Source organism: Artemia sp. Qi Xiang Cuo, chromosome 7 (genome assembly GCF_049724085.1).
Source record: "Artemia sp. Qi Xiang Cuo chromosome 7, ASM4972408v1, whole genome shotgun sequence".
NCBI lineage: Eukaryota > Metazoa > Arthropoda > Branchiopoda > Anostraca > Artemiidae > Artemia > Artemia sp. Qi Xiang Cuo.
In genome coordinates, this window is record NC_142800.1 from 24,515,116 (window position 1) to 24,587,204 (window position 72,089).

General features: G+C 36.0%; 1 protein-coding gene and 1 pseudogene across 1 annotated transcript in view; one reads left to right on the forward strand and one right to left on the reverse strand.

Annotated features, from left to right (window-relative positions):
• Nucleotides 1–8,551: 8,551 nt before the first annotated feature.
• LOC148950079 (uncharacterized) lies at nucleotides 8,552–27,113 on the reverse strand (annotated as a pseudogene).
• A 37,528-nt stretch (nucleotides 27,114–64,641) lies between these two features.
• The window catches only part of LOC148950080 (uncharacterized), a 46,990-nt gene continuing 39,542 nt past the window's right edge, over nucleotides 64,642–72,089 (forward strand). Inside the window, exon 1 of the mRNA XM_089092112.1 lies at nucleotides 64,642–65,057. The gene's annotated coding sequence lies outside the window, so the exon portion shown is untranslated. The remainder of the gene's footprint in view (nucleotides 65,058–72,089) is intronic.

Sequence of the window (72,089 nt, forward strand, 5' to 3'; positions counted from 1 at the left end):
ATTACGAAGCCACGTTTCATTTAATGCAAGCACATCCAACTCAGAAAACTTACATAGTTCGGTTAAAAAATTAAATGAACTAGAAAGACCTTGACAATTCAAATAGAAAATACTCAAACTTTGCTGACCCATAGTAGATTTATTTCCAATATCAACTGGAAATTTATATTTAACCACTGGAAAATCCTCCATCGTTCCTTCATCATAATCCGGATTTAAGACCCCATTCCCCAGAACATCCCAACTAAAAGAATTTCCCTCGAGTTTTTTCAATCTTTTATTGTCATAATCCAACTCATTTTTTCAAGACACAAGCTTAGGAGGCAAACGAGGAAACTCATAGAAAAGTTAACTCTACTTACAACAACCACAAGTGATCTCCAGTATCCAGGAGGGCCGCAATCAATAACAAAAGAAAAAAAACTGAAAAAAAGAGAAAATAAATTAAAAATAAAATACAAAATAAAAAGATACAACATAACATAAATAGCGACGAAGACCACACTGCCTTTTCATCATAAACAATAAGTATAACAACATGGAACCCTCCATACAAGACAATAGAACACGTTCCACCGTTTCGTACAAAAAAACCTCCCCGACGCTCCACCCACTGCCCATACAACATAACAAAAAAAACTCATGGAAAATAAAAAGGGAAAAATCTCAATCAAATTAAAAAATAGAGGATAATGCAATCGAGGGAAAATATAATTGGTTTTCTTCATCAGGCATATACTTGTGCTAGTGCCGCTAATCACGAATACAAAATTCATCCATGTTTGGGGAAAATGTGGGCGTGGAAGGGGTGTTAGTTTCTACGACACCATGTCGTAGACCATGTACACCATGTCTTCCATGTTTGGGGAAAAGGTGGGCGTGGAAGGGGTGTTATTTTCTACAATAATGCTTTCTATAAATACCTTATATGCCCCCAGGGTCCAACTTACAACCCTTGCCCTGAAGGCTTGGGGGCATTGTCCTTCTCAAAAACAAAATTGATATCTGTAAATCAACTACGCTGAACAAAATGGCTAAACTAAAATTTTGATTGGATGTGTTTGGGGAAAGGGTTGGCGTGGAAGGAATAATAGTTGCCTTCCAATTGCTTTAGAGTATTAAAAAGGACACAAGCCACTCCAATTTCCGATTGAATGAGCCCTTTTCAAAGTTTCTACGACAACTTCTTCGGTACGAAGTGCCCTGGTCTAAAGGGAAAAAATAATGAATAATACATTGTGCCAACATCATTCTTTATATGCCCCCAGGGCATAACTTATAACCCTTGCCCTGAAGACTGTCGGGGGAGTGTCCTGCTCAAAGGTATAGTTTCCAGAACTTTCAACTAAGTTGAACAAAATCTCAAAATTTTGATTGGATGTGTTTTGGGGAATGGTGGGCGTGGAAGGGGTGTTAGTTGCCTTTGTATCACTTTTGACTATTAAAAAGGGCACTAGCCATTTCAATTTTCAATCGAATGAGTCTTTTTTGAAGTTTCTACGACAACACTGTCTATAAAAACCTTATATGCCCCCAGGACATAACTTACAACCCCTGCCCCGAGGGCTTTAGGGGGTCGTCATCCTCAATTACCTAATTTCCAGAAATTTTAACTACGTTGAACAAAATGGCAATCTAAAACTTTTGATTGGATGTGTTTTGGGAAATGGTGGGCGTGAAATGGTGGTTAGTTGCCCTCCAATCACTTTCGACTATTAAATAGGGCACTAGCCCTTTCAATTTCGAATCGAATGAGCCTTTTTTGAAGTTTCTACGACAACGCTTTCTATAAAAAACCTTATATGCCCCCAGGTCATAACTTACAACCTTTGCCCTGAGGGCTGTGGGGGAGTGTCCTCCTCAAAAACATAATTTTGTCTGTAAATCAACTACGGTGAACAGAATGGCTATCTCAAAATTTTGGTTGGATGTGTTTCGGGAAATGGTGGGCGTGGAAGGGGTGTTACTTGCCTTTCAATTACTTTCGACAATTAAAAAGGGCACGAGTCACTCCAATTTCTGATTAAATGAGCTCTTTTCGAGGTTTCTACAACTCCCTCGATACGAAGTGCCCTGGACTAAGGAAAAAAAATAATAGAATTGTGCCAACATTATTTTATATGTCCTCAGGGCATAACTTAAAACCCTTGCCCTGAGGGTTGTGGGGGATTGTCCTCCTCAAAAACATAATTTTGTCTGGAAATCAACTACGGTGAACAGAATGGCTATCTCAAAATTTTGGTTGGATGTGTTTCGGGAAATGGTGGGCGTGGAAGGGGTGTTACTTGCCTTTCAATTACTTTCGACAATTAAAAAGGGCACGAGTCACTCCAATTTCTGATTAAATGAGCTCTTTTCGAGGTTTCTACAACTCCCTCGATACGAAGTGCCCTGGACTAAGGAAAAAAAATAATAGAATTGTGCCAACATTATTTTATATGTCCTCAGGGCATAACTTAAAACCCTTGCCCTGAGGGTTGTGGGGGATTGTCCTCCTCAAAAACATAATTTGTATTTGAAAATCAACTATGCTGAACAAAATGGCTATCTCAAAATTTTGATTGGATGTGTTTGGGGAAATGGTGGGCGTGGAAGGGGTGTTAGCTGCCTTCCAATAACTTTCTACTATTAAAAAGGGCACTAGACATTCCAATTTGCAATCGAATGAGCCCCTTTTGAAGTTTTATACAACAACTCCTTTAGTTAGTGCACCAAGCCAGGCTATCTTGCTTATTTCTAGTCTGGGGTACGACGGAAAAAGGTTTTTATGAAAATTATGTCATAGGTAGACTGAAAAACACCAAAGCCAAATATGTAAACAGCACTTTTGTATGAGTTGGCAAACCAGAGATTCCTAAATTTAACCAAAAGGTTTCTGGAAAGTGACATCTATGGATGTGCTATGAGCTGAAACCGCACAAATCCCAAGCGTCACTTCAACTTTTTGTCTTTTTTGTTTTGCGTTACAAAGAAGAAACAGAAGAAATAATACAGATTGGTCATACTATAAATAGAAGAAGAAGAAGAACTATAAACAAACTCCTTTTAAACAAACTTGCAAACCTTGGAGTACCCCCTAAGCTAGTATCTTTTATTAAATCCTTCATAGAAGTGCGAAGTTTCATCGTTTGTGTTGGTTCAGCGTCTTCACCCCAAAAGACAATAACCAAAGGCCTACCTCAGGGAGCAGTCCTCAGTTGCCTCCTATTTGCCCTATGTCTCTGGGACATGAACCTACCCCACACGAATCTACAATATGCTGATGATCTGGTGCTATGGTCATCTGGCAACACCTTCCAGATAGCACAGTCAAATCTGCAAAAGTCACTTTTCCAGTTTAAAAAATTCTCTCAACATTCAGATTTACCCATTGCACCCACCAAGTCAAAAATAATCCAATTTCACCGAAAGCAAAACCATGTTAATGCAAAACTAACTCTAAATAAAACAACTATTCCAGAAGATAATCATATTAATTACCTAGGTCTCATGCTTGACCAAAAACTTATTTGGCAAATCATAGGGGCAATTTCAAAAGATTTACGCATTGCGTTTTAGCATGAAGAATATTGACATTTTTTCTTTTAAGTTGGAGAAAGAAGGAAAAAAGAGGAAAGACTTGATGATAAAGGTTCTCCCCTTGGATAATATGTTAACTAGGATCATTATACACATTTTAAAGAACTCCTTATCAGGAGTCACAATTCTAAATTTATACCAAGCCCTGATCCTGAAAAATGTCTGCAGTAATCTGCCATCCGCCACTCTGGCAAACCCTATCTGTTCTGGAATTTGGATGTAAAACAATCCTAAAAGCAAAGGGTTTTTGATGCAATATTTTATGTCTGGTAGGATATAATATATCTGGTAGTTTGTATGTCTTGTAATGTATGGTAGTCTGGTCAATCTGGTAGTCTGTAGCCGATAAGTCTCTATCTCAGTCAGTGGCAATTCTGTGATAAGGCACAGCATCAAAAATTGCTTGCTTTTTTTAATCATCTTACAGGAGAGTTCGGACACCTAATTGGGTTGCAATCAAGGCAAACTTATGCCAAAGTTTGCAGCAGAACTTGGGCTTCAGTTGGGCCCAAACTTGCCTCTCCAGAAGCCTCTACAAACCGGAATTTTGCTGGCAACATCAGTATTACGTATTGTTTCAAACAAAACTCAGTAATCGAATGGAGTATTGATAAGAAAATTGATTCAGTTTTCACAAACTTTAGAATTTTCTGCAAGTGCTTGGTCAATTTGCCGGAAAAGGGTGAGCTTCGGCGAGGCTTCGGATCGTCATAAAGACGACAGTATGTAAGTCAGCTTAGCTCCAGAAACACTCAGGAGTTAATGGTTCTAAAAAATATATACAAAAGTTAAAGTGCACTTAGTCTTGCATTAGGATTGTTTGCAAATTGATTTCTAGTTTTTTATACCATAGAGCATAAAAGCAAAAAAAAATTGATTGTTAATGCTGAATTTTTACAAAACAATTGTATTATGGGGACAAGTGGTTTCAGCTGTTCTTGAATACTGTCTTATATTTGTGAAAATGTTATGAATAAATCCGTATTTGTATCGTTCAAACTACCGCTTGGGGGTGGCATCTCTCTGGCGAAAAAAAAATTGGACCACGCGGCTATTAAAAACTCATAAAATTCAAATGATACTTAAAACAATTAGGACATAGTAACGATTCATGAGGAAAACGACTTTCAAGTCAATACCTTACCTAATTTTGCCAGCACCTGCTCGACTCGAATAGGTTACATTGCCCTACCACCTTGTTGACAGTCCGAGGCTAGCTGTATGCTACAGGAAGCGGGCTACTCTCGGGGGCACCAATTCTTGTGCGCATTTCCAATAAAAGCCACGAAATCTGGTGCATTTTGCGGGATATTTATATCAGTAGGCGCTAAATATCTAACCCGTTCAGCGGCATTTTTGTGATAGGTAACATTGCTATTACATATAGTCTTGAACGAAATTAAGTGATGCAATGGCGAAAATACAAACTCTCACGAAAATAGGAACCTTGCTCTTGTTTGGAGACCTCTCAGTTTTTCAGAAAAATAATTTTCCTGTTCCTTGGAAAAGCAATTCTGATGGCAAGGAACTGAAGGTGACGATTTGGAGAATCTAGGGGTGTCATATTCGTAGGTATTTCAGACTCATGTAAATAGCCGAGCGCGCCTAAATCTCAGAAATATTCTTTTCTTTTATTTTGGTCACGAGAATTCCCCGCTTCCTGTATTATGGAGAAATAAACCCGTTTTATTTTGATATGATGCATGCATGCACTACTATGGTTTTTGCTCAGCAGTAAGAAAAATTACAATCCACCTTATACGCTGTTTTTTCCTGTCCGGTGAGAACTCCCTGGTATATGTGTTTAATATATATTTATTCTGTATGGGAGTTGTTGATTTGAAGGGACGATGGGTAGTGGGCTGCTTTAGTAATTCGATGGGTTTTTCACGTTATCATTTATTCGGATTTCTGTTTTAAGTAATTCGTAATACTTTGCTTAATAAACTCTTTGTTTGCGATGACATATGTGTAGAGCTTCGCTAGCTTTTTGTCTGAGATTTAGCGTTACAGTAAATAAAAAAACGTTAGTGTGTTGTGGTTGAAGACATTCCTTGGCCTCCGGGCATCTTGGATACTGCTGCTTTAGTCGTTGATACTCGGGTTTCTACGAAAAAAGGCGCATTAGACTCACTGGAACAACAATGTCCACTGAGGAGCCATACACAAGTTGTGAAACCCTAAGTTTCGTGGTGTTTACCGCCTCGTACGAATGTGCCGTTGTTATTTTTAGAATCAGCAAGGTAGATTTAGGGGGGGGGGGTAGGCCCATTTTCATCATTACCTTTTTCCGTTGGGGTATATGTCACGTTTTTTACTTCCGGCACCCTGACTACTTCGATACGAAGTGCCCTGGTATGGAAGGAAAAAAAAATACATTGTGCCAACATCGTTCTTTACTTAGGCAGTGCGATTGCGCTGCCTATGATCACAGGCAACGTAATATTGCTGCTTAAGTATCCTAAATAAACAAAAATCAATTGTAACAACCATAGGGTAAAGGCACCAATGATTCGACAGTGCAATTTCGGAACCACTGTCGAAATTTTCCTTCAAAACGGGATAGCTCTGCTTAGCCGTGACTTAGAGCGCCATCTCTTGGAGCCGTCGTTATATTTCGACAGTGTGAAACGTGGACGCTATATCTGGTACACCCAGATAAGAAAAGAAAATTCAATTTAGTCAGTTTCCTGTTTTTAACACAAAAAGAGCCCCCGACAATTTTTCAGATATGTAATGTTCAAACTGTCACTACTTAGTTATTTATTGCAAGAATAAGATGTGGTAAGCGTCAATGTGTTAAGATAGATTTGATCTTCTGTGACATGTAGCCACATTAGCTTTTCCTTGATAAAATTAAATGAAAATGGCGACAGAAATTGTATTGTCGAAACTAGGTTCCAAGTGTCGAAAATTCTTGTTTGATGTAGTGGAATACCAGGCAGACTAAAAATGTTCCTTCAGCTGCATTCAAGTGTAAATATTACCTTCTATCAAGGGATTTATTTGTGTGACGAATATTTTGTAGTAGCCTTGTCAAAATTTTGGAAAGACAGCAACAGGCCCTATCAAGATATAGGTGACTTTGTCGAAACTTCACTAAACATGCAAAACAGATGAGAAATTATAGGTGTCAAAATTCCAGGTTCCACTGACGAAACCATATGCACCATAGCTGTTGAATTTACGGGTGCTTTCAGCGCAACGAGAGATTTTGATGATTATTATTTCTAATAATATTTCAGATGAAAGAACATTTAAACAAAAGGTTTTTTTTTAAACTTTGAAGTTTTACTTACAGATACTGGATTTTTCCATCATCTGAGGAACTGCCGCTTGGCCTCATACCATGCAGGGGGGGGGGGGCCGTTGCCCCGTCCAGACCTGATTTTGCCCCCCCCCCCCGCCCAGATTTTTTTAGATTATACCCTTATTTATCCTTCATCCGAATAAAAAATACAAATTTTATCGAATACAAAATCTTATACGAAATGACGCGTAGGCCTATGTTTTGGGCGAAACTAAGAATCTGCATATGAAAATAAAATCCACTAAATCAAATAAACTTCTTAAATTTCTTGAAATCCACTCCCGTTTTCCTAGACCCTATCCCTTCCGAAATGCTAGTGAAACAATTTTGTTATACTAAATTTGTTATACTAAATACTATTTGTATTTAATAATGTATATTAAAATTTGTTGTACCGATTTTGTTATACCAAATACTACATACTTAAAACAATTTTGTTAGTTTTATTACTTCTACTTTTTGCATAGTCTTTTATACTTTTATACATTAAATGAAGTTGAAGAAAAACAAACAAACAAGAATATTCCTTTCCAGTTTTGTACCCTTTCCAGACAAAACTTCAAACTTCTCATCAAAGAATTAGATTCCTAGATGGTTTTCCTACATACTGAAACTCTTTTCAAGCCAAAAGTCTTTAAATTAGGGCTTATGGAGTAGAAAAACTGGTTTTTTACAAAAACTGTCAAATCATCAGTACCTTTACCCTAGACAAAAACATATAATAGCTTCTAGCTAATATAAATGAATAAATAAATGTTAAAATAAATATAACTTGACTTGGATATAGAAATCAAGATTAAAACAAACAAAAATCACTACGAACAAGTTTGGCTATTACCCTCTTCCTTAAGTGTAAAAGTCTAATGCGTAATTTGCGCTTTACTGAAAACTATATTTGTCCTGAACAGTCCTTGGAACGAATAATAATCCGGTCTAAGACTACTATGTAGAGATAGCTTTAGTAGGTGATCTGTTTTTTTTATATAAATCATGGCTTTGACTCTAGGATCATTGTTATGTATATCTGTAAAAATGCTTTGACAATAACCAACATATTTGCTATCTCTTAGCTCTCCCTACTCAGTTTAGGATAAAATATACCTTTCTGAATTGCAATTTACCTGTTTTGAAAAAAATAAACACATTTAAGGTTTCAACCAAAACTGTAGACACTTTTGAATTTAGACCCAATTCAAGTTTTTTTTCACCGCATCATTAATATCCTTATTCTTCAGAAAGATTTCTGCTACTTCTTTAGAATCTCCCAGATGGAAAAAACTACAGGGGTTGCAATTTTCGTCATTATCGTCAAGCAGAGAATCTTGATAATAAAATCGTTGCTGGGATACAAAATGAGGCTTTGTTTCTCGCATTTGAAAGGGTCACAAACTATTTGTGGTTTTTATGTTCCATTGATCACATTTTCCTGCTCTTTTAACCTAAATTCATCATTCATCTTATACTTAACAAATTCTTGAAATAAACATCTTTCAGAACTCATATTGCTCTCATCTTTTCCTTTATGAGAAATATCTTCGTAGAACTTTTTTCTTATACTTTCTCTCAACGGTTTTTACGTCACTATTCTTCGCATTACTGTTTATAGAATTATCCAGTTGGGTAGGTTCTGCTGTTTTGATAAATTCAAGTTTAGCGCGTTCATTAATCTGCTACTTCTTTACAATCTCCCAGATGATAAAAGCTACCAGGGTCGTAATTTTCCTCACTATCATCAACCAGCACATCTTGACAATCAAATGGTTCCTGGGATACAAAATGAGGGTTTGTTTCTTCCCCTTCTAAACTACTAATACTGAAAGGATCAAAAGCTATTTATGGTTTTTCTGTTCTAATGACCACACGTTCCTGTTCTTGAGGTCCAAACTCATCATTCATCTCATGCTTAACAAATTTAAAAAAAAGTTTTCTTTATGTTACTGTTTATAGAATTATCCAAAGGGGTAGTATCTGCTGTTTTAGTAGCTTCAAGTTTATCGTGTTTATTAATCTCTAATACCTCATATATTAGATTTTCTATACCTTGTTTATATATCTTGTCAATATTGCTTTCCTGAATTTCATTTTTTTGCAAAGTTTTTTTTTGAATTTATGTTGATGTTTTTTTCAGATTTAGAGGATTCAGTCTTTTAAGATGTGATGCCATCTGATGGCTTATGACTCATTTGTTGTTCTTCTATTGGACTGAAAACTTTTTTACCACCACTCTTATTTGTATAACTATTTTTATGCCATCTGCTTGGACAATATTCTCGTTATTGCTTCAATTCAATTTTATTTGAATAAAAGCATAACACAAACATCAATAACAATAAAGATCCTAGAAGATAACTTGTTAAGGACCAAAAAAAGAAAAAAAAATAAAGTAACACTGAGAAAAAAAAATTATAGAAGAATAAAACATGGGTAATTAAACCAAAACTGTTAAAAATTGAAAAATCAAATTAAAATATAAAGTTTTGTTATATTTTTGAACAACATTAAAAAACATGTGGCAAGTTGAACACTGGAGTGGATTTTGTTCTGTTGAATACAATAGATTTGTAAATGGGAGATTGCTGGGCAGCACTTGAAACGCATTTAGGAATTTTAAAGGCTCTATTGGATGAACGGAGACAGTGGGCTTTTGAATTATTAATATTATAATAGGTTAGTAGTTGAGGTGGAAGATTATTTTGGAAAGCAGAGTAAGCAAGCGATAAGTTTAGTTTTTGTATGATTTGATCAAGTGGAGCTATTCCAAAAATCACGAGTTGGAATAGACGGGGAAGCCGAAAAACTAATGGCACGGTTTTGGGCAAATTTTAGTTTTTTAGTAAAGGACCGTTTTGTATTTCCCCAAACAGATCCGCAATAAGAAAGGTAAGAAACAATTAAGGAATAATAGAGGTTAACTAGGATGTCAGGAGGAAGAAAATTATTCACACAGTTAATCATAACTACTTGTCTCAAAATTATTGCTGTGATGTCAGAAATATGATTAGAGAATGACAAGCATGAGTCAATAAATACACCAAGAAACTTGGCAACCTCCACTTGTGGGAGGATGTCGGAGGAGTACTTGAAACCAAGAACAGGTTGGATAACGTTTTTGTTGTAGGGGGTTCTGAATAATACTATTTGACTTTTTTTGCTATTAATGGTCATGTTATTCGCATGGCACCACGCCTGGACTCGGTTCAGAAGGACTTGGGCAGACGTTATTGCCAATGGTAGATTAGTGCCAGTGATGAAGAAGTTGCTGTCATCAGCAAATAATACAGGATACATTGAAGGGGCCAGGTATATAACAAGATCATTGATATATAGGAGAAATAAAATAGGGCCTAGAATGGAGCCTTGAGGGACACCCCTCCAAACAGTTAAGAGCTGAAAGGATACTCGACCCAGGCTCAAAATCTGTACCCTTCCAGAAAGATAAGAATCAAACCAAGAGAGGGGAACACCACGAACACCATAACTATTTAATTTACTTATTAAAATACTATAATCGACTATGCCAAAGGCCTTAGAAAAATCCAAAAATAAGCCCAATACAGTTTTTTTTAAGGTCGAGTTGTGAGCGTAAGAACTGTGTGGCGTCAATTAGAGCATGGGAAGTTGAGAATTTCGACCTAAAGCCATATTGGTGAGGAGAAATCAAGGATACAGAGTGCTGACTGTCAAACAGAAAGGGAGACAGACGTCTGAAGATGATTCTCTCGAGCACTTTGGATATAACAGGAGAATTGAGATTGGACGATAATTACCTATCTCAGTTGGATCGCCCTTTTTAAGAACTGGAATAACAATGGCTGACTTTAGTAAATCAGGAGAGACTCCGTGGGTTGGAAATAGGTTGGCAATATGCTTGATGGGCTCATAAACAAATGGAGAAATGGTCTTCAGGGGCTCATGACTTAATCCAATACAGTCATGAGTAAAACTATTAGGGAGAGAACCGATGATTTGAAGTACCTCATTGCTATCAGTTGGGCAAAAAACATGGATCTAAAATTGAAGCAAGGGAATACAGCCTGTGAGGAGGAGCGGGAGTCAGTATGAGGAACATTAGAAAAATAATTATTAAATGTATCAGGTGCATGTAAGGGATCAATTAATCTATCATTTGTGTCTTTAAGGTGAATAGGTATAGACTTTGATTTTCTATTTTTTGAAAGTATATCATTAATGGTGGACCAAATCTTTTTCAGGTTTCGTTTGCAATTGAGAATTTTTGTATAATAATAATTTTTCTCCGCTTCACGGATGAGTTTAGTGTATAAGTTTTTATAAAACCAATCCACCATGTAATCGTGATTCCCTATTCTGCGTCACACAGTCATAACTATCAATTTCAAGTAGACTCATTGTATGATTACGAAGCCACGTTTCATTCAATGCAAGCACATCCAACTCAGATAACTTACATAGTTCGGTTATAAAATTAAATGAACTAGAAAGACCTTGACAATTCAAATGGAAAATCCTCAAACTTTGCTGACCCATAGTAGATTTATTTCCAATATCAACTGGAAATTTATATTTAACCACTGGAAAATCCTCCATCGTTCCTTCATCATAATCCGGATTTAAGACCCCATTCCCCAGAACATCCCAACTAAAAGAATTTCCCTCGAGTTTTTTTCAATCTTTTATTGTCATAATCCAACTCATTTTTTCAAGACACAAGCTTAGGAGGCAAAGGAGGAAACTCATAGAAAACTTAACTCTACTTACAACAACCACAAGTGATCTCCAGTATCCAGGAGGGCCGCAATCAATAACAAAAGAAAAAAAACTGAAAAAAAGAGAAAATAAATTAAAAATAAAATACAAAATAAAAAGATACAACATACCATAAATAGCGACGAAGACCACACTGCCATTTCATCATAAACAATAAGTATAACAACATGGAACCCTCCATAGAAGACAGTAGAACACGTTCCACCGTTTCGTACAAAAAATCCTCCCCGCCGCTCCACCCACTGCCCATACAACATAACAAAAAAAAACTTATGGAAAATAAAAAGGGAAAAATCTCAATCAAATTAAAAAATAGAGGATAATGCAATCGAGGGAAAATATAATTGGTTTTCTTCATCAGGCATATACTTGTGCTAGTGCCGCTAATCACGAATACAAAATTCATCTAATAATAGCAAAAAATGACTCTTAACTTCAAAACAAAACAAATGAAATTCTAGAATCAACAATCAAGTAGCTCTAGTATTGGCTCATTATACATATATTTCACTTTTCCAACACCTTCTCTCTCAATCTGAATGAAGGGAGGAACAGTATTAGATACTCAAGCTGGAATACTCTTTCTACTCAATATAGATTTAGTCTCGTAAAGTCTCTTCCGCGCTTCACGAACACACAATGGAGCATCATCGCTGACGTAAACATTTTTCATAGCTGTATTTGAACCGAAAGTCTTATTCTTAAGTTTTTTCCCGTTACGAAAGATCATAAACTTCGCCTCGCGTGATTTAACATTCACTTTGAAAAACTTTTGCTCTTTTTTATTCGTAACAATTGTAAATTCTGGAACCTTTGTTAATTCTAAACCATTGGTACATATTTCTTAAAATAAACTTTTAGCAGTGGCTACATCATCACAAACTGTATTCCACACAATAATGTTATTTTCTGTAGATAAATATTCCACTGAAATTAATCTTGCCGACAACGAAGACGTCATTTCACGGTAATATTTTGCTTCAGTGGATACAATATGCATTTGCGTTTTTAGTGAAATTACTTCTTCATTTACTGCATCACAATTTTTACCAACTTGAGCAACATTGGATTGTAAGATAGCTTGAGCATTTTCCACATAAATTACTCGATTTTCTAGATTAGCCAATCTCGTGTCAATTGATTTTAATGTACTTTGAGATTCCGTTACGATTTCAAGAATTTTCGAGAAATCGTCCGCTAATGACTGGATCGAAGCACGATTTATTGACTTTTGCAATTTGATTTATTAAAGTTATAAAAGTAAAAACATTTATATTTTTTCAGTAAAGTGCAAATTATGTTCTGGCCTTGGGAAGGCTTAGGGGTTTTGAGCCCAACTCATGATACCTTCTGCTCTTTTTGAGTTTGACTTGGTTGTTTATTGTTATATCTGTCCGATTTGGGTTTCATTTATTTATCATTACTGATTTGCGGAAGTTTCACGCTTCGTAGATTATTTGATTTAATTTTTGCTCATTTTTTGTTTAATGGAGTTCTTTACTTTTCTTTGAAAAACTTATTTTGTGGAAAGTTTTTTTTAATTAATCATCTTGAAAGATCTAATTTCCAGAACTTTCAACTACATTGAACAAAATGGATATCTCAAAATTTGATTGGATGTGTTTGGGGAAATGGTGGGCGTGAGAGGAGGGGGTTAGTTATCCTTCGATCACTTTCTGCTATTAAAAAGGGAACTAGTCCTTTCAATTTCCAATTGAATTAGCCCTTTTTGAAGTTTCTGCAACATCGCTTTCTATAAAAACCTTATATGCCCCCAGTGCATAACTTACAACCCTTGCCCTGAGGGCTCCGAGGGGGGGGGGTTGTCATCCTTAAAGACCTTATTTACAAAACGTTCAACTACGTTGAATAAAATGGCTATCTAAAAATTTTGATTGGATGTGGTTGGGCAAAAAGTGGGCGTGAGAGGGGGGCTAGTTGCCCTCAAATCACTTTCAACTATTAAGAAGGGCACTAGCCCTTTGAATTTTCAATCGAATGAGCACTTTTTCAAGTTTCTACGATAAAGATTTCAATAAAAACCTTATATGCCCCCAAGGCACAACTTTTAACCCTTACCCAGAAGACTGTGGAGGGAGTGTCCTGCTCAAAGGTATAATTTCCAGAACTTTCAACTGCGTGGAACAAACTGCCTATCTCAAAATTTTGATTGGATGTGTTTGGGGAAAAGGTGGGCGTGGAAGGGGTGTTATTTTCTACGATAACGCTTTCTATAAAAACCTTATATGCCCCCAGGGCATAACTTACAACCCTTGCCCTGAGGGCTGTGGGGGAGTGTCTTCCTCAAAAACATAATTTCTATCTGGAAATCAACTATGCTGAACAAAATGGCTGTCTTAAAATTTTGATTGGATGTGTTTGGGGAAATGGTTGGCGTGGAAGGAATGTTAGTTGCCTTCCAATTACTTTAGAGTATTAAAAAGGACACAAGCCACTCCAATTTCCGATTGAATGAGCCCTTTTCAAAGTTTCTGCGACAACTTCTTCGGTACGAAGTGCCCTGGTCTAAAGGGAAAAATAATGAATAATACATTGTGCCAACATCGTTCTTTATATACCCCCAGGGCATAACTTAAAACCCTTGCCATGAGGGTTGTGGGGGAATGTCCTCCTCAAAAACATAATTTATATCTGGAAATCAACTATGCTGAACAAAATGGTTATACAAAATTTGATTGAGTGTGTTTGGGGAAATGGTGGGTGTGGAAGGGATGCTAGTTGCCTTCCAATAACTTTCAACTATTAAAAAGGGCACTAGACATTTCAATTTCCAATTGAATGAGCCCCTTTTGAAGTTTCTACGACAACACTTTCTATAAAAAAAACATTATATGCCCCCAGGGCATAACTTATAACCCTTGCCCTGAAGACTGTCGGGGGAGTGTCCTGCTCAAAGGTATAGTTTCCAGAACTTTCAACTAAGTGGAACAAAATCTCAAAATTTTGATTGGATGTGTTTCGGGAAATGGTGGGCGTGGAAGGGGTGTTAGTTGCCTTCGTATCACTTTTGACTATTACAAAGGGCACTAGCCATTTCAATTTCCAATCGAATGAGCCATTTTTGAAGTTTCTACGACAATACTTTCTATAAAAACCTTAAATGCCCCCAGGACATAACTTACAACCCTTACCCTGAGGGCTCTGGGGGGTTGTCATCCTCATAGACCTATTTTCCAGAAATTTCAACTACGTTGAACAAAATGGCTATCTCAAAATTTTGATTGGATGTGTTTGGCGACAAGGTGGGCGTGAGAGGGGGGTTAGTTGCCCTCCAATCACTTTCGACTATTAAAAAGGGCACTAGCCCTTTGAATTTCCAATTGAATGAGCCTTTTTTGAAGTTTCTACAACAACACTTTCTAAAAAAAACTTTTATGCCCCTCAAGGCATAACTTACAACCCTTGCCCTGAGGGCTCTGGGGGAGTGTCCTCGTCAAAAACATAATTTTGTCTGGAAATCAACTACGGTGAACAGAATGGCTATCTCAAAATTTTGGTTGGATGTGTTTCGGGAAATGGTGGGCGTGGAAGGGGTGTTACTTGCCTTACAATTACTTTCGACAATTAAAAAGGGCACGAGCCACTCCAATTTCCGATTAAATTAGCTCTTTTCGAAGTTTCTACAACTCCCTCGATACGAAGTGCCCTGGACTAAGGAAAAAAAATAATAGATTGTGCCAACATTATTTTATATGTCCTCAGGGCATAACTTAAAACCCTTGCCCTGAGGGTTGTGGGGGATTGTCCTCCTCAAAAACATAATTTGTATTTGAAAATCAACTATGCTGAACAAAATGGCTATCTCAAAATTTTGATTGGATGTGTTTTGGGAATTGGTGGGCGTGGAAGGGGTGTTAGCTGCCTTCCAATAACTTTCTACTATTAAAAAGGGCACTAGACATTCCAATTTGCAATCGAATGAGCCCCTTTTGAAGTTTCTACAACAACTCCTTTAGTTAGTGCACCAAGCCAGGCTATCTTGCTTATTTCTAGTCTGGGGTACGACGGAAAAAGGTTTTTATGAAAATTATGTCATAGGTAGACTGAAAAACACCAAAGCCGAATATGTAAACAGCCCTTTCGTATGAGTCGGCAAACCAGAGATTCCTAAATTTAACCGAAAGGTTTCCGGAAAGTGACATCTATCGATGTGCTATGAGCTGAAACCGCAAAAATCCCAGGCGTCGCTACAACTCTTGTCTTTTTTGTTTTGCGTTACAAAGAAGAAACAGAAGAATTAATACAGATTGGTCATACTATAAACAAACTCCTTTTAAACAAACTTGCAAACCTTGGAGTACCCCCTAAGCTAGTATCTTTTATTAAATCCTTCATAGAAGTGCGAAGTTTCATCGTTTGTGTTGGTTCAGCGTCTTCACCCCAAAAGACAATAACCAAAGGCCTACCTCAGGGAGCTGTCCTAAGTTGCCTCCTATTTGCCCTATGTCTCTGGGACATGAACCTACCCCACACGAATCTACAATATGCTGATGATCTGGTGCTATGGTCATCTGTCAACACCTTTCAGATATCACATTCAAATCTTCAAAAGTAAATTTTCCATTTTTAAAAATTCTCTCAACATTCAGATTTACATATTGCACCCACTAAGTAAAAAATAATCCAATTTCACCGAAAGCAAAACCATGTTAATGCAAAACCAACTCTAAATAAAACAACTATTCCAGAAGATAATCATATTAATTACCTAGGTCTCATGCTTGACCAAAAACTTATTTGGCAAATCATAGGGGCAATTTCAAAAGATTTACGCATTGCGTTTTAGCATGAAGAATATTGACATTTTTTCTTTTAAGTTGGAGAAAGAAGGAAAAAAGAGGAAAGACTTGATGATAAAGGTTCTCCCCTTGGATAATATGTTAACTAGGATCATTATACCCATTTTAAAGTAAGAATTGTTTTATTAGCATGTCTCCTAAATAGGAGTCACAATTCTAAATTTATACCAAGCCCTGATCCTGAAAAATGTCTGCAGTAATCTGCCATCCGCCACTCTGGCAAACCCTATCTGTTCTGGAATTTGGATGTAAAACAATCCTAAAAGCAAAGGGTTTTTGATGCAATATTTTATGTCTTGAGGACATAATATATCTGGTAGTTTGTATGTCTTGTAATGTATGGTAGTCTGGTCAATCTGGTAGTCTGTAGCCGATAAGTCTCTATCTCAGTCAGTGGCAATTCTGTGATAAGGCACAGCATCAAAAATTGCTTGCTTTTTTTAATAATTTTACAGCAGAGTTCGAACCCCTAATTGGGTTGCAATCAAGGCAAATTCATGCCAAAGTTTGCAGCAGAGCTTGGGCTTCAGTTGGGCCCAAACTTGCCTCTTCAGAAGCCTGTACAAACCGGAATTTTGCTGGCAACATCGGTATTACGAACTGTTTCAAACAAAACTCAGTAATGGAATGGAGTATTGATAAGAAAATTGATTCAGTTTTCACAAACTTTAGAATTTTCTGCAAGTGCTTGGTCAATTTGCCGGAAAAGGGTGAGCTTCGGCGAGGCTTCGGATCGTCATAAAGACGACAGTATGTAAGTCAGCTTAGCTCCAGAAACACTCAGGAGTTAATGGTTCTAAAAAATATATACAAAAGTTAAAGTGCACTTAGTCTTGCATTAGGATTGTTTGCAAATTGATTTCTAGTTTTTTATACATAAAAGCAAAAAAAAATTTACTGTTAATGCTGAATTTTTACAAAACAATTGTGTTATGGGGACAAGTAGTTTCAGCTGTTCTTGAATACTGTCTTATATCTGTGAAAATGTTATGAATAAATCCGTATTTGTATCGTTCAAACTACCGCTTGGGGGTGGCATCTCTCTGGCGAAAAAAAAATTGGACCACGCGGCTATTAAAAACTCATAAAATTCAAATGATACTTAAAACAATTAGGACATAGTAACGATTCATGAGGAAAACGACTTTCAAGTCAATACCTTACCTAATTTTGCCAGCACCTGCTCGACTCGAATAGGTTACATTGCCCTACCACCTTACATTACCTTTACCACCTACCTTCTTCTCAGTTAGTATTAGATTAACAATGTCAAAATGAGACCATCCAAGTAGTAGCCTAGAAACTGAAAGCTGTTGTTGCCTAGCGTTTTATTTAGTACTTAGTGTGTTAATGTTGACAGTCCGAGGCTAGCTGTATGCTACAGGAAGCGGGCTACTCTCGGGGGCACCAATTCTTGTCCGCATTTCCAATAAAAGCCACGAAATCTGGTGCATTTTGCGGGATATTTATATCAGTAGGCGCTAAATATCTAACCCGTTCAGCGGCATTTTTGTGATAGGTAACATTGCTATTACATATAGTCTTGAACGAAATTAAGTAATGCAATGGCGAAAATAAAAACTCTCACGAAAATAGGAACCTTGCTCTTGTTTGGAGACCTCTCAGTTTTTCAGAAAAATAATTTTCCTGTTCCTTGGAAAAGCAATTCTGATGGCAAGGAACTGAAGGTGACGATTTGGAGAATCTAGGGGTGTCATATTCGTAGGTATTTCAGACTCATGTAAATAGCCAAGCGCGCCTAAATCTCAGAAATATTCTTTTCTTTTATTTTGGTCACGAGAATTCCCCGCTTCCTGTATTATGGAGAAATAAAACCCGTTTTATTTTGATATGATGCATGCATGCACTACTATGGTTTTTGCTCAGCAGTAAGAAAAATTACAATCCACCTTATGCGCTTGTTTTTCCTGTCCGGTGAGAACTCCCTGGTATATGTGTTTAATATAAAGTTATTCTGTATGGGAGTTGTTGATTTGAAGGGACGATGGGTAGTGGGCTGCTTTAGTAATTCGATGGGTTTTTCACTTCATCATTTATTCGGATTTCTGTTTTAAGTAATTCGTAATACTTTGGCTGATAAACTCTTTGTTTGCGATGGCATCTGTGTAGAGCTTTGCTAGCTTTTTGTCTGAGATTTAGCATTACAGTAAATAAAAAAACGTTAGTGTGTTGTGGTTGAAGACATTCCTTGGCCTCCGGGCATCTTGGATACTGCTGCTTTAGTCGTTGATACTCGGGTTTCTACGAAAAAAGGCGCATTAGACTCACTGGAACAACAATGTCCACTGAGGAGCCATACACAAGTTGTGAAACCCTAAGTTTCGTGGTGTTTACCGCCTCGTACGAATGTGCCGTTGTTATTTTTAGAATCAGCAAGGTAGATTTAGGGGGGGGGGGTAGGCCCATTTTCATCGATACCTTTTTCCGTTGGGGTATATGTCACGTTTTTTACTTCCGGCGCCCTGACTACTTCGATACGAAGTGCCCTGGTATGGAAGGAAAAAAAAAAATACATTGTGCCAACATCGTTCTTTACTTAGGCAGTGCGATTGCGCTGCCTATGATCATAGGCAACGTAATATTGCTGCTTAAGTATCCTAAATAAACAAAAATCAATTGTAACAACCATAGGGTAAAGGCACCAATGATTGGACAGTGCAATTTTGGAACCAATGTCGAAATTTTCCTTCAAAACGGGATAGCTCTGCTTAGCCGTGACTTAGAGCGCCATCTCTTGGAGCCGTCGTTATATTTCGACGGTGTGAAACGTGGACACTATATCCGGTACAGCCAGATATGAAAAGAACATTCAAGTCATTCAGTTTTCTGTTTTCAACACAAAAGGAGCTCCCGGCAATTTTTCAGCTATGTAATGTTCTAACTATCATTGCTTGGTTATTTATAGCAAGACAAAGTTGGGATAAGTACAATTGTGTCAAGATACATCTGATCTTCTCTGAAATGTAGCCACATTAGTTTTTTCTTGATAAAATCGAATGAAAATGGCGACGGAAATTACATTGTTCAAACTACGTTACAAGAGTCGAAAATTCTTGTTTAATGTAGTGGAATACCAGGCAGACTAAAAATGTTCCTTCAGCCGCATTCAAGCGTAAATATTAGCTTCTATAAAGGGATTTATTTCTTTGGCAAATATCTCGTATTCACCTTGTCGAAATTTTGGACAGACAGCAACAGGTCCTGTCGAAATATAAGTGACTTTGTCAAGAATTCACTGAACATGTAAAACAGATGAGAAATAATAGGTGTCGAAATTCCAGGATTCACTGACGAAACCATAGGCACCATAGCTGTCGAATTTACGGGTGCTTTCAGCGCAACGAGAGATTTTGATGATTATTATTTCTAATAATATTTCAGATGAAAGAACATTTAAACAAAAGGTTTTTTTTTAAACTTTGAAGTTTTTTTTTAAAAGGTTTTTTTTTTAAACTTTGATAGGGTCTAGGAAAACGGGAGTGGATTTCAAGAAATTTAAGTAGTTTATTTGATTTAGTGGATTTTATTTTCTTATGCAGATTCTTAGTTTTGTCCCAAACATAGGTCTACACGTCATTTCGTATAAGATTTTGTATTCGATAAAATTTGTATTTTTTATTCGGATGAAGGATAAATAAGGTTATAATCTAAAAAAATCTGGACGGGGGGGGGACAGTTGCCCCCTCCAGACCTGATTTTGCACCCCCACCCCCCCCGTCCAGATTTTTTTAGATTATACCCTTATTTATCCTTCATCCGAATAAAAAATACAAATTTTATCGAATACAAAATCTTATACGAAATGACGCGTAGGCCTATGTTTTGGGCGAAACTAAGAATCTGCATATGAAAATAAAATCCACTAAATCAAATAAACTTCTTAAATTTCTTGAAATCCACTCCCGTTTTCCTAGACCCTATCCCTTCCGAAATGCTAGTGAAACAATTTTGTTATACTAAATTTGTTATACTAAATACTATTTGTATTTAATAATGTGTATTAAAATTTGTTGTACCGATTTTGTTATACCAAATACTACATACTCAAAACGATTTTGTTAGTTTTATTACTTCTACTTTGCATAGTCTTTTATACTTTTATACATTAAATGAAGTTGAAGAAAAACAAACAAACAAGAATATTCCTTTCAAATACACCAGGCTCTACCCATAAGTAGTTCCCAAATATTTAGATGCGTGTCTAATTGGGTTCCGACTTGTGATAAAAACAGTTAACTTTATTGTTGTGTCAAATTTGTAGGTGAAAATACTCTAATTTTAGAAAATTGGAGTTGTATACCCTTTCCAGACAAAACTTCAATTTTCTCATCAAACAGTTAGATTCCTAGATGTTTTTCCTACATACTGAAACCCTTTTCAAATTGAAAGTCTTTAAATTAAGACTTCTAGAGTAGAAAAACTGGTTTTTTACAAAAACTGTCGAATCATCGGTTCGACACTCTATACGCGTGTCAAATCGGGGTTCAACTTGCGTTAAAAACAGGTAACTTTATTGTTGTGTCGAATTTGTTGGTGAAAATGCTCTAATTTCAGAAAATTGGAGTTTTATACCCTTTCCAGAGAAAATTTCAAGCTTCTAATCAAACAATTAGATTCTTAGATGTTTTTCCTACATACTGAAACCCTTTTCAAACCAAAAGTCTTTAAATTAGGACTTATGGAGTAGAAAAACTGGTTTTTTACAAAAACTTTCAAATCATTAGTACCTTTACCCTAGACAAAAACATATAATAGCTTCTAGCTAATGTAAATGAATAAATAAATGTTAAAATAAATATAACTTGACTTGGATATAGAAATCAAGATTAAAACAAACAAAAATCACTACGAACAAGTTTGGCTATTACCCTCTTCCTTAAGTGTAAAAGTCTAATGCGTAATTTGCGCTTTACTGAAAACTATATTTGTCCTGAACAGTCCTTGGGAAGAATAATAATCCGGTCTAAGACTACTATGTAGAGATAGCTTTAGTAGGTTATCTGTTTTTTTTTATATAAATCATGGCTTTGACTCTAGGATCATTGTTATGTATATCTGTAAAAATGCTTTGACAATAACCAACATATTTGCTATCTCTTAGCTCTCCCTACTCAGTTTAGGATAAAATATACCTTTCTGAATTGCAATTTACCTGTTTTGAAAAAAATAAACACATTTAAGGTTTCAACCAAAACTGTAGAAACTTTTGAATTTAGACCCAATTCAAGTTTTTTTTCACCGCATCATTAATATCCTTATTCTTCAGAAAGATTTCTGCTGCTTCTTTAGAATCTCCCAGATGGAAAAAACTACAGGGGTTGCAATTTTCGTCATTATCGTCAAGCAGAGAATCTTGATAATAAAATCGTTGCTGGGATACAAAATGAGGCTTTGTTTCTCGCATTTGAAAGGGTCACAAACTATTTGTGGTTTTTATGTTCCATTGATCACATTTTCCTGCTCTTTTAACCTAAATTCATCATTCATCTTATACTTAACTAATTCTTGAAATAAACATCTTTCAGAACTCATATTGCTCTCATCCTTTCCTTTATGAGAAATATCTTCGTAGCACTTTTTTCTTATACTTTCTCTCAACGGTTTTTACGTCACTATTCTTCGCATTACTGTTTATAGAATTATCCAGTTGGGTAGGTTCTGCTGTTTTGATAAATTCAAGTTTAGCGCGTTCATTAATCTGCTACTTCTTTACAATCTCCCAGATGATAAAAGCTACCAGGGTCGTAATTTTCCTCACTATCATCAACCAGCACATCTTGACAATCAAATCGTTCCTGGGATACAAAATGAGGGTTTGTTTCTTCCCCTTCTAAACTACTAATACTGAAAGGATCAAAAGCTATTTATGGTTTTTCTGTTCTAATGACCACACGTTCCTGTTCTTGAGGTCCAAACTCATCATTCATCTCATGCTTAACAAATTTAAAAAAAAAAGTTTTCTTTATGTTACTGTTTATAGAATTATCCAAAGGGGTAGTATCTGCTGTTTTAGTAGCTTCAAGTTTATCGTGTTTATTAATCTCTAATACCTCATATATTAGATTTTCTATACCTTGTTTATATATCTTGTCAATATTGCTTTCCTGAATTTCATTTTTTTGCAAAGTTTTTTTTTGAATTTATGTTGATGTTTTTTTCAGATTTAGAGGATTCAGTCTTTTAAGATGTGATGCCATCTGATGGCTTATGACTCATTTGTTGTTCTTCTATTGGACTGAAAACTTTTTTACCACCACTCTTATTTGTATAACTATTTTTATGCCATCTACTTGGACAATATTCTCGTTATTGCTTCAATTCAATTCAATTTTATTTGAATAAAAGCATAACACAAACATCAATAACAATAAAGATCCTAGAAGATAACTTGTTAAGGACCAAAAAAACAAAAAAAAATAAAGTAACACTGAGAAAAAAAAATAATAGAAGAATAAAACATTGGTAATTAGAGCAAATTTGCTAAAAATGGATAAATTAAATTATAATATCAAGTTTTGTTACATTTTTGTATAACTTGCAAAAACTTGTGGTAAGTTGAACACTGGAGGGAATTTTGTTTTATTGAATACAATAGATTTGTAAATGGCAGATTGCTGGGCAGCACTAGAAACGCAGTTAGGACTTTTAAAGGCTCTATTGGATGAACGCAGACAGTGGACTTCCGAATTATTAATATTATAATAGGTTAGTACTTGAGGTGAAAGTTAGTAGTTAGTTAGTAGTATTGTGGAAAGCAGAGTAAGCAAGCGATAAGTTTAGTTTTTGTATGATTTGATCAAGTGGAGCTATGCCAAAATCTGAATACAAATCACGAGTTGGATATAGACGGGGAAGCCGAAAAACTGCTTTAATGGCACGGTTTTGGGCAAATTTGAGTTTTTTAGTGAAGGACCGTTTTGTATTTCCCCAAACAGATCCGCAATAAGAAAGGTAAGGAACAATTAAGGAATAATAGAGGGTAACTAGGATGTCAGGAGGGAGAAAATAATTTACACGGTTAATCATAGCTACTTGTCTCAAAATTATTGCTGTTATGCAAGAAATATGATTAGAGAATGACAAGCATGAGTCAATAAATACACCAAGAAACTTGGCAGCCTCCACTTGTGGGAGGATGTCAGAGGAGTACCTGAGACCAAGAGCATGTTGAATAATGTTTTTGTTGTACGGGGTTCTGAATAACACTATTTGACTTTTTTTTGCTATTAATGGTAATGTTATTCGTATGGCACCACGCCTGGACTCGGTTCAGAAGGACTTGGGCAGACGTTATTGCCAATGGTAGATTGATGCCAGTGATGAAGAAGTTGCTGTCATCAGCAAATAATACAGGATACATTGAAGGGCCCAGGTCTATAACAAGATCATTGATATATAGGAGAAATAAAATAGGGCCTAGAACGGAGCCTTGCGGAACACCCCTCCGAACAGGTAAGGGCTGAGAGTATACTCCACCCAAGCTCACACTCTGTACCCTTCCAGATAGATAAGAATCAAACCAAGAGAGGGGAACACCACGAATACCATAACTATTTAATTTACTTATTAAAATACTATGATCGACCATGTCAAAGGCCTTAGAAAAATAAGCCCAATACAGTTTTTTTTAAGGTCGAGTTGTGAGCGTATGAACTGTGTGGCGTCAATTAGAGCATGGGAAGTTGAGAATTTCGGCCTAAAGCCATATTGGTGAGGAGAAATCAAGGATACGGAGTGCTGACTGTCAAACAGAAAGGGAGACAGACGTCTGAAGATGATTCTCTCGAGCACTTTGGATATAACAGGAGAATTGAGATTGGACGATAATTACCTATCTCAGTTGGATCGCCCTTTTTAAGAACTGGAACAACAAGGGCTGACTTTAGTAAATCAGGGGAGACTCCGTGGGTTGGAAATAGGTTGGCAATATGCTTGATGGGCTCATAAACAAATGGAGAAATGGTCTTCAGGGGCTCATTACTTAATCCAAGACAGTCAGGAGTAAAACTATTAGGGAGAGAACCGATGATTTGAAGCACCTCATTGCTATCAGTCGGGCAAACAAACATGGATCTAAAATTGAAGCAAGGGAATACAGCCTGTGAGAAGGAGCGGGAGTCAGTATGAGGAACATTAGAAAAATATTTATTAAATGCATCAGGTGCATGTAAGGGATTAATTAATCTATCATTTGCGTCTTTAAGGCGAATATGTATAGACTTTGATTTTCTATTTTTTGAAAGTATATCATTGATGGTGGACAAAATCTTTTTCAGGTTCCCTTTGCAATTGATAATTGTTGTATAATAATAACTTCTCTTTGCTTCATGGATGAGTTTTGTGCATAAGTTTTCATAATATTTATAGTTAGATAGGTCAATATCACTACTGGTCTTACAGGCTAACTTATATAATTTGTTTTTACGATATGAGGAGACAATGAGGCTATGTGACATCCAGGGGCAAATAGGGATATTTTTCCGTTAGTTTTACGAATAGGAAAAGTTGAATGGATAATTTCACTTAGCCTTTTTGCAAAACTATTTGTGGAAAAATTTACCTCTTGACAATTTAAGACATCGGACCAGTCAGTGGTTCTTAGGCAATCGATAAAATGGTTTATATTTTCAGAGCTATAACTTTGAGTAGCTGTCGTGATATTAATTCTAGAGCGAAGAGGTAGTGGTTGCAGCGGTAAATAGGTGAAAATTAAATAGTAAAATGGTCTGACAGATCTAAAAATATTATATTTGAGGATCGTTTATTTCCCTGGTACGTGGATACAAAATTGTTATCAATTATTGTTTATGTTGATCTCACAGGATCGACTGTACTAGGGAAAAAAGTTGTGGGTAGAAGACCACTCGCGGTTACCAATTCAAAAAAAGTGTCAGATTCAATATTTTTATCAACATTAGGTAGGTTGCAATTAAAGTCCCCAAGAACTATTGCCTTTTTATGGGGTAGGTTAATAAAATTAGAAAAATCATCAAACAGATTACAAAAACATGAGGTCGGAAATGGAGGAGGTTTATAAAATAAGGAGAGTATATAGGAATTTTGGCCGATAACTATGTTAACAATTATTGAATAAATACATCTGAGGTTTAGTTGTGTAGAGAAAATAGATTCGCACTCTGATAGCCTGGTAAAATTTACATTCGAACGGATGTAAAGTGAGATACCACCAGAACACTTTGTCAATCTCCTGGGCATATGCATTATTTGGTAACCAGGGAGTAAAAAATCACTAGTGCCATCATTATCAGAAAGCCATGGATCTGATAATCCTATTACATCAAAAGGGCAGACACAATTAAATGAAATTAAATTTTTAAACTTGAGCCACTTATCCCGGATGTTTCTGATGTTGAAACAAAGAACATTAAGGGAATTATTATTTACTAACTTTGGCTTCACATTGGTAGCAAATTCGAGAAAATCAAGGTATTTACAACTAGCATTTGTTAAGGTACCAGGGGGGCTGCTTATAGAGTTGGCATGCTGATTATCATCTATATCGAGATTATTAAAAGCTATGTTATTAGAAAGGGATGTATTAGTTAAAAACGAAAAGTCACACATTAATTTTTCATCAGGCATTCTGATTGTGACTCAATCAGCCTATGTTGTCTTAAAACACTCTCACTTTTAATTTCTACTTCGGAAACTATTGTCTCGCCGAAGTGGGTTTTTGCCAAATTCTTCAGAATAATGCATTTCAACTGATTGGGTAACTCTAATTAGAAGATGAGCATAGAGGTAACTGTAAAGCTGGCTAATTTAAAGTACACGTTTGATTCATCTTCCAAAGCATTTGGAGAAACTGTGTGAAATCTGTGGGGAGTAATTCCAGGTAGCTTTGTCGGTCTTGATGTCTTTCCTTGCGCAGGATTTTCCGAAAGGGGGTTCTTCAGGGTTTTTTGGGGGGCACTTGATATCAAGGGGAACCATGAATTAGCTTTATCTCGGATGAGATTATTCTGAAAATTTTCAATCCTAGGAGAAGCACTGAGAACTTTTGATGTCCTGGAGGTAGCTGGTTACCTTGGGCTTGTTGGTCGTTCAAGGGCTATTGGTTGCCTGGGGACTGTTGGGGGACGGGGGACTCTTGGTGTCCTTGGGACTTGCATGGCTACAAAAGGGATTGGAAGTTGTTGCTCTTTTGCTATTCTTAGTATCTCTGCCCTTTGTTTATATTTGGGACAGTTTCCTTTATCTAAGGACTGATGTTTGCCCTTACAGTTAGAACATATTGGGTCAAATTGACAGTTTGACTCATTATGGTTCTTGCATAGTCAAATTTTAAAAATGTTAGAATCCTCTCTACAGTGTTTATCTGAGTGCCCAAGCTTCAGATATTTTGTACATTGTAATGGTTTTTCTTTGTAAGGCTTGAAAGATTTTTGTTGGCCAAAGAGGAACACTTTGTCAATATTGAATTGTCCTTGAAGTTCAAACAACACAGTTTTAAAGTTTGAGCTTTCAGTGGTTTCGCGACCAAGGGTATGAACGCTAGAGACCGGAATGCATTCACCTTTTTCGTTCATCAATGCTTCCGTCAGGTCCGAGTTTAAAAACGATTTAGGGACATTGTAGAGCACTATCTTTGTTTGTATCGGGCTTGGGGACCACATGTGGGCTGTGACAACAACATTTTCAACACTTTTTAGCTCCATTACCTTTTTCACTGATGTGGGATTGTTCAAAAGGATATCTATGGATCCTGATCTATTTGTATTCATATTAAAGTTGCAACGAATGGTCTTGAAGAGAGAAACTCGCAACTCTGGTAGATCACGGTGGGTAAACAAGCATTTATCAGATTGGGGAACTAGTTGAATAATTACTGGGGAATCGGCTGGATTTCTTGAAGAGTTGTTCGTGGTATTGGTTTGATGTATTATTGCTGAATCTGGTGGACTTTTTGTTCTCTGTCTTCTACGCTTAGCCGAGTTTACTATCTTAAAGCCTTCTTCATCTTTTTCAGTATCAGTTGTTAAGGGTGATGGACTTTGGGTTGCATCCATGTTTAGGGTAAGAATACTCTTCAGAGAGGTCGCTGGTACATTTGCAGTTGTAGGGGGGGTTCTAACAAGGACTTTTAAAGATGGTTGAAATGGTGACTTACTCATATCCCTATCAGGAGGTTGTTTTGGAGGCTCCTTTTTTCCAAACATTTGAGCTATTCAAAATCACAAAAATTCGAACACTAACTTGAAATTGTTTCTCAATAAATTCAAAATAATCAACAGTAACGAGAAAAGTACCAGTAAACTGGTTTAGTGTTTACTATTCAGTTACCAAGAAATTTAAATATTCCCTATTTTAACAAAGTTAAATAGATTAATGGGTCACCTTAAGTCAAAGTATCCACAAGTCTTATCCAAGACAGGAATTATTCACGTTTTCTTCACAGGTTAGGTTTCAAAATTGCTCGTTTCCAGATAATAAATAATTCCCAAGAGAAGTCTTATCAAAAACGTGAACTAATCACGTTTTTGTACACAAGTTAGGTTGCGAAATTACAGGAATCCAGATTATAAATAAATCACAGGAGAAGTGTCTCCTCTGAACTCTCAATCAAGACTCTTTGATAGTTTGAGTTCTGGTGGCCTCATATGTTTCAACTTTCATCGCTTTTTCCCTAACTGAATGTGACATCTGAATGACTCTATTCTCCTCATGAAAATCATTTTTTGAAATATTTGGGATTTTTTAATTTACTTCTTTAGAGCTTGTAGCACTAAAAGAACAAACAACATACTGAAATAAAAAATCTAGTGATGAAATACCCTTTTCTCATTAGAATTTTTTTAGTGTGAGGAGGGAGAGATCACAAACAGAAATTATCCGGCATGTGAGGTGGGCTGCCCTTTCATCATCCCTCGGTTTTTACGCTATAGCTTGACTTTTTGTTATAATTCTTTATGAAAGATTGCTAAAAAGCAAGGTCCGCTGAATTTGAATGAGAAGTTTGTTTCTTAAGAATTTTAAGACTTTAGCGCCCAGGAGGTTTCCTCTATTGTCCACGCTGTTCACCGAGAAAAAGGATCATTTTTAAGTACAGGGCTATCTAATATTTCTAATTGAATATGTTACACTTGACTTTAGTTCAAAATTATTGCTTCTAAGGTGAGCCAAAACTCGGAATAACCATACTTGATTAGATACTAATTTATCAATTTAACCCATAACTGTATGTTCCAATTATTTCTTGTAAAAAGAATTAGTTTTCTTTGGACCTTTGATAAACTTTAACTTCAACAGGGAAAACCCTTTATTGAATTTCCCTAGACAGAAAGGACTTCAAATTCTTAGTTTGACAATATTATTCCACTTTTTTTCTAGCCTGTCTGTATAACGTCGAGACCAACTATCTGTATCTGTAAGTAGTACAGGATTAACGAAATGAAAGAACGACCAAAAAGGGTAATAAAGTTCTCTTCCGTATAACGTCAGAGAATCCACAAGGAGATAAAAACACTAAATTGAGAAAAGGTATACAACCAACAATTTCTACTCCCTGTTGTGAGTTTCCTGCCTTAAACCTTATGTTATTCCATGTTGATTCCACTAATTATATGCTTCTGGGGAGGCACACTTGAGTTCTTAAAATTTGTTAATCGCAAAGTATTTTTATCATTAACAGACTAGGCCTTAAAACAAAAATGGGAATATAAAGACGAAACTATGAAACCCTCAACCAAAATGAAATAAAAATTTAACAAGAATCTTGAGTTATTTACAAGAGGGATCTCCACCCTTTACTGTAATCTAATCAATTTTAATTAGATCACGTATCTCTTACTTAATCAGAATAAATCTAAAAACTAACCTAAATTATCCGAGAGAACTCAACGCTCTAATAAACCAAATGGGTAAGTTCCCAAACGGGAAGATAGAGCTATGTCTAAAGTTAGGGCCAAAAAGGGTAACACGCAGGATTTAATTGACAACTTAATTCAACGCATTCACGGTTTAGTCAAAAGTGACGAATATTATTTTAACTTTACATTGAAAGAAATTGAGATAAGGCAGGTGCTTGACATAATTAGTTAAAAAGGTTACTTACCAAAAGTTCCTTTCTAGTCTGCTCTCCTCACAAGATAACCCAGATTTCTCTCTGATCCGTATATTTTATTCAATTTGTTACTTAACTTTGATTTGCTTAGCGACCTTTCCGTTCCGTCTTTTTAGCCCATCCCCAATTTTCGGTTAAAAAGTATTTTTTTTTTCCAGTTTTTAGGGCCTTGATTCTAAAAGCTTGAAATATCGACAATCCACTTTGTTTTATATAAAACTAGTCTCAATTGGATTCTCAACTATTTATTATGGGTTCAAATGTCGTTCGATACTTAAACAAAGAAATTTCACTGCAAGATTTACGACTGGGTTTACAAAGCGAAGTTAATTTGAAATTTAAGCTAATTTAAAATAGTCACTTTATTTCTGATCTATTGGATCAAAGGGGATTCCAACTTTTACTGAAATTGAGTTACTAAACTGATAAAAAATTAAGGCCTCGTTTCAGCAGATATCTCTATCCTCTGTACCAGCCTCTGTAATAAAGATAAATATTCATTTATCTTTATTTATTATTTATTTTTTATTATAATACCACGATAGTTAATTTTTTATTCTACTTTATTTCATCATCTCTATTATTTTATAAAATATACAGACGTGTCATTATTCTAAAGCTTGAGAATGGTAAAAGAACTCACTAGACCTTCTTAATGTGTTTTTTTCTAATCATACTTCATCTTCTTCCAATTCCTCTAGCAAACTTTTGCTATTTCTTACTGAACAGGTAGCACGTCTTTGAGCTCGGACCCCTCATCTTCGAAGCTCTATTCATAGCCCATGTTAAAAAAGAGATTTTAATATTTCTCTTTCGCTATTTCAAATTTTTGCATTCTCTTTTTGTAACATGGGCTCTGAATAGAGCCTTGAAGAAGAGAGGCCAGAGCTAAAAAACGTGATACTTCTTACCTGTTCAGTAATAAATAGCAAAAGTTTGCTAGAGGCAGTGAATAGATAATATTTGGAAATGATTGGAGACGGTGGGCATCTGCCAACAAGTGCTAAATTGAGAGAGGAATTTGGGACAATATTTGGGGGCGCCCACCCGCCCAGAGTCTCGGGCAAGTGACCTCAAAATTTGAAAATTTTTTGAAAAATTGAAATTTTCTCAGAATGTGGGGCTGAGCTTAGGCAATGAATAGGTACTATTTGGAAGATGAAGATGACTTTAAACGATTGTTTCCCTGTTATTTAAAGCAAATTAGTGGTCCTGTTTCAATTCTAAATTCTTGGACAACATTCGTAAGACCATAGGCGGGCGTGCCTTGTTTGTCTCTCATTCCAGGGAATCTAACAACCCTATGTCAATTTTAAATTCTTGGTCAACCTGCCTCAGACTCTACGCAGGCTGGCGACAACAAACAAGTATTTGTCCAAAAAGAGAGTTATACTTAATCCCGACATTTACCCTTGCAGCCATTTAAACATTTGCCTCTCAATTACTTGGACTGTCTGTCTTGGCTTTTTCTTTCTACAATTAGCTATGTCTTGAATTAGCTATGTTACTGAAAAAATCGTTGTTCAGTACATTACTGAAAAAATTATATTAAATTTTTTCACTTTTATAACTTTAAGAAATCAAAAATTAATTAATATTTTAAGGAATAAATATCAGCATATCTGTATAAAGTGATAATGCACATTTTTTCAGTAAATTCATTTGAATTTTTTTTAGTAAAGTTCAAATTATATTCTGGCTCTTAGAAAGCATAGGGTTTAGAGCCCTACTCAGATTAATTTTTTCTCGTTTTAAGTTTGACTCTTCTATTTGTTTTAATTTCTGTCTGTTCTGTGGTAACCACAAAACTGATTTGTGGTAGTTGTATGCTTGGTAAATTATTTGATTCTATTTTTGTTCTTTTTGGTTTAATAGAGCTCATAACTTTGTTTTTGAAAAACTTGTTTTGTGCTAAAAGTGTTTTTGATTAATAATGGAAAAAGACAAAGAAGAGCTTAACTCTCTTTCAATTACGAGAAGTGAAGCCAAACCAGCTATTACTGTTAGGACTAGCAAAGAAAAAGAGTTTCCAGTGAAAGAGGCTTCGAATGAGAAGGAAGAAGATCCCATTTTTCCCTCTGGTAGGAAGAGTAAAGTCAAATCCACTAATAAGGAGTTGAAAAGGGAACTTAACTGAGAAATAAGAAAAACTTTTTTCTCAAAGTAGTGAAAAGAGTAGTCAGACGAGAGGTAAAAACTGAGCCAATTTTACTTGTATTGACCTATCGAAAGAGCCTGTTAAAGCTGAAAAAAACAATTTCGAAGCTGAAAAAGAAAAATCCATCGAAAAAGAAACACAAGCTATTCTTGAAAAAACGCAAGCAGATTTCCTAAAAGTATTTGAAGCTTCAGAAAAAGAAGAAAGCAAGGAAAGAGAAATGAAAGCCATTCCTGAAGAAAAACCAGAAGATATGTTTGCTAAGGCTATATAAAGTCTCTGAAAAAGAAATGAAAAAGCTATTTTTGAAAAAGCTATTTTTGTAGCCCTAGCACACCGTAGGCAGCGCAAAGGCGCTGCCTAAGTAAAGAACGATATTGGCACAAGGTATTATTTATTTATTTATTTGTTTTTGGTTTCTTGGTTTTAGACCAGGGCACTGCGTATCGAAGAAGTTGTCGTAGAAACTTGGAAAAGGGCTCATTCGATTGAAAATTGGAAGGGCTTGTGCCCTTTTTTGTATCATTTCACCAAACACATCCAATCAAAATTTTGAGATAGCCATTTTGTTCAACGTAGTTGAAAGATCTAGAAATTATGTCTTTGAGAAGGACACTCCCCACATAGTCCTCAGGGCAAAGGTTGTAATTTATGTCCTGGGGGCATATAAGGTTTTTATTGAAAGCGTTGTCGTAGAAACTTCAAAAAGGGCTCATTCAATTGGAAATTAAAAGGGCTGCTGTCCTTTTTAATAGTCAAAAGTTATTGGAGGGCAACTAACCCCCCTCTCACGCCCATCATATATCCAAACACATCCAATCAAAATTCTTAGATATCTATTTTGTTCAACACAGTTGAAAGTTTTGGAAATTAGGTCTTTGAGGATGATAACCCCCTCAGAGCCCTCAGAACAAGGGTTGTAAGTTATGTCCTGGGTGCATATAAGGGTTTTATAGAAAGCGTTGTCGTAGAAACTTCAAGAGGGGCTCATTTGACTGGAAATTGAAAGGGCTAGTGCCCTTTTTAATAGTCGAAAATGATTGAAGAGCAGCTAACTCTCCTCTCACGCCCACAGTTTTCCCAAACACATCCAATCATAATTTTGAGATAGCCATTTTGTTCAACGTAGTTGAAAGTTCTGGAAATTATGAGTTTGAGGACGACAAACCCCCCACACCCCTAAGGACAAGGGTCGTAAGTTATGCCCTTGGTGGTAAAAAGGGCTAGTGCCCAAAAAGGGATCATTTGATTGGAAATTGAAAGAGCTAGTGCCATTTTTAATAGTAGAAAGTGATTGGAGGGCAACTAACCCCCTCTCACGTCCACCATTTCCCCAAATACGTCCAATCAAAATTTTGAGATAGCCATTTCTTCAACGTAGTTGAGGGTTGACACCCCCCCCCCCCCCAACCCGCAGGGCAAGGGTTGTAAGTTATGCCCTGGGGGAATATAAGGTTTTTATAGAAAGCGTTGTCGTAGAAACTTCAATTGGGAATTAAGAGGGCTAGTGCCCTTATTAATAGTCAAAAGCGATTGGAGGGCGAATCCCCCCTCACGTTCATCATTTTCCCAAACACTTCCGATCACATTTTGATATAGCCATTTTGTTGAACGTAGTTGAAGTTTCCGGAAATTATGTTTTTTAGTATACCCCACAGCCCTCAGGGCTAAGGTTGTAAGTTATATGCCCTGGGGGCATATAAGGTTTTTATAGAATGTTTTGTCGTAGAAACTCCAAAAAGGGCTCATTCAATTGGGACATGAGATTGATAGTACCCTTGTTAATAGTCAAAAGCAATCGGAGGGCGAATGCCCCCCCCCGTGCCTATCATTTCCCCCAACACTTCTGATCAACATTTTTATATAGCCATCTTGTTGAACGTAGTTGAAGGGTCTGGAAAATATGTCTTTGAGTATGACAACCCCCCCGCCACAGCCCCCGCGGCTAAGCTTGTAAATTATGCCCTGGGGCATATAATGTTTATATAGAAAGCGTTGTCATAAAAACTTCAAAAAGGGGTCATTGGATTGGAAATTCAGAGGGCTTTTGTCCTTTTTAATAGTCCAAAGTAATCGTAGGGAGATTCACCCCCGCCCCATGCGCATCGTTTCCCCAAACATTTCCAATCAACATTGTGATATGGCAATTTTGTTTAACGTAGCTGAAAGGTCTAGAAATTGTATCTTTGAGGATGACAGCCCTCCTCACATAGCCCTCAGGAAAAGGGTCCTAAATTACGCCCTTGGGGCATATACGATTGTTATAGAAAATTTTGTCGTAGAAGCTTCAAAAAGGGCTCAGTCGATTGGAAATTGAGAGGAATAGTGCTTTTTTATTAGTCGAAAGTGATCAGAGGGCAAATGTCTCCCTCCACACCTGTTATTTCTCCAAACACTTACAATCAAAATTTTGAGATGACCATTTTGTTCAGCGTATCAGAAAGGTCTGGAAATTATGTTTTGAAAATAAAAAATCCTCCCAGCCCTCAGGGCAAGGGTTGTAAGTTATGCCCTGGGGACATCTAATATTTTTATAGAAAGCGTGGTCGTATAAACTTCGTAGGCATGTCATTGGATTTGTAATCAGACGCTCTAGTGCTCTTTTTAAGAGTCAAAGTGATCGGAGGACAGTTCCCCCCCCCCTCACACACAAACACACATACACACGTCGTATTGTCCCAAAATACATCTAATAGAAATTTTGAGATGGTTATTCTATTCAAAATAGTCTAAATATGATATAGCAAGGCTTTTGGGGATGAAACAAACCCCTGAGATTAGGGGCAACGATTGATATGCCCAGGGGGTATTCAAGGCTTTTATAGAAGGTATCGTTGTTTAACTTTAGAAGAGGCTCTGTCTTTTCCCTGAAATAGACTATGTCAATATAAAACGAACAGAAATTAATTTTAAAAAAACTGTTTCCACAAAATAAGTTCCAAAAAAAAGGAAAGATCTCAATTAAACCAAAAATGACCAAAAATAGAATCAAATTATCTACTAAGCATACAACTATCACAAATCAGTATCAATAAATAAACGAAACCCAAAACAAACAGAAATTAAAATAAATAACAGAGTAAAACTCAAAACGAGCAGAAATTAATATGAGTAGGCTTCTAAACCCCATGCTTTCTAAAAGCCAGAATATAATTTGAACTTTACTGAAAAAATTCTTTTAAATTTTTTCACTTTTATAACTTTAAGAAATCAGAAATTAATTAATATTTTAAGGAATAAATATCAACATATGTATATTAAACTGACAATGCACGTTTTTTTCAGTAAATTCATTTGAATTTTTTGGTACGATTGGAACCCTGGCAGAAAATTCAAGTAATTTTGCTCTTTCTAATCCCAACAAGGAAAAAGTCAAATCTGTGTAGACATCTAAAAGAAAACATAAAATAAAAAAAAGGTACCAAAAAAGAAGAAGAAGGAATAACAAAAAAAGTAGAAAACAACTTCAGTCTTGTTGCGGTAAACCATTCAATGTGAAAAGCCAAATTCTGTCGTTTTTTTGCCTTGGTTAAATTTTGTGCAAAATTTGTTTATGCATAAACTATTTTCGAATTTATTTCTTGTGCACTTTTAGGACTTATAAAAGAAAATGAAATACAGTGGTGAAAATAGAAATGTTGAATTGGTTGAAACATCTGTTCCTATTACTACAAGAAGTAAGTTCTCCATTTGATGTATAGGCCTGAAGCCTGGAACAGACTTTCAGCAGAAGTAAAAGGTAAACCTTTGAGGAATTCCTTGTGTAATATTCCTTACTTACTTGCCATGCTTTGCTTGTATTTTGTGTATGTTTGCTGTTATGTATTGCTTGTGCTTTGCTTTTGCTTGCTTTTTTGTAGTGATTATGCTTTGCTTATGCTTGTTTTATTTCAGGTTTTGTGACCTGGGTTTTTGAAGTATATACTTGAAGAGACAAATCGTTACATGGTGTCAGAGTAGAATATGGATACCACCGTCCCATATCCTGAGCTGAACTGGGAATCGGACAATCTAAAAGAGGCTTGGTCTATATTCAAAAGTCATGATAATCTAATGTTTGATTGACCCCTGAGCAGAAAAAGTGAGAAAATCAAGTGTGCATATCTGCTAATTTGGCTTGGTGAAAAAGGACGAGATGTGTTCAGCACTTGGACGCTAGCAGCTGATGAAAAAGACAAAATTTGTGTATACCTTGCCAAATTTGATGACTACTTTAATCCACAATCAAACCCCATATTCTCCCGATATACAGTCCACAAACGTGACCAAAGGGAAGGCGAAACTATAGAACAATATGCAACTGAACTGAAAATCTTAGTGCGAGACTGCTCATATGGAGCTACGATTGTTGACGAAATGGTCCGTGATCGCCTCATCTTTGGAACATCATCCCAGAAGATTCATGAAAGACTACTGCAATCGGGATCCGAATTGACTCTCTCAGATTCTATCAAAGTAGCAAGAACCTACACAGAAATCCAGGTACAACTTAAGACAATGTCAGCAGAATCAACTAGTCATGGAAAACAAGAAGTTGATATCATCAAGAAGAATCAAAATAGACTGTGGAAACCCAATCGTGACCGAATTGAAAACCGTGAATGTTACTTCTGTGGCGGAGACTATTCACAGAATCACCAGTGCCCTGCAAAAGGGAAGATCTGCAGTAACTGCAGAAAACCCAACCATTTTGCACGTGTCTGCCGTGGTAGCAAAAAGACTGTGAACATCATCAGTTCTGAAGCTCAACAAACTGACGAACTATTCATCCATCAACTATTGATGGATAAAGCTGATGACCAGCCATATGCTAAACTAAGAATCGCCAACCAGTTCAGTGTGAAATTCAAGATTGACACAGGGGCACAAGCTAATATCATTACCAGACAGACGGTGGAAAGACTGAATCCATAACCTGCAATCCACCCTACAAACCACATTTTAACAAGCTTTTGTGGTCAGACTATTCCCGTCCTGGGGACATGTAAGATCGACTGTGCCTACAAATCAAATGATAGTCAACCTATAGTTTTTTGTAGTGCAGTCAGCCCCTACTCCTATCCTTGGCTTCAGTGCGAGTCGTAAGCTGAACCTGATAAAGCTGATACTTAGTCTTCAATCTGGACAGCTCAGCACCGATAAGATACTCACCAATTTTTCCGACCCATTTGTAGGAGTTGGGAAACTGGAAGGTGAATGTAAGATAATCCTCAAGGAAGATGCACAGCCATCCATTCAGCCTACAAGACAAATCCCCTTGAGTCTAAATTCAAGGATGGACTAAAACATATGGAGAACCTAGAAGTCATAAAGAAGGAGACTCATCCAACTGATTGGGTGAACTCAACTGTAGTTGTTGAGAAACCAGATGGAACCTCGAGTCTGTATAGATCCTCATGACCTCAACAAAGCCATAAAGAGACCCTACCATCCTATGCCAACTTTTGAGGAAGCTGTGCAAAAGCATGTAGGCGCTAAGTACTTCTCCAAGCTAGATGCCCAAACAGGATATTGGAACTTATGTCTTGATGACGAATCTTCCGAACTGACTGAATCTTCCAAAATTCTCAACTCCATATGGGCGATACAAATTTAGACGTATGCCCTTTGGACTCAAGTCTGCACAAGATGAGTTCCAACGCCACATGGAAGTGGCATTCAGCAACCTCAAGAGAGTCTCAGTAATTTCAGATGACATGATCATATCTGGTGTATCTGAAGAGGACCATGACAGAAATCTTCAAAAAACCCTTTTAAGAGCTATAGAAAAGGGAGTCAAGCTTAACAAAGATAAGTGCATCTTCAATTCAGCTTCAATACCTTACTTTGGACACATCATTTCCGAAAACGGAATCCATCCAGATCCCGAGAAAATCCGAGCAATAGAGAAAATGCCATCACCCAAATCCCAGGAAGAACTACAAACAGCCCGTGGGATGTTAAACTACCTCTCACGCTATATCCCAAATTTGTCAAGCCTCAATGAACCTCTTAGGACCTTAGCTAAGCAGAAGCAATTCAACTGGACGAATGAACACAAAGCCACACTCACAAAAATTAAAGCGTCGATCATAACAACAATTTCGCTCTTTGATCCTACAAAAAATCAAATAGAGATCCAAGTTGATGCTTCCACATCAGGACTCGGCGCTGTCCTGCTTCAAGAGAATAAAATTGTTTCATTTGCATCGAAATCGCTGAATGAAAAAGTGCAGAAATACTCACAAATTGGAAAGAAGCTGTATGCCATTGTTTTTGGATGTCGCCATTTTCATCAGTATCTCTATGGCCGTCACTTCCAAGTCATCAGTGACCATAAACCCCTGGAAACAATCCTCAATCGGCCGACCAATAAGTCGTCGCCGAGACTTCAAAGAATGCTGTTACATCTACAACCCTACAATTTCAGCATAATATATTGACCAGGCACTGAAATACCCCAATACCCTGTCCCAGCTCCACTTAGAAACTAAGAAAACATTGCATCACAGAGAAATTGAATACTATGTACACTCCGTTATGAAACTACTACCAATCAGTCAAGAAAAGCTATCAGAGTTGAAACAAGAAACGCTCAGAGATCCACAGCTGAGGGTTCTGAGGAAAATGGTAGAAGAAGGTTGGCCCGAAAAAAGATCAATGGTTCCGTCATCCATAGCTGAATTCTGGACAGTAAAAAGTAATCTCAGTGTTGTTGATGACATCATCATGAAAGATGACTGTCTTGTCATCCCAGACAGCATGCAAATCGCTGTATTGCAAAGCATCCATGCTTCACATCTTGGTATTGAGAAGACGAAAAACAGAGCCAGATCAGTCATTTTCTGGCCAAAGATGAGTCAGACAACAGAAAAGTTCGTCAAGAAGTGTGATGCATGCTGCACTTATTCTAAAGCAAATGCAAGAGAACCCTTGCTTCATCACAATATTCCCAGCTACCCATGGGAGCATGTTGGCATTGATCTGTTTTACATATCCGGAAGATACTATCTGATCATAGTGGATTATTACAGTCGATTTTTTTTAGCTGATTAGCTGGGAAAAAATAATTAAACGAACCACATAAAACAGAAGCTAAAATATCACATATCTAGATTAGGGATAACCATGATGATTACAGATGATAATTGCCCACAAATCACTTCAGAAACGTTCAAGGATTTCATGAGACAGTGGGGAATACGACACAACACCTCTAGCCCGAACCATCCTCAGTCCAACGGACTCGCTGAGAAAACAGTTGGTATTGCTAAGGCCATAATCATGAAAACAAAGAAATCGAAAACTGACCTCGAGCTATCTCTCCTCGAGTACCGCAACACACCAGTCCATGGTCTAGCGTCCCCAGCCCAACTGCTAATGAGTAGAAACTTGAGATCCCTAGTGCCCCGCATCATTGAGCACTTATCTCCAAAAGTCGTACCTATGCAGGAATTCATGTCCACAAGGACTAAAGAAAGGGACAGACAGAGATTCTACTATGATCAACATACCAAAATCCTTAATCCACTGCAGATAGGCCAACAAGTTCGAGTATGGTCCAACAATCAAACCTGGCAACCTGCAACAGTCCTCCGAGAAGCAGATGCGCCACGATCGTATGTAGTACAGACGAAAGCAAACAGACAATACCGCCGGAATAGAAAGCACTTGAAAGTCGTGACTACAGATGAGAAGAGTTCTGATTCTGATTCAAACACTGGCAGCTCGTCAGTACACAATTCATGGCATCACTCTCCGGACTTACCCCAAACAGAGGACGTGCACTTTCGCCAAGCCAGCATGCCAGAATTGCCGGTCGCCGTGGGCCAGGAAAACACTGTGGTCTCCCTGCCTTCCGCGGCCGAAGTCGACAACAGTCTCAGAAGTTCTGTAACTACCAGGAGTGGTCGACAAGTCAAGCCACCGTCAAGAATAAACCTATGATTGACAAGCCCTTCTGAAAAGAAGGGAGATGTAATATTCCTTACTTACTTGCCATGGGTTGCTTGTATTTTGTGTATATGTGCTGTTATGTATTGCTTGTGCTTTTGATTATGATTGCTGTTATGTATTGCTTGTGCTTTGCTTTTGCTTGTATTATTTCAGGTTTTGTGACCTGGGTTTTTGAAGTATATGCTTGAAGAGACAAATCGTTACACTTGCTTCTTTTCGATGTACTTGTTTTAACCAATAGTCTAGAGACAGATTGATTGATTGGTTGATGAGTGAGCTTATGCTTTTATATTGTTAAGAAACTTGCTTTGTATTTTGTTTTTGCGACTGGGTTAGTGTCAGAATGTGTCGGGGATTGGAATGAGTTCTAGGGTATAACTGTGGCATTGATTGAAGTCCCCAGTAAACATGTTGATTTTAGAATTGCTGATTGTTATATAGTAGGGTTGAGGAAGGCGGAGGAGAAATAGATTTTTTCTGAGGAAGTGTAATACTAGTTGTTTTGCGTGTTTTTGGGTCGGCTGGAACACGCTATTTTGTGTGTTTTTTTTTTTTTTTTTTGTTCTGTTAGTATTATAGCGAGATTTAATTGTTTTTTTGTGACCTATTTGATAATAAAATAAAAGAAAAAACCTTAAAGTAGACAAAAAGAAGGAGTAAATTTTTGAGAATACCATATTTAGAAAAAAAATCAACTACACGCCTTTTGGTTGTTATTCAATTAAAGATTAATATCTAAGAAAGCCTTCACTATAATTCTTCTCCCTTCACTCTTTCAGAAGAAGAAAATAATCGAACTTAAATTCTTAGCGCCTTTTCACACTGGCTGAGGATGTTAAGAGCCAGATTCAGGTAATTTCAGCCAGTATTTGCGCACAATATTGTTGGATATTGCTTCAGATCAGAGCTTAAATGCCATCTTATTTTTTACCTACTGCTAATCTCCGTCATATGGACAATAACTCAAGATTTGCAAAGAGTGGCGAACAGTCTTTCGACTGAGTTAAGCATTATATCAGCTAATCCTTGCATATCAGCACACAGTTTCGCTTCTTTCCATAGTCATGTAAACATTCTTAAAACATTGCAGCGTCAATTATCAACTTGCTCAAGAATATGCAGCTCGTGACTGAACCAATAAAACCAGTCATCAATTTTAGGCACCTCGGGAGAACAGCCATATAAGCAATGATCCTGCGAATGAGCTGAGGACTCCCTTGGTCATGGCAAGCTCAGGATTTCAACGAATTAGGTAATCTAATTGACAGCCGAATACTCGATCTAGTTGAAACTATATTTATTCATTAGCACTGTTCTGTCAGTCCCAATATATGCAAATGAGTGCCTAGAACCGGATACATAACAAGAAAACATCTAATGCGTTCGAAAGCAACTGCTTTGAAAAATACTAGACACAAACTGGAAGGAAAGAATAAGCAAAATGGAAATTTGCCCATTCACAACCAAAAAAATACGTATCCGATGTGATTACACAAGGAAGATAGTGGTACCCAGCAAATGTAATTTACATGCCGGCATCAAAACCAGCCAACATACATCTCCAGTGGCGAGATACCTGAGATATTTTCTTTTCAGTAAAATGTAAATAATATTCTGGTGTTCAGTTGCCGTATGAGATGTCAGCTCTACTCATGTTAATTATTTCTCATTTTGAGGTTAACTCGGTTATTCATTTTTATTTATGTTCGGTTTGGTTTCATTTATTTATGTATATTTGCTTTAATGGAGCTCTTCAATTTTCTTTGAAAAACTTATTTTGCAGAAAAATATTTTGAGTTAGTTTCTATTGGAAAAAGATAATAATATTTTAAATCTTTTCGTTTTTTCTAAAGAATTCACAGTTTGACCTGCTATTTGTATGTGAAGGAAAATATTTCAACCAGTTTTAACAAAATACACCCTTTTGAAAATCTAGACACAAATAGTATTATTTGATTTACTTTTACAGCCCCTCACGTTGTCCTTAAAAATAAAACTTAATACCAGTCCTAAAGAATTGTATCTATAATCTTTGACAACCTGGATGTAACAGTAATCTTTTGATCTAGTTAAACTGTAATAGCAGAAACGATGATAGTAACCTGAAAGTTTTTTTGCTTTCTTTTAATAGATGATCACTGTCCCCTGAAAACATGCACATCTGAACAATTTGATTGTGGTGGCGGAAATTGCGTCCCTTTGAGGTGGAACGAACAATACCCGGGAACTCATTCCGTCCTTTTTCAGGAACTAGTCCTTTTTCAGGCGCCCAATATTCTTTTTTAAGTTATTTATTTGTGCATTGGGGTGGCACTGGCCCAAGGAATTTCAGATGTAATTTTCAATTTAATCGTAATACATTTGACCCATTTGCAAGCTATATTTTTGGTGGACCTGTTACCCCAACCTCCATTTTGTTTTGGTTTATTAGTTTTCAGTTCTTACTTGTTTTCAGTTCAGCCAAATAATCAAAGGATAAATTGAAACAGAGCGTGACGGAGAAACTAGTGAAACGTTCGAAAGGTTTTCTCTTTTTTAGGGAGAGACGGGCGAAAAGATAAGCCTTCATTCGCTTTCAAGCTTTACATTTTTATGCAAATTTTTTTTCAGAAGGGTTCCTAAAGGTTCATCCTCAGCCAATGTGAAAAGGCGCTAAGAATCTAAGTTCGATAATTTTCTTCTTCTGAAAGAGTGAAGGGAGAAGAATTATAATGAAGGCTTTTTCAGATATTAATCTTTAATTGAATAACAACCAAAAGGCATGTAGTTGATTTTTTTTCTAAATATGGTATTCTCAAAAACTTAATCCTTCTTTTTGTTTACTTTAAGGTTTTTTCTTTTATTTTATTAGCAAATAGGTCACAAAAAAAGCAATTAAATCTCACTATAATACTAACAGAACAAAAAAAAACACGCAAAATAGCGTGTTCCAGCCGACCCAAAAACACACAAAACAACTAGTATTACACTTGCTCCGAAAAAATCTATTACTCCTCCGCCTTCCTCAACCCTACTAAATAATAATCAGCAATTCTAAAATCAACATGTTTACTGAGGACTTCAATGAATGCCACAGTTATACCCTAGAACTCAATCCAATCCGCAACACATTCTGACACTAACCCAGTCACAAAAACAAAATACAAAGCAATTTTCTTAACAATATAAAAGCATAAGCTCACTCAACAACCAATCAATCAATCTGTCTCTAGACTATTGGTTAAAACAAGTAAATCGAAAAGAAGCAAGGAATTCCTCAAAGGTTGACCTTTTACTTCTGCTGAAAGCCTGTTCCAGGCTTCAGGCCTATACATCAAATGGAGAACTTACTTCTTGTAGTAATAGGAACAGATGTTTCAACCAATTCAACATTTCTATTTTCATGATTATATTTCATTTTCTTTTACAAGTCCTAAAAGGGCACAAGAAATAAATTCGAAAATAGCTTATGCATAAACAAATTTTTCAAAAAATTTAACCAAGACAAAAAAAAACGATAGAATTTGGCTTTTTGACACTGAATGGTTTACCACAACAAGACAGAAGTTGTTTTCTACTTTTTTTTGTTCTTCGTTCTTCTTCTTTTTGATTTTATGTTTTTTTTAGATGTCTACACAGATTTGACTTTTTCCTTGTTGGGATTAGAAAGAGCAAAATTACTTGAATTTTCTGCCAGGGTTCCAAAAGGTACCAAAAAATTCAAATGAATTTACTGAAAAAAACGTGCATTGTCAGTTTAATATACATATGCTGATATTTATTCCTTAAAATCTTAGTTAGTTTCTGATTTCTTAGTTATAAAAGTGAAAACATTTAAAAGAATTTTTTCAGTAGAGTGCAAATTATATTCTGGCTTTTAGAAAGCATGAGGCTTAGAACCCTACTCATGTTAATTTCTGCTCGTTTTGAGTTAAACTCTGTTACCGCATTCATTTTAATTTCTGTTTGTTTTGGGTTTCATTTATTTATTGATACTGATTTGTGGTAGTTGTATGCTTAGTAGATAATTTGATTCTATTTTTGTTCATTTATGGTTTAATTGAGATCTTTGCTTTTTTTTGGAAAACTTATTATGTGGAAACAGTTTTTTTAATTAATTTCTGTTCGTTTTATATTGACATAGTCTTTTTCAGGGAAAAGACAGAGCCTCTTCTAAAGTTAAACAACCATCCCTTATATAAAAACCTTAAATACCCCCTGGGCATAACTTACAATCCTTGCCCCTAATCTCAGGGGTTTGTTTCAACCCCAAAAGCCTTGTTATATAATATTTAGACTATTTTGAATAGAATGGCAATCTCGAAATTCCTATTAGATGTATTTCGGGACAATACGACGTGTGTGAGGGGAGGGGGTAACTGTCCTGAGATCACTTTGACTCTTAAAAATAGCACTAGAGCATCTGATTACCAATCCAATGAAACCCCTCCGAAGTTTATATGACCACGCTTTCCATAAAAACCTTATATGTTCCCAGGGCATAACTTACAAACCTTGCCCTGAGGGGTGGGAGGATTTTTTATCCTCAAAAAGATAATTTACAGACCTTTCTGATACGCTGAACAAAATGGTCATCTCAAATTTTTGATTGTAAGTGTTTGGGGAGATGATGGGCGTGGAGGGGGGCATTTTCCCTCTGATCATTTTCGACTAATAAAAAGGCACTAGTCTTCTCAATTTCCAATCAAATGAGTTTTTTTGAAGCTTCTACAACAAAACTTTCTATAAAAACCGTGTCCCAAGCGCGTAATTTAGGATCCTTGTCCTGAGGGCTACGGGGGGAGGGTGGTCATCCTCAAAGACATAATTTCCATCCCTTTCAACTACGTTGAACAAAATGGCCATATCACAATGTTGATTGGAAATGTTTGGGGAAATGATGCGCATGGGGCAGGGGTGATTCTCCCTCCAATTACTTTTGACTATTAAAAAGGACAAAAGCCCTCTCAATTTCCAATCTAGTGAGCCCTTTCTGAAGCTTTTACGACAATGTTTTCTATAAAAACATTATTTGCCCCCAGGGCATAACTTACAATCTTAGCCGTGAGGGCTGTGGGGGGGGGGTTGTCATAATCAAAGACATAATTTCCAGACCCTCTAACTACGTTCAACAAGATGGCTATAGAAAAATGCTGATCAGAAGTGTTTGGGGAATTGATAGGCATGGGGGGGGGGGGGGAATTTGCCCTCCGATTGCTTTTGACCCTTAACAAGGGCACTATCAACCTAATTTCCCAATTGAATGAGCCCTTTTTGAAGTTTCTACGACAAAGCATTCTATAAAAACCTTATATGCCCCCAGGGCATAACTTACAACCTTAGCCCTGAGGGCTGTGGGGGGGGGGAGTTAAATAAAAAAAATAATTCCGGACCCTTCAACCACGTTCAACAAAATGGCTATTTCAAAATGATGATCGGAAGTATTTGGGAAAATGATGAACATGAGGGGGGATTCGCCCTCCAATCGCTTGGAATTTCTGAGGAAGTGTAATACTAGTTGTTTTGCGTGTTTTTGGGTCGGCTGGAACACGCTATTTTGCGTGTTTTTTTTTGTTCTGTTAGTATTATAGTGAGATTTAATTATTTTTTTGTGACCTATTTGCTAATAAAATAAAAGAAAAAACCTTAAAGTAGACAAAAAGAAGGAGTAAATTTTTGAGAATACCATATTTAGAAAAAAAAATCAACTACACGCCTTTTGGTTGTTATTCAATTAAAGATTAATATCTAAGAAAGCCTTCACTATAATTCTTCTCCCTTCACTCTTTCAGAAGAAGAAAATAATCGAACTTAAATTCTTAGCGCCTTTTCACATTGGCTGAGGATGTTAAGAGCCAGATTCAGGTAATTTCAGCCAGTATTTGCGCACAATATTGTTGGATATTGCTTCAGATCAGAGCTTAAATGCCATCTTATTTTTTACCTACTGCTAATCTCCGTCATATGACAATAACTCAAGATTTGCAAAGAGTGGCGAACAGTCTTTCGACTGAGTTAAGCATTATATCAGCTAATCCTTGCATATCAGCACACAGTTTCGCTTCTTTCCATAGTCATGTAAACATTCTTAAAACATTGCAGCGTCAATTATCAACTTGCTCAAGAATATGCAGCTCGTGACTGAACCAATAAAACCAGTCATCAATTTTAGGCACCTCGGGAGAACAGCCATATAAGCAATGATCCTGCGAATGAGCTGAGGACTCCCTTGGTCATGGCAAGCTCAGGATTTCAACGAATTAGGTAATCTAATCGACAGCCGAATACTCGATCTAGTTGAAACTATATTTATTCATTAGCACTGTTCTGTCAGTCCCAATATATGCAAATGAGTGCCTAGAACCGGATACATAACAAGAAAACATCTAATGCGTTCGAAAGCAACTGCTTTGAAAAATACTAGACACAAACTGGAAGGAAAGAATAAGCAAAATGGAAATTTGCCCATTCACAACCAAAAAAATACGTATCCGATGTGATTACACAAGGAAGATAGTGGTACCCAGCAAATGTAATTTACATGCCGGCATCAAAACCAGCCAACATACATCTCCAGTGGCGAGATACCTGAGATATTTTCTTTTCAGTAAAATGTAAATTATATTCTGGTGTTCAGTTGCCGTATGAGATGTCAGCTCTACTCATGTTAATTATTTCTCATTTTGAGGTTAACTCGGTTATTCATTTTTATTTATGTTCGGTTTGGTTTCATTTATTTATGTATATTTGCTTTAATGGAGCTCTTCAATTTTCTTTGAAAAACTTATTTTGCAGAAAAATATTTTGAGTTAGTTTCTATTGGAAAAAGATAATAATATTTTAAATCTTTTCGTTTTTTCTAAAGAATTCACAGTTTGACCTGCTATTTGTATGTGAAGGAAAATATTTCAACCAGTTTTAACAAAATACACCCTTTTGAAAATCTAGACACAAATAGTATTATTTGATTTACTTTTACAGCCCCTCACGTTGTGGTGGCGGAAATTGCGTCCCTTTGAGGTGGAACGAACAATACCCGGGAACTCCTTCAGTCCTTTTTCAGGAACTAGTCCTTTTTCAGGCGTCCAATATTCTTTTTTAAGTTATTTATTTGTGCATTGGGGTGGCACTGGTCCAAGGAATTTCAGATGTAATTTTCAATTTAATCGTAATACATTTGACCCATTTGCAAGCTATATTTTTGGTGGACCTGTTACCCCAACCTCCATTTTGTTTTGGTTTATTAGTTTTCCGTTCTTACTCGTTTTCAGTTCAGCCAAATAATCAAAGGATAAATTGAAACAGAGCGTGACGAAGAAACTAGTGAAACGTTCGAAAGGTTTTCTCTTTTTTAGGGAGAGACGGGCGAAAAGATAAGCCTTTATTCGCTTTCAAGCTTTACGTTTTTATGCAAATTTTTTTCAGAAGGGTTCCTAAAGGTTCATCCTCAGCCAATGTGAAAAGGCGCTAAGAATCTAAGTTCGATAATTTTCTTCTTCTGAAAGAGTGAAGGGAGAAGAATTATAATGAAGGCTTTTTCAGATATTAATCTTTAATTGAACAACAACCAAAAGGCATGTAGTTGATTTTTTTTCTAAATATGGTATTCTCAAAAACTTAATCCTTCTTTTTGTTTACTTTAAGGTTTTTTCTTTTATTTTATTAGCAAATAGGTCACAAAAAAAAACAATAAAATCTCACTATAATACTAACAGAACAAAAAAAACACGCAAAATAGCGTGTTCCAGCCGACCCAAAAACACACAAAACAACTAGTATTACACTTCCTCCGAAAAAATCTATTACTCCTCCGCCTTCCTCAACCCTACTAAATAATAATCAGCAATTCTAAAATCAACATGATTACTGAGGACTTCAATGAATGCCACAGTTATACCCTAGAACTCAATCCAATCCGCAACACATTCTGACACTAACCCAGTCACAAAAACAAAATACAAAGCAATTTTCTTAACAATAGAAAAGCATAAGCTCACTCAACAACCAATCAATCATTCTGTCTCTAGACTATTGGTTAAAACAAGTACATCGAAAAGAAGCAAGGAATTCCTCAAAGGTTGACCTTTTACTTCTGCTGAAAGTCTGTTCCAGGCTTCAGGCCTATACATCAAATGGAGAACTTACTTCTTGTAGTAATAGGAACAGATGTTTCAACCAATTCAACATTTCTATTTTCATGACTATATTTCATTTTCTTTTACAAGTCCTAAAAGGGCACAAGAAATAAATTCGAAAATAGCTTATGCATAAACAAATTTTGCACAAAATTTAACTAAGACAAAAAAAACCATAGAATTTGGCTTTTTGACACTGAATGGTTTACCACAACAAGACAGAAGTTGTTTTCTACTTTTTTTTTGTTCTTCGTTCTTCTTCTTTTTGATTTTATGTTTTCTTTTAGATTTCTACACAGATTTGACTTTTTCCTTGTTGGGATTAGAAAGAGCAAAATTACTTGAATTTTCTGCCAGGGTTCCAAAAGGTACCAAAAAATTCAAATGAATTTACTGAAAAAAACGTGCATTGTCAGTTTAATATACATATGCTGATATTTATTCCTTAAAATCTTAGTTAGTTTCTGATTTCTTAATTATAAAAGTGAAAACATTTAAAATAATTTTTTCAGTAAAGTGCAAATTATATTCTGGCTTTTAGAAAGCATGGGGTTAACAACCCTACTCATATTAATTTCTGCTCGTTTTGAGTTTGACTCTGTTATTTATTTTAATTTCTGTTTGTTTTGGGTTTCATTTATTTATTGATACTGATTTGTGATAGTTGTATGCTTAGTAGATAATTTGATTCTATTTTTGTTCATTTTTGGTTTAATTGAGATCTTTACTTTTTTTTGGAAAACTTAATATGTGGAAACAGTTTTTTTAATTAATTTCTGTTCGTTTTATATTGACATAGTCTTTTTCGAAAAAAGACAGAGCCTCTTCTAAAGTTAAACAACCATCCCTTCAATAAAAACCTTAAATACCCCCTGGGCATAACTTACAATCCTTGCCCCTAATCTCAGGGGTTTGTTTCAACCCCAAAAGCCTTGTTATATAACATTTAGACTATTTTGAATAGAATGGCAATCTCAAAATTTCTATTAGATGTATTTTGGGACAATACGACGTGTGTGAGGGGAGGGGGTAACTGTCCTGAGATCATTTTGAATCTTAAAAAAAGCACTGGAGCATCTGATTACCAATCCAATGAGCCCCCTCCAAAGTTTATATGACCACACTTTCTATAAAAACCTTATATGTTCCGAGGGAATAACTTACAAACCTTGCCGTGAGAGCTGGGGGATTTTTTATGCTCAAAAATACAATTTCCAAACCTCTCTGATACGATGAACAAAATGGCCATCTCACAGTTTCGATTGTCAGTGTTTGGGGAAATGATAGGTGTGGAGGGAGACATTTGCCCTCTGATCACTTTTGACCTAATAAAAAGGCACTAGTCCTCTCAATTTCCAATCAAATGATATTTTTTTGAAGCTTCTACAACAAAACTTTCTATAAAAACCGTGCCCCAAGCGCGTAATTTAGGACCCTTGTCCTGAGGGCTATGGGGGGAGGGTTGTCATCCTCAAAGACATAATTTCCATCCCTTTCAACTACGTTGAACAAAATGGCCATATCACAATGTTGATTGGAAATGTTTGGGGAAATGATGGGCATGGGCGGGGGTGAGTCTCCCTCCAATTACTTTGGACTATTAAAAGGGACAATATCCCTCTCAATTTCCAATCCAATGACCCCTATTTGAAGTTTTTACGACAACGCCTTCTATAAAAACCCTATATGCCCTCAGGGCATAACTTACAACATTAGTCCTGAGGGCGGTGGGGGGGGGGGGCTGTCATAATCAAAGACATATTTTCCAGACCCTCTAACTACGTTCAACAAGATGGCTATAGAAAAATGCTGATCAGAAGTGTTTGGGGAATTGATAGGCATGGGGGGGGGGGGGGGGGAATTTGCCCTCCGATTGCTTTTGACTATTAACAAGGGCACTATCAACCTAATTTCCCAATTGAATGAGCCCTTTTTGAAGTTTCTACGACAAAGCATTCTATAAAAACCTTATATGCCCCCACGGCATAACTTACAACCTTAGCCCTGAGGGCTGTGGGGGGGGGGGAGTTAAATAAAAAAAAAAATTCCGGACCCTTCAACCACGTTCAACAAAATGGCTATTTCAAAATGATGATCGGAAGTATTTGGGAAAATGATGAACATGAGGGGGGATTCGCCCTCCAATCGCTTTTGACTATTAATAAGGGAACTAGCCCTCTCAATTCGAAATTGAATGAGCCCTTTTTGAAGTTTTTTACGACAACGCTTTCTATAAAAACCTTATATGCCCCCAGGGCATAGCTTACAAACCTTGCCCTGAGGGTGGTGGGGGAGGGGGGTGTCAACTCTCAACTATGTTGAAAAAATGGCTATCTCAAAATTTTGATTGGACGTATTTGGGGAAATTGTGGACGTGAGAGGGGGGTGAGTTGCCCTCCAATCACTTTCTACTATTAGAAAGGGCACTAGCTCTTAAAATTTCCAATCGAATGATCCCTTTTTGAAGTTTCTACAACAACGCTTTCTATAAAAACCTTATATGCCCCTGTATTTCAAAGAGTAAAGTTAATATCCACAGTAGGCCAATTTTAAATCTAATTAATAAGAATGAAAAAAGTGGTTATTCTAGATATTTTTTTTATTCCTGCATTTCAATTGATAAAGTTGAGAGAGTTTTGATAAAAGTTTCGTCATACACAGCACAATTGCACTGCCTAAGTAAAGGACAAGGTTGGAAGATGTATTATTTATTTATTCTTTTTTTTTTTACCAAGATACTTTGCATGGAAGGAGTTGATGTAGCAATTTTGGAAGTGACCCACTCAATTGAAATTGAAAGTTCTAGGGCCCTTTTTAATGGTCAAAAATGATTAGAAGTCAACCAGCAAGTAAACCATCTTGTTCAGCATGGTTAAAAGGTCCAATAACTATATCTTTAGAAATGACAACCCTTTCACAGCCCTTGGGGCAAGGACTGTAAGAAATATAATTCACCCACAGTTTACATTTAGCATTTGCTATTTTTTAAGGGGGGGGGGCATGTTTGGCCTTTTGTGTCAAAATAGGCCAAGGACATTCAGGTAAAGCTCTCAGGGAATGTTGAACAAAATTAAAACACACTATGTGCATCTGCAGTGTCAAAAAGGCATATTTCAGGAGTGACTTAGAGTATTAACTTGGAACTTTCAGGGGATGATCAATTTATCAAAAGGCAATATGTGCACACTACTACTACTACTACTACCATTAATTAATATTTTTACTAAGAGTGCTACAAAGGCAGAGGATATTACGGAAAAATTTCAGGAAATTTTGACAGAGAAGCTGATCTAAATAAAAACATGCTATATGCATACCCGTTGTCAAAAAGCACATCAGCAATATCTTAGGAACAGCTTAGCATACTAAGTTGAACTTTCCAGGGCATAATGAGGGGGGTGTCCAACTGACCAAAATGCAATATGTGCATACTACTGCTGCTAGTACTACTGTTACTGCTACTACTGTTAAGGCTATAAAGGAGAACACTTTCAGAGAATATTGAGGAGGAAGTTTAACTAAACCAAAACACACTCTGTGTAGGCAGGTTGTCAAAAGGGTGCATCAGCCATATCTTAGGAAAAGCCTGGAATGCAAAACCAAAACAAAGAGATTACTGTGGGGGATGTTGAACAAATGAAAGACAATATTAACATGTCACTAGTTCTACTTGTGCTAAAGTTAATAATATTATGGTGGAAATTCCAGGGAATGTTGAGAGGAAGTTGAACTAAATTGAAGCACACTATGTGCATTCAGGTTGCCAAAAATATGTATCAGCAATGTCCCAAAAACTGTTTAAGGTATTACATTAAAAACTTTCAGTGCGTGTAGAGGGGGATATAAAAAAAAAGAATAAAAAAAAGGTTCCATATACATATTGCTACTAATGCTACTACAACTACAATTATTGCTACTAGTAAAGCTTTCAAGGAATACGGACCCAAATCAAAACGCACTATGAGAATGTTCATTGTCAAAAAAAATGTTCATTGTTAAGTTAAAACTTTCAGGGTAAATAAGGCAAATTTTGAAATATCCAAAAGGTACTATGTATAATCTACTATACTACTACTACTAGCACTACAGTTACTGCAACCAGTTAGAAGAACCGCCACCAATGACAGACACGCATTCATGGAGAAAAGTTTTGGCAGCATACTGGGGTGTCCCTACTGCCATTGGCACAGTGGCATGTTGCTGGTCATCAATATTTAGCCTTATGTTTTACAGTGATTTGTTGATTTTGGTGTTCCAAGTAAGCTAGCATTCTAAGTAATTTTGTAGAAGCCTATCAATATTGATTTCTGACAAAAAAATGGGAATAAGAGCTCACAGACAGAGCAGTCAGTGACACATTTAAGGGGACTGGGGCCTGGGTCCCCAAGAAATTTCTCAATATTTTCTTAACAAGCTTATTCTCTCACTTGCAGCAGTCCTCATGATTTTTTACATCATAGTTTGATAATTTATTTGAATTGGCTCACAGCAATAAAAACTTTTCCCTTTACAGATCATATTTTGCTTTTATACATGTTTTAAGATTATTCACTTTAAGATCTATGCCATGAGCTGTAATTTGTCATTCCCTTGGTCATTCCATCCTTGTGCTCTAGTTTCAAGCATATTTCATTGCATTTTTTTTGGGGGGGGGGGGATTAAGGATTATCTGTTTCCACCATTCAATAAACTCAGTATGCCACAAAGCAGCAAAATACATGGAGTCTAAAGTATTACAAAGTGTCTCTTTATGTTTTTTTTCCTTCACAAAACTATCTCACAATATCATGTATTAGCTAAAGATTTGAACTGCTTGGATCTATGATAGTATTGGAAAAGCCAGAATAATTTTGATGTGTTTTGAATTTTGAATATTGAATATTGGGGGGATAATGCCTGTAACCATTATTTTTGTCTTAAAACACAGATGAACACTTTAGCTTGGAACAAAAATTCTAAGTTAAGGATATTCCAAAAGATGCCACAATTTGAAAGAATATTCTTGAACTCTTGCAACCAAGGCCATATTTTTCTTATTTATTGCTCACTGTTCAAGTTTGGCAAAATGAGATGAAAAATAAAATAGGTCTAATAGGACTAAAACCAATGCAAAAATAAAAAAAACAGCATCAGCCAGCAGCATGGTGCCGTTTTTACTAAAAAAAGAAGAAAAAGATATTTGCTGCCATGAAGCAGAAACAGCATGGCATTGGGTTCTACTAGTGAGTTTAATGGTGTTAAGGTGAAACTTTCAGGGAATATTTAGGAGGATTTTTAACTAAATCGAATCACATTATATGACTGCAGGTTTTGAAAATTTGAGCAATTTCACAGGCGCAACTTAGAGCACTGGCGATCCAGGGGAGGCAAGGCCCCCCCCCCCTAACGTAGTCTAAAGCCTTAAATACCCCCTGGGCATAACTTACAATCCTTGCCCCTTATCTCAGGGGTTTGTTTCAACCCCAAAAGCCTTTTTATATAACATTTAGACTATTTTGAATAGAACGGCTATCTCAAAATTTCTATTAGATGCATTTTGGGACAATACCACTTGTGTGAGGGGAGGGGGTAACTGTCCTGAGATCACTTTGACTCATAAAAATAGCACTAGAGCGTCTGATTACCAATCCAATGAAACCCCTCCGAAGTTTATATGACCGCACTTTCTATAAGAACATTATATATCCCCAGGGCTTGAATTACAACCCTTTCCCTGAGGGCTGGGAGGACTTGTTATCCTCAAAAAGATAATTTACAGACCTTTCTGATAAGCTGAACAAAAGGATTATATCTAATTTTTTATTGTTAGTGGTTGGAGAGATGACGGGCGTGGAGGGGGGCATTTTCCCTCTGATCATTTTCGACTAATAAAAAGGCACTAGTCTTCTCAATTTCCAATCAAATGAGTTTTTTGAAGCTTCTACAACAAAACTTTCTATAAAAACCGTGTCCCAAGCGCGTAATTTAGGATCCTTGTCCTGAGGGCTACGGGGGGAGGGTGGTCATCCTCAAAGACATAATTTCCATCCCTTTCAACTACGTTGAACAAAATGGCCATATCACAATGTTGATTGGAAATGTTTGGGGAAATGATGCGCATGGGGCAGGGGTGATTCTCCCTCCAATTACTTTTGACTATTAAAAAGGACAAAAGCCCTCTCAATTTCTAATCCAATGAGCCCTTTCTGAAGCTTTTATGACAACGCTTTCTATAAAAACATTATATGCCCCAAGCGCATAACTTACAATATTATCCCTGAGAGCTGTGAGGGTTGTCATACTCAAAGACATAATTTCCAGACCCTCTAACTACGTTCAACAAGATGGCTATAGAAAAATGCTGATCAGAAGTGTTTGGGGAATTGATAGGCATGGGGGGGGGGGGGGGGAAATTTGCCCACCCATTGCTTTTGACCCTTAACAAGGGCACTATCAACCTCATTTCCCAATTGAATGAGCCCTTTTTGAAATTTCAACGGCAAAGCATTCTATAAAAACCTTATATGCCTCAAGGGCATAACTTACAACCTTAGCCCTGAGGGCTGTGGGGGGGGGAGTTAAATAAAAAAAATAATTCCGGACCCTTCAACCACGTTCAACAAAATGGCTATTTCAAAATGATGATCGGAAGTATTTGGGAAAATGATGAACATGAGGGGGGATTCGCCCTCCAATCGCTTGGAATTTCTGAGGAAGTGTAATACTAGTTGTTTTGCGTGTTTTTGGGTCGGCTGGAACACGCTATTTTGCGTGTTTTTTTTTGTTCTGTTAGTATTATAGTGAGATTTAATTATTTTTTTGTGACCTATTTGCTAATAAAATAAAAGAAAAAACCTTAAAGTAGACAAAAAGAAGGAGTAAATTTTTGAGAATACCATATTTAGAAAAAAAAATCAACTACACGCCTTTTGGTTGTTATTCAATTAAAGATTAATATCTAAGAAAGCCTTCACTATAATTCTTCTCCCTTCACTCTTTCAGAAGAAGAAAATAATCGAACTTAAATTCTTAGCGCCTTTTCACATTCGCTGAGGATGTTAAGAGCCAGATTCAGGTAATTTCAGCCAGTATTTGCGCACAATATTGTTGGATATTGCTTCAGATCAGAGCTTAAATGCCATCTTATTTTTTACCTACTGCTAATCTCCGTCATATGACAATAACTCAAGATTTGCAAAGAGTGGCGAACAGTCTTTCGACTGAGTTAAGCATTATATCAGCTAATCCTTGCATATCAGCACACAGTTTCGCTTCTTTCCATAGTCATGTAAACATTCTTAAAACATTGCAGCGTCAATTATCAACTTGCTCAAGAATATGCAGCTCGTGACTGAACCAATAAAACCAGTCATCAATTTTAGGCACCTCGGGAGAACAGCCATATAAGCAATGATCCTGCGAATGAGCTGAGGACTCCCTTGGTCATGGCAAGCTCAGGATTTCAACGAATTAGGTAATCTAATTGACAGCCGAATACTCGATCTAGTTGAAACTATATTTATTCATTAGCACTGTTCTGTCAGTCCCAATATATGCAAATGAGTGCCTAGAACCGGATACATAACAAGAAAACATCTAATGCGTTCGAAAGCAACTGCTTTGAAAAATACTAGACACAAACTGGAAGGAAAGAATAAGCAAAATGGAAATTTGCCCATTCACAACCAAAAAAATACGTATCCGATGTGATTACACAAGGAAGATAGTGGTACCCAGCAAATGTAATTTACATGCCGGCATCAAAACCAGCCAACATACATCTCCAGTGGCGAGATACCTGAGATATTTTCTTTTCAGTAAAATGTAAATTATATTCTGGTGTTCAGTTGCCGTATGAGATGTCAGCTCTACTCATGTTAATTATTTCTCATTTTGAGGTTAACTCGGTTATTCATTTTTATTTATGTTCGGTTTGGTTTCATTTATTTATGTATATTTGCTTTAATGGAGCTCTTCAATTTTCTTTGAAAAACTTATTTTGCAGAAAAATATTTTGAGTTAGTTTCTATTGGAAAAAGATAATAATATTTTAAATCTTTTCGTTTTTTCTAAAGAATTCACAGTTTGACCTGCTATTTGTATGTGAAGGAAAATATTTCAACCAGTTTTAACAAAATACACCCTTTTGAAAATCTAGACACAAATAGTATTATTTGATTTACTTTTACAGCCCCTCACGTTGTGGTGGCGGAAATTGCGTCCCTTTGAGGTGGAACGAACAATACCCGGGAACTCCTTCAGTCCTTTTTCAGGAACTAGTCCTTTTTCAGGCGTCCAATATTCTTTTTTAAGTTATTTATTTGTGCATTGGGGTGGCACTGGTCCAAGGAATTTCAGATGTAATTTTCAATTTAATCGTAATACATTTGACCCATTTGCAAGCTATATTTTTGGTGGACCTGTTACCCCAACCTCCATTTTGTTTTGGTTTATTAGTTTTCCGTTCTTACTCGTTTTCAGTTCAGCCAAATAATCAAAGGATAAATTGAAACAGAGCGTGACGAAGAAACTAGTGAAACGCTTTCTATAAAAACCTTATATGCCCCTGTATTTCAAAGAGTAAAGTTAATATCCACAGTAGGCCAATTTTAAATCTAATTAATAAGAATGAAAAAAGTGGTTATTCTAGATATTTTTTTTATTCCTGCATTTCAATTGATAAAGTTGAGAGAGTTTTGATAAAAGTTTCGTCATACACAGCACAATTGCACTGCCTAAGTAAAGGACAAGGTTGGAAGATGTATTATTTATTTATTCTTTTTTTTTTACCAAGATACTTTGCATGGAAGGAGTTGATGTAGCAATTTTGGAAGTGACCCACTCAATTGAAATTGAAAGTTCTAGGGCCCTTTTTAATGGTCAAAAATGATTAGAAGTCAACCAGCAAGTAAACCATCTTGTTCAGCATGGTTAAAAGGTCCAATAACTATATCTTTAGAAATGACAACCCTTTCACAGCCCTTGGGGCAAGGACTGTAAGAAATATAATTCACCCACAGTTTACATTTAGCATTTGCTATTTTTTAAGGGGGGGGGGCATGTTTGGCCTTTTGTGTCAAAATAGGCCAAGGACATTCAGGTAAAGCTCTCAGGGAATGTTGAACAAAATTAAAACACACTATTTGCATCTGCAGTGTCAAAAAGGCATATTTCAGGAGTGACTTAGAGTATTAACTTGGAACTTTCAGGGGATGATCAATTTATCAAAAGGCAATATGTGCACACTACTACTACTACTACTACCATTAATTAATATTTTTACTAAGAGTGCTACAAAGGCAGAGGATATTACGGAAAAATTTCAGGAAATTTTGACAGAGAAGCTGATCTAAATAAAAACATGCTATATGCATACCCGTTGTCAAAAAGCACATCAGCAATATCTTAGGAACAGCTTAGCATACTAAGTTGAACTTTCCAGGGCATAATGAGGGGGGTGTCCAACTGACCAAAATGCAATATGTGCATACTACTGCTGCTAGTACTACTGTTACTGCTACTACTGTTAAGGCTATAAAGGAGAACACTTTCAGAGAATATTGAGGAGGAAGTTTAACTAAACCAAAACACACTCTGTGTAGGCAGGTTGTCAAAAGGGTGCATCAGCCATATCTTAGGAAAAGCCTGGAATGCAAAACCAAAACAAAGAGATTACTGTGGGGGATGTTGAACAAATGAAAGACAATATTAACATGTCACTAGTTCTACTTGTGCTAAAGTTAATAATATTATGGTGGAAATTCCAGGGAATGTTGAGAGGATGTTGAACTAAATTAAAGCACACTATGTGCATTCAGGTTGCCAAAAATATGTATCAGCAATGTCCCAAAAACTGTTTAAGGTATTACATTAAAAACTTTCAGTGCGTGTAGAGGGGGATATAAAAAAAAAGAATAAAAAAAAGGTTCCATATACATATTGCTACTAATGCTACTACAACTACAATTATTGCTACTAGTAAAGCTTTCAAGGAATACGGACCCAAATCAAAACGCACTATGAGAATGTTCATTGTCAAAAGAGTAAATCAGCAATATCTCAGGAACAGATTAGAGTGTTAAGTTAAAACTTTCAGGGTAAATAAGGCAAATTTTGAAATATCCAAAAGGTACTATGTATAATCTACTATACTACTACTACTAGCACTACAGTTACTGCAACCAGTTAGAAGAACCGCCACCAATGACAGACACGCATTCATGGAGAAAAGTTTTGGCAGCATACTGGGGTGTCCCTACTGCCATTGGCACAGTGGCATGTTGCTGGTCATCAATATTTAGCCTTATGTTTTACAGTGATTTGTTGATTTTGGTGTTCCAAGTAAGCTAGCATTCTAAGTAATTTTGTAGAAGCCTATCAATATTGATTTCTGACAAAAAAATGGGAATAAGAGCTCACAGACAGAGCAGTCAGTGACACATTTAAGGGGACTGGGGCCTGGGTCCCCAAGAAATTTCTCAATATTTTCTTAACAAGCTTATTCTCTCACTTGCAGCAGTCCTCATGATTTTTTACATCATAGTTTGATAATTTATTTGAATTGGCTCACAGCAATAAAAACTTTTCCCTTTACAGATCATATTTTGCTTTTATACATGTTTTAAGATTATTCACTTTAAGATCTATGCCATGAGCTGTAATTTGTCATTCCCTTGGTCATTCCATCCTTGTGCTCTAGTTTCAAGCATATTTCATTGCATTTTTTTTTTTTGGGGGGGGGGATTAAGGATTATCTGTTTCCACCATTCAATAAACTCAGTATTCCACAAAGCAGCAAAATACATGGAGTCTAAAGTATTACAAAGTGTCTCTTTATGTTTTTTTTCCTTCACAAAACTATCTCACAATATCATGTATTAGCTAAAGATTTGAACTGCTTGGATCTATGATAGTATTGGAAAAGCCAGAATAATTTTGATGTGTTTTGAATTTTGAATATTGAATATTGGGGGGATAATGCCTGTAACCATTATTTTTGTCTTAAAACACAGATGAACACTTTAGCTTGGAACAAAAATTCTAAGTTAAGGATATTCCAAAAGATGCCACAATTTGAAAGAATATTCTTGAACTCTTGCAACCAAGGCCATATTTTTCTTATTTATTGCTCACTGTTCAAGTTTGGCAAAATGAGATGAAAAATAAAATAGGTCTAATAGGACTAAAACCAGTGCAAAAATAAAAAAAACAGCATCAGCCAGCAGCATGGTGCCGTTTTTACTAAAAAAAGAAGAAAAAGATATTTGCTGCCATGAAGCAGAAACAGCATGGCATTGGGTTCTACTAGTGAGTTTAATGGTGTTAAGGTGAAACTTTCAGGGAATATTTAGGAGGATTTTTAACTAAATCGAATCACATTATATGACTGCAGGTTTTGAAAATTTGAGCAATTTCACAGGCGCAACTTAGAGCACTGGCGATCCAGGGGAGGCAAGGCCCCCCCCCTAACGTAGTCTAAAGTAGTGTAATTTACTTAATTAACGCAAGTTTGTGTTAATTAAATCTGCTCCTAATGCAAGTTTATTGGATCAGCCTATTTTGCACCCCCCATGAAAAAAAGCCTGGATCCGCCCCTGACTTAGAGTACTTTAAGTGAAACTTTAAGGGCATGTTGAGAGGGATGTTGAACTAAAAAAAAGACACTCTGCGCATACTGATACTACTACTAGTGCTGCTACTTGTACTACAGCTATTACTGCTACTGCAACTATTACTGCTGAGGCTAATGGTAAGATGGTGAAATGTTTTAGGGAAATGTTTAGGGGAATGTTGAACTAAATCAAAACAAACTCTGTGCATGCAAGTTGTCTAAAGGATGTATCAGCAATATCCCAGGAACAGTCTAGGATATTAACTTGAAACTTTCAGGACATCTTAAGGGGGATGTTAAACTAACCAAAACGCACTTGGTGCATACTATTACTACTACTACAACAGCTTGTGCTACTACTACTATTGCCATAACAACTACAATTACAACTGATACTACTACTATTACTACTACAACTACTACTAGTACTGCTACAGAAGCTAAGGGTATTATGGCAAAACATTTAGGGAATGTTGAACTAAGTCAAAATATAATACTAATACTGCTACTGTTCTTAGTAATACCATTACTAAGGCTAATGGTATTAATGAGAAGCTTTCAGAAACTGCTGGGGAGGACATTGGGATATATCAAAACACACTCTGTGGGTGCAGGTTATCAAAAGGGCCTATCAGCAATGTCCCACTACTAATTCTACTAATGCTTTCAAAAATACTATTCCCAATGCTCCTACTAATACTTCTGCTATTATGACTACAACAATTACTAATGCTAAGGGTATTAGTAAAATTTCAGGGAATGGTTAGGGCAGTGTTGAGCTGACCAAAACACACTATGTACATGTGGGCTATCAAGAGAGTGTATCAGCAATATCCCAGCAATTCCTTAGGGTCTTAAGCTGAAACTTCCAGGACTAACAGTATTACTACCAATTTTGTAACTATTTCTACTGCTACTGAGGTAAATAAAATAGTTTAAGTGCATCCAGTTTTTCAGTTTATCCTGGCAGGATATCTTATTATTGGGAATAAAGTAGAAACTTTCAGGGAAAATACATGTTGTTTTAAAAGTAAATCAAAGGGCACTATGTGCAAACTAATTGTCTCATAAGTGCATAATACATCATTAGCATATTGTATGTGCATACAGGCACACACCCATGGGGGTCTGCACCTAAAGGGACACACGCCCATAAAGGGGCTGCAGGCGCGCCCCCCCCCCCTCCAGAAAAAATAAATACCCAAGCAGAGCCAGAATACCGTTTTTCCTAAGAGATTTTTGTAATTTTCTGCTGGTTGGCTCAGGGACCCCCAGTCAGCCCCCCCCCCCCCATAATTATTTTTTGAGTGTGCCACTGTGAGCATAAGATGTCTTGGCAATATCTCAAAAACAACTGAGGGGATTAAGGTAAAAATTTCGGGCCACTATTACTACTTCTCCTCTTATTAATGAACTAATTAGAAGGTTGTAAGTTCATCCAGGTTGTAAAAATAGCATAGAAATAATACCTTAAGAACAGAAAAGACTATCAAGGTTTAATTTTCAAAAAGGTGCATACTATTGAAAACTGCTACAAAAATTTCTTCAACATATGAATAGTAAGCTAAAATCTGGATTCTTACAAAAAAAACCTGCAGATATGAAAAATTCCTTTCTTAAGTATAGTAATGAAAAAGATTATGTTAATTAAAAATGAACAAAAATTAATTGAAAAAAACTTTTCCCACAGAAGAAATTTTTTAAGCAGAAAAAAAGGCCAAAGACAAGCAGAAAAAAGGCCAAAGACAAGCAGAAATAAAGTCATCTGATTTTCAAGCATAAAACTACCAGTTCTAGACATTTACCTCCCCTTTAGAATAACTGAAAAATTTTTTTTCAAAAAAAGCTTATTATTCTCATTAAATGGCTATTGTGTTTCAGGAGTTGTTCTTAAAGAATTGGAACAAAAAATCAGACTTTAGCATAAAGAGCAAGGTCTTAAGGAGGGGGCAACCCTTTTTAGATCAGTAATAATTTTTTTCTGTTTTAAGTTTTGATGTTGCTTCTTACTTTGATTTGAAAAAACTTTTTTTAAATTTAATTTCTGATTATTTTCAAAATAATACCAGGAATCCAGCTCCCCCCTTCATAAAAATTTATATATATATATATATATATATATATATATATATATATATATATATATATATATATATATATATATATATATATATATATATATATATATATATATATATAAATATTTTTTTTGGGGTGGGGGGGGGGTATGAAAAAAACTTAAAAAGAACGCATGACAATGTGAAATTGATATGATTTCTGGCATTATTTCTGCTGTTTATGAAAGGAAAGAATAATATTAAGACCAAAATGAGCAAGACTTATTCTACAGGAAGGGGTCTGCCCCTTCCTCATCCACACCACTACCTCAAGGTTGCAGAAGCTTTAGAGTATGCTCATTAGATTAGAAATTGAGAGTTCTAGTCCTCTTTTTACAGTCCAAAGGGATTGCAGACCAACCAGCCAGATGGGAGTAGTTTTCTGTGGGAGTATTTTCTACAGTGGTGGAGGGGGGGGGGAGGAGGTAAACACCAGCCACAAAAACTGCAATAAGTCACCATCAATAAATAAATGAAATCCAAACAAACAATAATTAGAATAATTATCCAATTGAAACTCAAAACAAGCAGAAATTAAGACAACAGACACCCTGCCCATCCCACACCTTCTTAAGATTAGAAAATAATTTGCATTTTACTGAAGACAAAATAAATTTTAAATGTTTTTTTCTTCTTTTAACTTTAATACATCCAAAATTATCAAGACTTTCAGAAATGAATATATATATATATATATATATATATATATATATATATATATATATATATATATATATATATATATATATATATATATATATATATATATATATATATATATATATTAAAATGTCAATCCAAATTCCTTTTTTTTAGTAATCTTGGTTATTATGATGATTTTTTCTCTATTTTTTCAAGACTATGAGAAATAAAAACACAGCTCAAAATAGAATTTTTTCAGATAAGTGCAAATAATGTTCTGGTCTCTAGAAGGCACAGGGTGTCAGCCCAACTCCCCTTAGTTTCTGCTTGTCTTGAGTTTGACTCAGTTATTTATAATAATTTCTGTTCATTTTGGGTTTCATTCATTTATTGATGGTGATTTATGGTAGTTTTATGCTAGACAAATTATTTGATCTTATTTCTGGGCATTTTTGTTTAATGTAGCTCTTTAGTTTACTTTGAAAAAGCTTCTTTGACAGAAAAAGTTTTTAAAGATTTATTCTTAAAATGGCTATTGCAAGTACAACTTGCCAAACTCTTTTCAATACCAAAGAAATATAAATCAGTATCAAAATGAGGAGTGTATAATTGGAATCTTGATAAAAATAATACAAGTCAATTAATAAATGACAACTGTATGTATAAATATATAATAAATGACAACTACATATTTATATTGTAGAAAAAAGCCAAAAGCATCTAAGTTTCTATTATACAAAAATCCTGTTTTATTTAAAATTTTGGTTACTATGGGCTTTAGTTTACCCTTTACTAGGTTGCAACTTTTGCTACAATTGTGATTACAATGTAAAACAAATGTTTTTGGACCAAAAATTTGGAGTTGTGGATTTCAACAAATATATGTATGTATATAACAAATCCAAACATGGTGGGGGAGGGAGGGGTGCTCTTCCACTGGCCAAATATGATACCCCTGCTCTTCCATAAAAAAGAAAGTTATTATGTATTTTTGGTATTTCTGACCCTTTGACATCTTTTTTCCTATCTAGGCATCCAGTCAGTGTACTGTATATCCATAATTCAAAAATTTCTTACAGTCTCAAATGCAATCATGTTCAGAACTTTATCTTGCATTTAGACCCTTTTACCCTTGCTCATTCAGAGCAAACATTGACAAACAAATCATACTACACTCAATAGTAAAGAGCAATGCTCCTTCTTTAGTCCCATATACCCATGTTTTTCTGATCCCATCTTCAAAAGTAAATGGTTGTAAAATATTAAGGGAGGCCTTATTCAATTTAAATTTTTAGCTCTTTTAAGCACCAAAACTGATTGGAATAAAACCTGCTTCCCTTTTAAATGCCACATATACTCTCAGACACCCCCATAATCTTAGCATTAGATGAACATTTCATGATATCTATTCCTATAAAAAAGTTTGAAAGCTTCCAAAAATAGACATTTAGGGGCAACCTCATTTGGTAAATATATACCAAATCATATTAGTGAGTTAGGAATAAAGTGAATACACCATTTGATGTCTCTTTTCATGCTGATTACGAATATAAAAATCATTTATATCGGAAATGGATTTTATCCCCCCCCCTGTAGATGCCAATTCAGGATATATATTTCTACATTAGGGGGGGGGGGGCAAAGTTTAAACTTGACTCCCATTTACATTAGAAACAAAATTTGCCCCTCCCCCTAATGTAGAAATATATACCCTGAATTGGCATACATAGGGGGGGGGCTGAAATTAATTTCCAATAGAAATGATTAATATATTCATAATCAGCATAAAAAAGGCATCAAATGGTGTATTCACTTTATTCCTAACCCAATAATATGATTTGGTATATATTTACCTCCCATTCATACAGCCTTAGGAACCAGGACCCCAAATGACACAAACAGAAAACTAAAGTTCACAAACATATAGATGTCTCTCTATTTATATACAATTACTTAGGTTAGGCTACTTAGGTTATTCCTAAATTTTTACTTGTTAACCATTAGGACTGAACTCTGTCTGTTCAAAGTCAAATTATTTTTAGTGTAGGTCTGTTTCATGAGTGGTCTTTGTTTTTTGTTGTTTTTTTTTTTTTTACCAAAGCTGGTATTTCAGATTTTCATTGCTGGCTGATTAAAAACTTGAGCCAATACTGCAGTAGTTACATCCAAAATCAAAACACATCAAGTGGATATTCCACAGCTTTTGTTTATGTTAATCTTAATTAGAAGCATGGATTTTCAATATATGGAATTATAAGTTGAAAAGTGTAACCATTTTTTTTTTTTTTTAATGAACATGTGTACTAACCTAAAAAAAATTCTTTTAATTTTTGCAGGCTGCTAAAGGATTTTCCTGAGTTGTTGGATTGGCTTTATATTTTCAGTAAAAAACTAGTTTTTCAGAATTCCATAAATAAAGGAAAATATCAAGAGCCAGTTTATTTGAAATAGTCTTTCAAAAATATGTTATATAAACTGCACAGCAGTAATTTTGTTTGTTATAGTTTCAACTTTGATCTTTATTAGAAAAACATTCGCCTAGATTTTTGTATAGCTGCTTTTCCACTAAGCATAAGTAACAGTTAATTAGCTCACACGTAGCCTGCAGGCTCTATAATTTAAAGAAATGTTAATATTGACAGCTAATTATTTTTTTCTATGTGATCAAGTTGTAAAAGATGGGAGGAAAAAAAAGTGGTCAGTGTTATCAACACTTTTTACATTAAAGGGCTGGGCACACGTAGCTGATTTCAGGAACTGAAGCCATTTTAGCGCCGATTTTAAAGGAAATCGGCAGATTTACAAAATCAGCGCTGATTTTCATCATGATCATCACCAAAAAATAGGGATACAAACAGATAGTCAGCCAGAGGTATCTGTGGTGAAAGACCCGACTACTGAGCTTAAGAATTAAACTGAGAACTAAGCTAAGATTAATCAAGTAACTATTAATAAAACTTCAGTTGACTATTGTTGTTGTTGATTATTAACGTCTCCTCTGGAAACCAGCTTCTGTTGAGACGATCTTCTTTGTTCCACACTTTTCTATGTTTCTTGATGGGATAATCTCAAACAAAAAACATTTTTTTTTTTTTTTTTTTCAAATTATTTGAGACAACATTATCATATCACTTTGAATACCATCATCTGCAATTTTTTTTTTTTTTTTTTTTTTTTTTTTTTTTTTTTTACAAAACAAATTATAATACAGAAAGAACACACACTGCAATCATTATACAGCTATCAATGATTTTTCAGTCTACCCTCTTCAGTAGTTAAGCCCTAATCAAAACAGGTCAATTTTTTTTTTTCAAACTAACATAATATCCTAGCTAAAATCGTTCATTCTACCGCTTAATTTCACAAAAATCAAAAACAACATGATCATTTCCAGTCTTATAACATCATTATTGATCCCTATCCCGACCATAAGACTGAAAATCGTAATCGTGAAAACGGCCGAAATTTATGTCAAAGAGAAAAGCTAGGCAATCTCAATGTTAAGTCTCTCATAGAAACAACACTCAATTAGATAGTGGTGTACAGTCTCTTTCTGCAAATTACAAGCTCTACAAACAGTGCTATCACTTTTCCCAATCCTAAATAGTCTAGCATTAGTACTTACATGACCTGATCGAAAATGAAAAAACAAACTACAATTTCTCTTATCCAGTTTACTATAAATTTTACTATCAAAGTGATTTTGTTTTTTCTGGGCTACAAGCTGATTGTGCATTAGATCCTTCAAAATTCCGAATCTCCATTGTCTCAATCCTCCTCTGATTGATCTCAATTCCTTGTATTCATCTCCCTCTACATAATTCAGTGGTTGTGTTGCTGCTATTTTTGCATGTATATCAGCCATTTCGTTGCCTTGTATACCTACATGTGCTGGTGTCCATACTAGCTGAATATCAAATCCTTTTTGGAGCAATTGAAGAAGTGTGTTGTAACACCTAATGACTTCTTGGTTTTGGTTTGAAATGTAATTTTGTAAGCTAAGTATAAACATTTGCCTCTCAATTACTTGGACTATCTGTCTTGGCTTTTCTCTGTCTACAATTACTCAGCCCAGTCTTAATGCAACCTATGCATCCTATTGCCCAAAATACTTGATAACTTCAATTCGTGCCCCACCCATTTAAACATTTGCCTCTCAATTACTTGGACTATCTGTCTTGGCTTTTCTCTGTCTACAATTACTCAGCCCAGTCTTGATGCAACCTATGCAACCTATTGCCCAAAATACTTGATAACTTCAATTAGCAGCTTTTGAGTCGCTACAGATAGCAAATTTTCTATTTTCTTTGTCCTTTATTGTGGTCTTTTGGATTAAAGCTAGTGCTATCTCTATGGCTTTAATTTCTGCTTCGAAGACTGTTGAGTAGTGTCCTAGAGATCTGGATGCCACTAATTTCTTCTGAGGAACAACAGCTGCAGCTCCCACTCCTTTTCCTTCTATTTTGGATCCATCAGTATATATTAGACAGAAATTTTGAAATTTTTCCATGATAAGTTTCATAAATTCTATTTTTGTGGATAATGGATTTCTTTCATTTTTTTGTATTTCTTCTATGGTACAAGGCATCAAAAGCCATTCTATGGTACATTTGCATCAAAAGCCATGGTGGGGTGTCTAGAGGTTTCTTATATTGTAACATTTTAGTAATAGAGAAATTCAAACCTTCTTCTCTCATCAGTGCTTCTGCTTTCTCAAATGAGTTTAAATGTTTCCTTAGTTTATTTGGGTCCATGGTGTGGAATAGTCCACGTTTGACAATATGTTTCTTGATTGGGTGATTTTTATCTGATGTCCATAGTTTTTGAATATATTTTAGTAATAGAACATCTCTTCTTGTTGACAGTTTTTCTATATCTGATTCAATTAATAAAAAGGGAATTGGTGTGGTCTGTTTTGCTCCAAAAGCAATCCTTATAGCTGTGTTTTGTATAACTTCTAGCTTATTTAGCTGACCATCATTTGCACTGCCATATATAGTGGCCCCATATTTAATTTTTGGGAGTATATACTTAACATAAAATTCTCTCATTACAGCTGGATTAGCTCCATACATTCCCCCTCCCATCATTTTGATAAGATTTATCTTTTTAAGGCATGAGAGTTTCAGATTTTCAATATGTTTGGCAAACCTCATCTTACTGTTCAGTATTATCCCAAGGTCCCAAGGGCTTTGTATTCTTTTACTATTTCTATATTTTCTCCATAAAATTTCAAAACAGGTGGTCTGGTATTTCTCCTCTGTGTTATAACCATGGCTTTTGCTTTGGATGGTTCAAATATTATATCTAGGGTACTTGCCCATGTTTCTATTTGGAGAAGTATTTGTTGAGCTTCTTTTTCAGCTTCCTCTAAGGTATCCTGGATAGTCCAAGTCTTGTTGTCGTCAGAAAAAATGCAACCATTACATGCATCATCTTTAACAGGAATGTCATGTTCACTTATGTTATAATAATCTGGGCCAAGGACGCTTCCCTGTGGAACTCCTCTTTTAATTTGAACCTTGTTTTCTGATATTGACTTTCTAACAAGTACAGCAACTTCTCTGCCAGACATATAGTCTATTGAAAACTTCCTCAGTGTGCCATGGATGTTTGCTTTTATAAGTCCATTTAATATTTGTCGGTGCACAATGTTATCAAATGCACCTTTAACATCTAGAAATATAAGGATCATGACTTTCCTGTTATTTAATGCATAAAGTCAATCTCTCAAAATACTTTAAAGGCTGTCAGTTGTGCTTCTACCTTGCCGGAATCCATTTTGAATGTCCTAAAGAATTTGTGTTTTTTCCACTGTGTAAACCAACCTTTTTTTGACCAGTCTTTCATAGATCTTTCCTACAACTGGGAGTAATGATATAAATCGGTGGTTTTCCACTAAGTTGTTTTTGCCAGGGTTTGGTACCATTATGGCTATGCCTTTTTTCCAGCAGTCTGGAAATCTTCCCTTTTCCCATAACATGTTAATAATTTTTAATAATTCCTGTCTCCATCTAGTTGGAAGATTTTTCAATAATGTTGGGTGGATTCTATCAGGTTCTGGGGCTGTTTCTGGTAATTTATTTAACACAGCTTCTAGTTCTACACCTGTGAAAGGCAAGTTATATGGTTCATTATTTTCCTCCTCAGCTAGTTTTCTGGCTTTAGCAAATACTTTAGAATGTAGGACTGTCTTTATAAATGGATCCTCTTTGCCAATGGTCTGTCTTAGGTGCCTAACTCTTGCTTCAGCTTTTTTCCTGTCATCAATTATTAGCTCTCCATTAAATTGCACTGGTGTGTTTGGATTTGGAGGGTTATTTTTACTACCCATTCTTTTTATAAATTTATATACTTTTCCATATGAATCTCTAAAATTTAAACTCTACAAACTTTGTCCACGAATCACTTCGAGCATCACTTGTGGCTCTTGCAAACTTGCTTTAGCTTAATGTAATTATCTGTAGATAGAATTTTATTATAGTTGTTTGCTGCCCTATTCATTGCTTTCTTGGTATTTTCACATTCAGTATTCCACCAAATAGGTTCTCTGTGGCTATTCTTCCTTAGTTTGCTCTGTGGGATAATTTTTTCTGCTGTCTCTAGCAGGAGTTGTTGGAATTTACAGATTTTATCCTCTATGTTCAAGAACTGAATCCTCAAAAGGATTCAATTCATTCTCCAGTTCAATAGATTCCAGACTTGTTCTGTACTCTTTCCAATTAGCTTTTTTGAATATGAACCTTGCCTGGTTATCAATTTTTGGGCTTTCAATTCTGCCTTTAATATCCACAATAACAGGTAAGTGGTCACTGATGAGGTTACTGTTAATTTCTGATATGACAGCTGTCTTATTTGCCATTCTACCAGATGTCAGGGCTAAATCAATTGTAGAATATGAACCCCTTTGTGTATTTGCCCTAGTGAGTAACCCATATGGTCTTAATAGAATTACTCCATCTTGCCCTTCCAGGATCTTCTCCAATACACTTCCAATACAATTTTTATTTCCACAACCAAACCAAATATCAGAGTGAGCATCAAAATCACCTACTATTAAAAATTCTTCTGTTGGTTTTATGGCATTTTTTACTAAGTCAAACACAGTTTCCAAATCTGTATTGTTTCCATCTGGGTTATACACATTAGCTAATATCAGTGCTGGTTTTCTATATCTATAAACTCTACACAACAAAACTTCCATCTTCTGATTCAACACTTCCAACACCTGATGGTACACTGACTTTTTGATGGCTGTAATCAATCCACCTCTTCTACCTTCATCTCGGTCCTTTCTGATTACATAGAAATCTTTCATTATACATATGTCTCTGCTTGTTAGCCATGTCTCTTGTAGGCAGATAATGTCAATTTCTTTATTCCTTGCAAAGCTCTCAGTTAAGTCTTTTTTGACTCTTTTGATTGATTGGATATTGAATGATAAAACTTTCATTTAAGGGGCCATGTTGATTAGCTTTAAAATTTCCCTTGATTCTAGTTTCTCATTGAATAGTGTTTTCATATGAGAGCATAACTTCTGGACCCTTTCTAGTAAGTCTCTCAAGTCAACCCCTTCAGCTGCACTTGAAACAAAAATCACTAGTTTTGTTAGAATTTCTTTTTGGAGTCTGTTTTGTTCATTGATTTCTAAGGCCTGTTTCTTATTTAATGCATCAGCATAGGATCTATATACTATGGAAGCCATATTAAAGCCGATATTTTTTCCTTGTGATAATCTTAAACTGTTTTTATTATGATCTCTGACCCTACATAAGCCAGAAGTTGAAGAATGGTTACCCCTGCAATTTACACGGCTATATTTTTGAAATTTTTCTTCTTTTTCTGTTACATTTTTTAGTTTACAATCTTTTGACGGGTGGGGACCTGCACACCTGAGACAAACTGGTTTTGGTGCCCTGCATTGTGCCTGCAAATGCCCATATTTTTTACACTTGAATCACTGGATAATAGGCCTTTGGTATTCTTGAACTGCTCTTTTTCTTCCATATAGCCAGAAAGCTGAGGGTAAAAGATTGTTTTCAATGGTGGTGCAAACTAATAGGTTATCTTCTAATTGTTTTATTTCTCTATTAAACCTTTCTATCTTTTTATAGATTTCACTGAAGCATTAGCCTCAGATTCAAGATCACTTTTAATCTCCTCTTCAGTGATTTCTTTGGGTATTCCTCTAATAACTCCTTGACATCTAGGTTTAAATTCCTCTGCCTGGACTTCTGTTTCACCTACTTTATTAATTGTTAATGCTTTTGCAACAGCAGATTTAGTGGGAAGAAATATTGTGACTCTCTTTTTGTCTTTGCTTAATTCAAATTGAAAATGTTCAGGTTTCAAGGCTTCTTTTAGGCTTAAGGTAGTTTCTCTTTCCATAAGCAAGGTTTTTGTTTCATCATTGCTAGACAAGATGACCCTATTGTCAAATCTATCTAAAATCTGGATTCCCTTCTTTTTAGGCTGGACTTAGGAGGGGCTGTATAGCGACTTTTGGCAACTCTATTGTTTTCCTCAAGGAGGGTTGGGAATATAGCTCTTTTGGCTCGTTTTCCTAAGTCATGAGATAGTCCTAGATTAGGAAAGTTTATGATACCCTCCACTTCTTTAGGGTTTGCACTAGGCCTACCTAAGTTCATGGCTTCATCAGAGGGAAGAGGTGGGGTAATTTTCATCTATTGAATTCAAAACTCAAATGAATTTGATGTAGGGACTGTAGCAATGAATATATTTTGAGAGTGTGGTGAAATATAAATTTGATGCTGACTGTAGTGACTATTGTGGGGGGCTAGAGTAGTGACATGTGGTGATTGTCTTGCCTGATTAAATCCTGTTGTCTGTTGTATAACCTGACCCTGTATAGCTTGAGACATAGGCATTACTTGTGGAATAACTGTTGTGTACATGGGGGCCTGCCCTTTTTCATTATTCAGACCAACTGCGTTTGGCCTCACCATCACTCCAGGGGAGTGATGTGGATCCCAATTCACCTGCATCCCAGACAAACACACCACTTATCCCCAAACTAAATCAAAAATATCAAACCCGCAAATCAAAAAAATTATACCACGCTGAGCCGTTTTCCTCAAGTCCTGACTATTTGTGTCCATGATTTTTTGTTTTGAAAATTTTGCGCAATAAATTTTTCTTTCAACCAAATTTTTCTTACCGCTATCGTTTGTCCACTGATGCTGAGATCAGGTCCCGAAATCAGCTACGTGTGCCTAGCCCTTAAGTGAAAAAAAATACGTAGCAAATTGAATGAGCCCTTTTTGAAGTTTCTACGACAAGGCTTTCAATAAAAATCTTATACGCCCCCAGGGAATAAAGTAAAACCCTTGCCATGAGGACTTTTTGTAGGGAATATCCTCCTCAAAGACATAATTTCTAGATCTTTCAACTACGTTGAAGAAAATGGCTATCTCAAAATTTTGATTGGATGTGTTTGGTGGAATGGTGGGCATGGAAGGGGTGTTAGTTGCCTTTCCAATCTCCAATCGAATAAGCCCTTTTCTATGTTTCTACAACAACTCTTCCGATACGCAGTGCCCTGGTCTAAAACCAAGAAACCAAAAAAAAAATTGTGCCAGCATCGTTCTTTACTTAGGCAGCGCTATCGCGCTGCCTATGATCTGCTAGGTCTAAAAAAATTGCTTTTTCAAAAATAGCTTGCATTTCTGTTTCAAATGGTTCGTGCCAGCAAAGTCTGCAGATGGTGGTGAAAAAAGGGAATTAGAAGAACAGACCCCGAATCAATTGCACACAGGCACTAGTGTAGCGGTAGGTGGAGAATTGGTCAAGTCTAAGGGCAAAAAACGATCGATAGAACTGGGTTGCGATCGTCTGGCCCCACTAAGTGAAGTGGAAAACTATCCAATCCAGCCAAAACCTTTTAAGATCAAAGCCTAGAATATTTACGCACAATTAGCCATCTTCGCATGCAAACAGATATGTCTCGTGCTGT